The 72,089-nt window shown below is 36.2% G+C and overlaps 4 protein-coding genes across 11 annotated transcripts in view; 2 read left to right on the top strand and 2 right to left on the bottom strand.

Moving 5' to 3' along the window:
- The window catches only part of LOC125674514 (centrosomal protein of 290 kDa-like), a 75,900-nt gene extending 72,294 nt beyond the window's left edge, over window positions 1-3,606 (top strand). The window contains exons 54-55 of the mRNA XM_056159099.1: window positions 1,611-1,736; window positions 2,702-3,606. Coding sequence (XP_056015074.1) covers window positions 1,611-1,736; window positions 2,702-2,833 — 258 coding nt within the window. The 3' untranslated portion in view covers window positions 2,834-3,606. The remainder of the gene's footprint in view (window positions 1-1,610; window positions 1,737-2,701) is intronic.
- A 9,630-nt stretch (window positions 3,607-13,236) lies between these two features.
- On the top strand, window positions 13,237-40,699 carry LOC125673979 (forkhead box protein O-like). Of its 3 annotated transcripts, none has more exons than XM_048910943.2 (2): window positions 13,237-13,870; window positions 32,186-40,699. In XM_048910943.2, exons 1-2 carry the CDS (start codon window positions 13,517-13,519, stop codon window positions 33,824-33,826), a joined length of 1,995 nt encoding a protein of 664 aa, XP_048766900.1. In that variant the 5' UTR covers window positions 13,237-13,516; the 3' UTR covers window positions 33,827-40,699. The 3 variants fall into 3 exon arrangements, with proteins under 3 accessions (XP_048766900.1, XP_056015073.1, XP_048766901.1); XM_056159098.1 differs by lacking the exon at window positions 13,237-13,870 and adding an exon at window positions 22,412-23,852; XM_048910944.2 differs by lacking the exon at window positions 13,237-13,870 and adding an exon at window positions 27,355-27,721.
- Window positions 40,700-63,030: 22,331 nt separating this feature from the next.
- On the bottom strand, window positions 63,031-65,685 carry LOC125675013 (neuropeptide Y receptor type 5-like). The gene has a single exon (XM_048912469.2). It carries the CDS (start codon window positions 65,485-65,487, stop codon window positions 64,141-64,143), a length of 1,347 nt encoding a protein of 448 aa, XP_048768426.2. The 5' UTR covers window positions 65,488-65,685; the 3' UTR covers window positions 63,031-64,140.
- A 1,994-nt stretch (window positions 65,686-67,679) lies between these two features.
- Window positions 67,680-72,089, bottom strand: part of LOC125673480 (inositol polyphosphate 5-phosphatase OCRL-like) — an 80,412-nt gene continuing 76,002 nt past the window's right edge. For 3 of the 6 annotated variants that reach the window (XM_056159095.1, XM_056159097.1, XM_056159096.1), the window contains one exon: window positions 67,680-71,700. In XM_056159095.1, coding sequence (XP_056015070.1) covers window positions 71,549-71,700 — 152 coding nt within the window. In that variant the 3' untranslated portion in view covers window positions 67,680-71,548. The remainder of the gene's footprint in view (window positions 71,701-72,089) is intronic. The other 3 variants (XR_008801276.1, XR_008801278.1, XR_008801277.1) reach the window with 2 other exon arrangements.

The following is a 72,089-nucleotide window of genomic DNA, read 5'->3' as shown; positions in this document are numbered from 1 at the left end:
AAAAATGCATTTGATGTTTCGTACAGTGCTTTACCATGACAAGTTGTAGATCAAGATTGAAATTTGTTCCAGTCCATTGATATTTTGCTGAGCCATGGCATGGCCCTTGGACTTCGAAAATAAATGCAAAACTCAGTTTTCTGCACTATATTTTGTTCTGCTTGCAGATATTCATTTGATGTTTGGTAAATTGCTTCAAATTTTGTTCTGGTCCATTGATTTGTCGCTGAATTATAAGCCTTGAATGCAGAAAATTAATTCAAATGCTCATTTTTTTTATAACTCGTAACAAAATGGACTTGATATTAGTAATATTACAGAGGACCATGCCTGTTTTATCACTATTGTGTGTAGTTTTCTTTGCGCTCAGTGTTACATTTCTGAAGCTGTGAAATCATTAAATTTGTGGGAACCAATTTTCATAGATAGTCAAGGTTTTACAGGTTTTTTTTGGGATGTAATTTCAGGAAGATGGTTTCTGAACATTGAAACATTAAAGGAATTGTGCATTTTGTTTTGGTCTGAAATTCGTGGAATACCTACGAAATCCCTGAAAATGGAGTCTGAAATTTAAAGATTCCACATTATGGGAAATAGATTCTTTCTTTGGGTTACTTGGGGAAAAAACTTGGTTCTGTAGCTCTGATTAACTTGAACATGGTTGTATTTCAATAAACCCTTTAGTATATTGAAATGAAAACCAGGGAGTAAATTCCAGTACAATGCTAATTAGAAGTAAGTAGTAAACTCACTTTTCACTGCTGTGACCCGGGGACAACCCTCGTGATCGCCAGTGGTATTAAGCTCACTTTCCTGACACCGATGTGACCCAGGGTCAGTCCTTATTATTGACTGGTAGTATATGAGAGGGTATGATGGTCGTTCACTCAGACACCAGGGTGAGGGGGTGGGGCACCCTATAGCTAGCGAACTCCCTCTCTAATGAACCCCTCATGCAAACATCCATGCAAAGCTAATTGTAAATAAGCTGCTCATAAGCTTTCATGGGCATTTTCCTTTTAAACCATATGTCAAGGTTGACTAATATCTATTTATAAACAGTCTCAGCAATGATCATCATTGACAGTGCAGGATCAGTTTTAGATATTTACATTTCCATTGTTGTTACCTGAGATATTTTTACCATTTGATATGATAGCCATTTCCTCATGAATGTCAATAATGTCCGTAAGAATCGTGATAAATATAGTACGACTGTATTAATGGCTGGGAACATTCTGACAGAAACTAAAATAAAATGTAAATATTAAAAAGAGTAAATTTCATTTCTGAAAATACACAAGGCAGCATACCTCTAATGAAGCACTAATATGCTTTATGAAGTATGGACATAATATGTTGCAGTTCATGCCAATCTTCAAAAATGAAAGTTATTTCTCAAGTAGATCCCATCCTTTTAACTTGATTGTCGTGTTTAGAGGTGAACTCTACTGCATAAAAAGTGCATACAATTCAATTTTACAAAGATGGTGCACAGTCTTTTATAAATTACTGGGTTTTTTAAACTGCAGTTTTAGTAGGCTACCTACTGGAAATTATTTCTGGATATTTTTCTCACAAAACATGTTTTGCATTTTCTTTTCTTACAGTTATCAGGTGATGTCATCACCAAGGCAACAGCCTATGACAGACTGATGGATGAAAATGTTGATATCAAAATGGAGCTGAGAACGATTCAGACAGAGAAAGATAAATACAGACTGGAAATGGAGAGGGTGGGTGTTGTATTATTGTAATGTTAGATACAGAGGGTGGGTGTTTATTGTAATGTTAGATACAGAGGGTGGGTGTTGTATTATTGTAATGTTAGATACAGAGGGTGGGTGTTGTATTATTGTAATGTTAGATACAGAGGGTGGGTGTTTATTGTAATGTTAGATACAGAGGGTGGGTGTTTATTGTAATGTTAGATACAGAGGGTGGGTGTTTATTGTAATGTTAGATACAAAGTTATGGGGGGTATATAGGAATCACTCTGTCTGTCTGTCTGTGCAGATTCATAACTTCTTTGTTCTTTGACATAGGCATACCATATTTGACACATGAGTGTATCACCATGAGACAATGTGTCATGTACCTTCATGACCTCCATATGACCTTGACCTCAAGGTCAAAGTTAAAGGTTTTTACAATGGATTCGTGTCAGGGCCATGACTTCTTTGTTCTTTGACATAGGCATATCATATTTGACACATGAGTGTATCACCATGGGACAATATGTCGAGTACCTTCTTGACCTCTATATGACGTTGAACTTTGACCTCAAGGTCAAAATTGATTATAGGGTTTTGACATAGTCATACCATAAGACATGGGTGTATCACCATGATACTATGTGTCATGTACATTCATGACCTCTTTATGACCTTGACCTTTGATCTCAAGGTCAAAATTTTAGGTTTATGCCATTGATTTGTGTTCGGACTATATCTTCCATTTTCTTCTACAAAGGCATACCATATTTTGACACTCAGGAAAGAGGTAATTTATACCTATTAACAACACCCTTTGGGAGATTGGGGTAAGCGGGGGGTATTCTTAGTGAGCATTGTTCACAGTATATCTTGTTTAAGATTGTTTTGATAATAATTTGTCAAACAGGAAAATAAAACTGTAGACATTAACATGATGTACAGGGATTCTCATATATTACTCAATGCCATCATAATTTTTTTTTCAGCTGAAGAAAGAATTGTCAAACTTTGGTCCTGATTTCTTTGAGGAAATTGAAGATCTGAAATACAACTACAAGCAAGCTTTAGAGAAAAACATCTTGTATGAGGAGAGACTACAGCAATTGGGGGCCAGATAGTGTTCGGCACCAACAGCATTGGTGATTCCTGACTGTTACTGCCATCTTCAGTGTTTACATTGAGCCAGACGCTTCAGACTGTTAACACATACCCAGCCCATTTTCAGTATCACTGATGGGAGTTTAGGATTGTGAAAGTTATTTGGTCATTTAGAGACTTATCTGTCTAGAAAAGACTGGGCATATCCTTCAGGAAGTATAAATGTTTGATGTGAGGTGTGTGTAGTGCTGATCTCTTACACCTCTCATTTGTTTAACAGATAGGATTACTTTGAATGAAGTTTTTCAAAGGCTTATGGATGAGAGGGCATTCCGAAACTGTATTTCATCCGTCCAATTATGCGAGATTTTCATTGAAATACCTGCATTAACATTTTGACAATTCTATTGAGCATATTGATAAAGATGCGAGTCTGAGGCAATGGATTTTACTGAAAGAAATGGGTAAACATGCCAGTCAGTGGAACATTTTTTTCGGGGTGGGAGCGGGAGGATGGGATATTTTTTTCTTCATTATATAACAACATAGAACTGTTCATGTTGTGTTGTAGTTCCAGCTGTGATATTTTTTATAAAAAGCATGTTGCTACACTTGATATTTGTAAATAAGCATTGGTGAATTGTACAGCATGCACTGCTCGGTATCATTATTTACTTGTATGTCTTATAGATCTGGGGAAAAAATCATTTTCCGTCCTATCAGCAAGATTATTTACATTGTGTAGCGAAGTTTAATATATTTACATATAAATGCATTTTTGTGCAAGAAATTGTATGCTATTTTGTGTTGTTTATATACATGTATTATCAAAAAACTGTGTGTGTACGCCTACCAAATCAATACTGCCAATACTGTTGAGAGACATATTTTGACGAAAAAATTCCAATAATAATTTTCATGTGATTGATGAAGGAGGAGGGGGATTAAAGTCTATAGAGAAAATATTTATAATGGAGAAAAAGAAAATGTACCATTTTATACGTTAAAAATCAAAAGATTTTTGATAAACAAAAGATTTACACTCAATCTCGCATATGATGTGGCACTGGAGCATAATTGTGTAAGAGTTTACAAAGCGTTTAAAAGAATCTTGTACTTCCATATTTACAGGTGTTAATGAGCAGCGACACCTAGGGGTAGAGAATTGAGAGAACACGGGGTTTATTTACCCCCCCACCCCCACCCACCCCCTATTCGTGACAAACTTCTTTAACGCACATGTATTTACACACAATAAGTGTATGTGTGTACTTACAACAGGGAGTGCGGTATGCATAAAACAACAATAACTAATTATTTTATTAAGTCAACAAGTCTTAAAACATCTTGTGTTTTAATTGTTTATTATTTTTTAAGATTATTATCATACAGAGACTTACTGACCGCAGCACTTCAATCTTAGATAAACGAGAACTTCTGGCTGTTTATAATACTAGTATTTTATAATTTAGATTAATAATGAGACGACCTTTTAATTATGAGATGACCTTTTAATTCCATTCAAAAATAAACTCTTCTGTTAGCTTTCCTCTTACTAGGGTCATAAACTTCATCTTGGTTCCCATTGGTTCTATCCCCCGCTGTAACACTAATCCACAGGATACCGGTGCCCTCTACAGAAATCGATCACAAATGAGGCAAACATTTTACACACACTGGGCTGATGGGCTTTAACATTTTATGTGATAAGCAATTTTAAGCTCTATAATATACCAAGTGTAGATTCAAGTTCAGTTAGCTTAAAGATATCTAGTTCGATTGGAAGCAAGTTCTATTAAAAAGGCAACGTTTCGGGAAGATTCATTTGTTAAAAAAAAATTCTATCGTTTCGAAAGAGGGGGGTGGGTGGGGGTGATCTTACTCGTGGATGCTGATAAAATCTTTTGTTAAGGTGGCAGTCAGAATAAAGTGATAAGATTTGAAAGGGGTTAAATTCAAGTCTCTTTTAGTGTATTCACTTTATTTCTGAAACAACCAGGAAAGGGGGGGGTCACAATATTTAAAAAAGTCGGGAAAGGAGAGTGATACCCACAGATGCTTGCTTAATGCTTTTCATAATAAGTTAATAATGGCTTATTAATGCATTATGAAACGGTGGGTTCTGTGGATAACTTCCCGTTCTCTCTGTAATTTCTGCTTCCCTTGTTCATGATAAGCCTGTTTGATTTGATTTTAGAAAATGATAACCTCCTCATAACATTAATGCATACGTTGTTTTTGTGTTGTTGTTTTTTGGTGTTTTTTTTTTTGGGGGGGGGGGGGGGTTATTTGCTCTTTGTTCCCTTCCGTGTTCCTTGCATTTTAGCAACACATATTTTTCAATTTTCCGGAATACAGCTTGTTTTATTTCAACAATCAACCTGGTGTCTAAGCCAAAACTATAGTTACGTTTCACAGATTGAGAGAAAAATTTTCAAATGGACGTATACAAAACAACAAATACATCAAAAAATATTGAAAAACGTGCGAATTCCTCGCCATTTTCCTTTCATTGTCAGAAATCACTTTACACATATGTTTGACCGCGATCAAAATGGGGTAAATCTACTCTAATATCGGCGAGATTCGCCGAGGCTGTATATTTGGACTGACGCCTCTTCGTTAGAGTCCAAATATCCACTAGGCCTACTCCCGTTAGTTAGAAGGTGCTGACCTTCACAAGTTTTCATTCTGTTATCATGTATATATAGCATCTGTTTTTATTTTCATTACATATTATTTATTTCATTTATTTATTTTTACCGCATTCTGAGGTAATAAACATACCCTAAGTCCTCCTACAAGTACGAGCCTCGGTTAACGCCCCGTTAACCGAGGCTCGTACATGTAGGAGGACTTCGGGTATGTTTATTAAGTTATGAAAGGATGCTAAATGGCTCTGACTCCAACACCCCACCCCACCCCACCCCCAGTTAATCTTTTTCTTTCTTTCTGTTTTTGCAGTAGTATTTTCTGTTAGAAAGCATACAGCTTTGAAAAAAGTGATTTTTGGCCATGCAGTGAAATGGAAATATGTGAAATTCACTTGCTTCTATTTCACCAACAATGATCATTTTTACAAGTACTTTGAAAGTTTAACTCCTGAGTCCATGAAATGATTTGATTACTTCGTCGGACAGCAAAAATACTCCTGTATACATCTTAACTCTTTTCCATATTTTATGTAAAGTATGGCGTTCTGTTCGTGCCATAACAATTTTTCCTAAAATATTGATGACGTTCAAAAGTTTAAATATTAAAAATATAATTTTCTCCACTGTTTTGGAATTTATTGAAAAATCGTGATAATAAATTACATTGTATTTTTACTTATGAAAACAAATGAATTTAGTTTTCATTTACATAATTATTGAATTGATTCAATTATTTTTAGTTACATGTAGTATAGTTTTTACATTGTACATACAATATGTTTTATCTTTATCCACACGACAAATAAAACTGGTGATATGGTGTATCGATGAAATACACATGTAGAACTATAGTAGCCTGACGAAATATTCGCAGAAATTCCTTCGACAGAGGTGTTTCTACCCTGTAAAGCGGTCAGGAAGCGGATAGCCTCCATTTTGTTTACATTATTTTATTGTTAACCTTTACACCATTCCTGTAAATGCGAGATCGTTAACACGAACGCGATCAGCAACTCTGGTTGCTTTTCTCTGTATACCTTGAACATGAAGTGAGAAATAAAATTGCAATTTCTTATTTTTCAGGTTTTTTCTCCCGAATTTCGCGATTATGGAACAACTAATAATTGTTCTCAATATGTCTCTACCTTTGTATTTTACGCAGAGCTTGTTTATTTTCTGTTTTATTTGAAATTTCTATTTTAAATATCTCGACCGAAGGGTAGCATGCGACTAATATTAAAGTGCTTCATACTTTACGAAAAAGAATATTTCATATGTTTACATAGTATCTCAAAAGCGGTCATTTCAAAAGCTTGCAGAAAGTGGAAACTGATTATTTTAAAACGACGTATGGAGGTAATCTGCGGACAAATCACATATTTCACAGAGAGTGTTATAGTTCTACAGAATCTATTTTTAGGTAGAGAGGAGATACACAGTAAGATCTGTGCACGCCCTATCCACATATCAGGTGCCTGTGTTGGCTATTGTAGCGATACACGCTATCCACACTTCAGGTGCCAGTGTTAGCTATTGTAGCAATACACCCTATCCACACCTCAGGTGCCTGTGTTCGCTATTGTAGCGATATGCGCTATCCACATATATCAGGTGCCTGTGTTAGCTATTGTAGCGATACACGCTATCCACACTTCAGGTACCAGTGTTAGCTATTGTACCAATACACCCTATCCACACTTCAGGTGCCTGTTCGCTATTGTAGCGATAGGCGCTATTCACATATATCAGGTGCCTGTGTTAGCTATTGTAGCGATACACGCTATCCACACTTCAGGTGCCAGTGTTAGCTATTGTAGCGATACACACTATCCACACAAATGTTGGTACCCACGGAAAGATCTTGTCACAAGGAATACTCATGTGAAATATCAAAACTCTAGAACTTACAGTTCAAAAGTTATTAGAAAGGTTAAAGTTTTCAAAAAGTAGGTCAAACGCCAAGGTTACAGGGTCAAAAATGATGGTACCCACAGAAAGGTCTTGTCACAAGAAAATACTCATGTGAAATATCAAAGCTCTAACACTTACTGTTCAAAAGTTACTAGCAAGGTTAAAGTTTCAGACAGTATGACAGACAGGACAAAAACAATATGCCCCCTCGATCTTTGATCTCGGGGGCAGAAAAACTGCATTATATCTTTTATTGAGGAGTTTGTCAGCATTGTAAAGTTTGATAATAGGACAACGAATGATTTAGTGCATAACGTATAATAAAGTTCATAGCGAAAAAGGAGACTCCGCCCATTTAGTGTAGCCTCGGTTGACTAAGTCGATATCCAAAGTATATATAGTCCGATGTGTAATGACCATCGGCCCTACACAGTTTTACATTTGCATAGTTATGCAATGGCCGTTATGGGAATTGACTTAAATGTATTATATGTATGGAAGCTTTTACCAGGTCTTACTCCCCAGGTTCAGTGGTCCTTGAGAAGATTTTTCTGAACACCTCACTCTTTATCCCTATCCACTTTTTGGCTTCTAGATATTGCCAGGAACCAAATACACTGACAATTAGAGAATTAATTACATCAAACTTTAAAACACCACCAAAAAAAAACTATGTATATTTATTTCTAAAATTCAGGAATTAATCTGTTAAAAGTCCGAATTGTATGCATTACGCCGCCACCTCTATTTTGTGCTAATGAACATATATTATATATGTATGCATTATTTATATATTTATACCCTTGGAAATATTGTTTATATAATTATACAAGATCAAAGTTACATGTATGTACCTCATGTACCACTGTTGGAAGAGAATATATACATGTAGTCGGTGGCCTGCGTGTTTGTCCTGGTCGTCGTTTGCGGAACATATTATGGGAAGGTGGGGATCCAGGCTATTGATCCATTGTATATAAACTTTAAATACTGCCGGGTATATAGTTAGCAGATCTGTAATAAAGGCTTTTATTTAATGAAAAACTTTTCCTCTTTCTAAAACAATTTTACCGTGCATACTGCGTAATAAAACTTTCAGCATTATTTTTCTGTAATATTGAACTCATTAGTCATTATTCTGGGCATCTACTTTTAATATCAATATGAACACATCAGAAAAATATAAATAAATAGATAAACAATTTAAACATTTCTTAGTACATACGAATAAACATCACACTTGGCTGTGAAAAAGGATTCAGTGCAAAAGATAAATTGTCAATAACTATCATTAAAACGTTCGTGTAATTGTATTGGTTAAACACTATTAAAAAAAAACTTTGACATTGATAAATATTATTAATAACTGCATCATGTAAGTTAGCAAATCTGGTAAGTCTTACTGCAAGGTCAGACCCCACTCCCCGCCAAAACAAAACAAACAAAAAAAAAGAGAGCAAAGTTTACAAAATTAAGAAGTTGTGTACACTCTCTAGAATTAGAAACTGGTAAATAGTCTTAAATACCCAATTTTAAGTTAACACCCCCAAATGGTAAGCCGCCTGTCAATCAAACATTTAACATTAATTTAGATCTCAGGTGGAGTGACATCTACAGAAACAGTGGTCTGGAGCTACCCCAGCTAGGTGTTTTGATAACAATAACAGCCAGTCTTTGGATCTTGAGGAAGCCCTATATCCTAGAGTTTTGATAGCATTGACCTGTCTACGGCTGCTATTTTCTCGTAAATAACAATGCAATTTTAATATAATTGTAATCTTTTCCTTTCTATATACATGTATCATAAATTACACAATCACAAATTAAACAATAATTTGCACATTGATTTGTAAAACTTGTAACTTATATGTTGAAATAATTAATGTCATCAATATATGATACCTCTACATTTATATAACAGAAATTATTAATTTATTGAGTCAATGACTGAGAGTAAGAGAGAGAAAGAGTCCTAGAAAAGTTCGTTTTTGTAAATCTATATATGCAATTAACAAATGAATTTCATTTTTTTTTTCATATACGTACGTAGTGTACGTGAGAGTATAAAATGTGACGCTTTACGTCTGCACACGTCATGAAGCGTGCTGGCACAGACGTATTTCATAAAAAGTACGCCGGCGTGAAGCGTTGCTCCTTATACTCTCATGAATTTTCAAAAATGAAATTCATGTTTATATTTACATTATAATTTCATTTCCGTCGGAAATTTCTCAGCTGGATAGGAAAGACAAAATATAAATAACCCCCTCATTTCCACAGAAATTAATTGTTCACATTCACGAGGAAATGGCTATCATCTCATTTTGTAAAGAAATCAAAAGCAAAAACACTGGAAATGTAAATATTAGAAAATGACCTAATTTTTATTTACAATTGCCCTTAAATGTTATGAAGATATAGGTAAAAATTAATTTCCGCCCAAAAAATAATGTACCTGATAAAGAAGTTCATTGTAATACATATATCCTATTAAGGATGTTCAAATGAATATTTTGGTTTATAAATTAGAAATTTTACGTACGTTGAATTCATAATGTACTTGGATTTTAGAATATGGTGTCCTACGTACAGAAGATTTTCCACCCCTAGATTTTTGAAGTGTTCAGTTTTTAAAAATTCACAGGGTTTTCCGCTTTTCTAATATAAGACGCATTCCGTAGTGGTTTTTTTTTTTCTTATAATTTTTTTTTTTTGGGTTTAATATATTCATTCGCTCACCAGGCCCCAGGGTCACGTAACAAACTCAGACTTAGGTTGACCAACATTTCAATCACCTGTTAGATGTTCATTACTTTTGAACTGGAACTCTTAATCTGCAGACACTAGAAATCTAATGAAGCAATACTGAGTAACAATGTTAGTTTGGAATGATTTACGTCTCAATCATTTCATCGCAATATTCATATTTTGACTTAAGCTTACGATGTTTCGTGATCCTGGGCTATAAGCTCAAATGCAGATTCGTCCAGCGTCTGTTTGTCTGTCTGTAAATTTTCACATTCACGACATCTTCTCTGGCACAGCATAATCAATATACAACTAGATTTGCTATAAAGCAATTCTTGGATAAAAGGGAATAAAAGTTATTCAAATGAGGGGGGGGGGGATTATGAAATACTGAAAATATTGGGACATCTTTGAAAAGTATTTTTCTTTAGAACCAGCGAACCTGAAAAGACAAAACTTGTATGAAAGCGTTGTAATGAGTGGAGATCAAAATTTTTCATGACATGCACCCCCCACCCTACGAGGGCGAAAGGGTGGGGCCACAAGAGGGGTGAGAGTCTCACACTGCGTGAAAAAAAATCTTAAAATCTTCCTCCCAAAAACAGCAGTGCTTTAATTAGTCATATTTTAGAATTTATATGCAGATATCTCCAAGTAGTGCATATTTGTTCACTTCGTGAGTCCAGGGGTTGTATATCATCGGATACTGAGGATTTAATTCTCTTCAAATCATGACCCGGGGGGGGGGGGGGGTAGGATGGGGGATCAAAGGATCAAAGTTTTATATGGAAATGTATAATCTTTGAAAATTTTCTTATGAAGACCTACTGATTAGATAAAAAAAAAAAATGCAAGCATTCCAATGCACATAGTGCAGATTCCAACTTAATTATGTTTAGACTCTTCGATCCGTTCATCTACTATCGCTACACATAGGTTCTGAAATCAGCTGGGTGGTTTGGGGTTTTTTTTTTTCATGGACTCTGGGACTACGGTGGAGCTAAAATATGGGATCAAATTTACATTTACTTAAGAAGAGCAAAACCATTTTAGTCATATCGACGCCCCCCAATGCTGTGTGGATTCGTGTCCCGTTACATCACAATCCCATGCATGAAGCTAGGTTGAGTCATAGAATGGGGTCAAAAGTCATGGGGTCAAAGACGATGAAGATATCTCTAGAAATCTTACAGGTTCGATGTGACTTATGTTATCGTTGTGGTCCATGGGCCTCTTTTATGTATAGGGCGGACTGTCTATAACTTACGAAAGCCTATTAGTATCAAGTAAAAAAAATAAATTTACATTCCATTATGTCGTAATTACAAGAAAAGATATCGTAATTACGAGATAATTATCTCGTAATTACGAGATAAGATCTCGTAATTACAAACCGGAATATTTTACGTCTATTTTTGTGTTTTCAAAATTTGTCAGATCAACATGTGTTTATTCTTGTATTATTACGGAGGCTTGATCTCTCCAATTCAAATGATTGTAAACTGGAGGTGTGAAACCTGTATATATGTAGATAGAGTTGTTACATGACTCCTTCTACAATATGTCGGTACAATATGTACCCGACACAAACCCTCATCATTATTAGATGTACAAGTACTGATCTACATGTTGGAATGAGACTTCTTGAACTAAGTTTGGATTTTTATTTATCTATTTCATTTTTACAAATCTAGACTGTATACTCTCGTGAACTTTCAAATCCATACACAGTTACACTAAGCATTATGATAGTTTAACTTTATGATTAGCTTATATTATCGTAAAACTTGTAAAATTTAATTGATTTAATTAATTGATAGTGCAGAAACCTACAATAATAAATCGTTGTTTTCTTTCCTTTGTACTTTAAATGCATGAATGAACTTTTGTTCAGTAAGTTAACTTTCTAAAAATTCTATTGGTCTGCTTGGCATGCTTTGAATGGAAAGTAATTTCTTATATTTAAAACAGCATCCAAAACGCACTGACGGAATGAGAAGAAGATAGCTCATATAAAGAAAGATATCATGTGACCAATATTTACATATTTTTCTCGTAATTACGAGATCTTTTCTCGTAATAACGAAATAGGGGAATGTAAATTTATTTTTTATATGATACTAATATAGGCTTTCGTAATAACTATATAGAATATACACTTAATATTTATACAGCATTTTGTCTGAGAAGTGAGTGAAAATAGAAAAATATCAATTTGTCAAAAAATATCGAGGGATTACATCCATTGCTGGCAAATTAATGAAATGACCTTTAGGTCTGAATCTAAATACATGTATATATAGGGAATTCTAAATATTGGTTTATACTGCCAAACAGTTTAAGAAATCAAACCAGAAACCCTTTTTAAAGAAGTTATTCGAGCTGCTACGCTTTTTTTCTATACACTATGCACGAGTACAACGAATTTAAAAAAGAAAAAAATCACACCACGTATATACAAGTCAGTGTGTCAATGAACTTGATTCACACCACTTCGCAGGAGGTTATTAAAGAGTATTAAATTTATGATATGCATACGGTATGTATCTCTTAATATACAGAAGCATCAATGGTGAGATTTCAGGTGCATGCGGAACAATTTATTCAAGGGTTGGCTCTCGTGTCACAATGGCCGGTATTGTGCTACATATGAATTTAATTCACGATGTATTTAAAGAGAATATTCATTAATTATTACGGTATGCCCCTGTCTGCCTTGTCAGGCTTGTGGAATGAAAAGTGTGGCGACTTATCGTTTATAATGAGAGAGAGAGAGAGAGAGAGAGAGAGAGAGAGAGAATAAAATCGACGCTTGATAAAATAATTTTTATTCTAACATTTTATTGACATTATAACTCGCAACTTCAAATTGTGCAATAAGTGAGATCCGCGCCGGATCATTTTTAAGGTCACTCTATACATGCATTTATACAAGAGCTTTCACACGCCCATTTATCCTGATAAAATAGCATTCACTGTCTTGATGGCCCCATTTAATTTATGAAATTCCTATCGGTCAATGATACCAGTACCACTAAAAATAAATCTTTTTCTGGCAAGTATGTTGACCTTTCACGGAAGTTGTAGGGAAAGTAGTTGCGCAATGATCGATTGCGCAGAATATGCAAATCACCCGTGACAACAACTACGTCATCAGGTGCCCCCGATGCGAAGAATATTACCTGCTAAATATTATTTGTTTTGGTTTGATAGTACAGCTGTTTTTAGGAGTGAAATAGAAAATGACGCTATTATTAGTGTAGACGATCACCACTGGAATGTATGTCAAACTTTGGACTATATGATCGTCGACAGCAAATTCGTTTTTGTAGCGGATCTAAGCCGCGATAACTAGTGCCTTACGCTCATAGTATAGTGCATACATTCAAAATGGACGTCCGTCAAGCCATTGAGATCGACCCAGATTTCGAGCCGCAGCAACGAGTGCGTTGCAATACATGGCCCTGCCGCCCCCGGGAGGATGTTGTGGAGGCCCAGTGTTCTCCAGCTTCGGATGAATCTACGGCAGACAATCATGTGAAACCGGACAATCTGGGATTGAATAAAAAGACTTCATCTCGGCGCAATGCATGGGGAAACCTTTCCTATGCTGACCTAATTACGAAAGCGATTCAAAGTTCTGCAGAACAGAGACTAACATTGTCCCAAATTTATGACTGGATGGTGCAGAATGTGCCCTACTTTAAAGACAAAGGGGACAGTACCAGTTCGGCGGGCTGGAAGGTTTGTATCTGCTTGAATTCCTGTGGTTTACGGTGCCCTCTTTCTGGTCCTCGCCGAATATTTGTTTTGACTGTGTGACGTAAAGCCCCAACCACGTGCTTACAAATGTCCCGTTATGATGTGCTCCTATTAATACTCTCATTCGATTGCCTTCAGGATGTTTTAATTTGGGGAGGGGGTTTCGATAATAAATTTATTTAAATAGTAGGCCTATTATTTCTTGAATCACACTTCAGTGAATTTGATGAGATTTGTTGAAATTAAAAAAAACAAAAACAAAACAGTTTTCCCCTGGTATAAAAGTGCAACTCTTGAAATTTCCATAGACTGAGAAATTAAATGTAGACTTTATAATCTACAATTTGTCAAGGTAGGCCTAATGCCTTATTTGTTTCTCTGGTAGTATGTAAATTTTAGACTTTAGTGGAAATTTCTGTGAGACACTTCATCACATTTTAATCTAAGGATTTCCTGTAGCTGGGTAGTGGTATCACTCTGATAGCAGATGGAGTGGATGGCATATGTTAGATTTTGTCAGAAGACATCAGATCTAGATCCTCAACTTATTGTAAAAAGATGTTCACAAGTACAGTGTTTTTCAAAATTTGCAAGTTTCAAATTAACTGATCATGGATTTGTCCCAGCCACTTTCAGTCTTTAATTGATTGAATGGCTATGCATTTGATACACGAAATATGGGTCAAACATGTATAATGTAGTAATTGAAAGAAGAAATGGAGACCATGATCCGGTGTTTAAGTGAAATTCATTTCCCAGAAGGAAACCATTTTGTAATATGTGAGCTTTAGATTGCCATTGTTTGAAGAGCCAGATGTGTATAGCAATATCAGATCACCTTGTCGTTTTGTTCCATATTAAAACGGGCTCAGTACACGGGTGTAAATACAGGACTACGTTTGGCCTAATTTGATATTCATATGCACCATACAGGCTTACCTTGTTGGTACAACATCAGCAGTACTCTTGGACTCATACTATGATTTAAAAGTCCAAACCTCTTTATTCTGAAAGTCAAACCCAGCTTGCATTTTGACATAATCCAGATCCTCTTTAAACATGATATGTGAAATTCTGATTCATTATTTTGCATCATGATATAGAATTTAAATCAAAATCTTTCCCTTTTCTAACTGGATTTATGTTCATTATTGTCTTGCTACTTCGAAATCTTTTTGTAATATGGTTGATTCGAGCAGTATTCAAGTAATTTTTTTAGCACGCAAAGGAAAAGGGCAAGGTGATCTGATGAATGTGTTGAGCTCTACAGTCTCTCTTATGCTTATAGTCTGTGCATGATGACAGGTTTAGGAAGGATTGTGATGAGGCTGTGTCAAGCTGTATAGGCTTATAGTCTCTGATGACAGGTCAGGTTTAGGAGGGATTGTGATGAGGCTGGCTGTGTCAAGCTTATAGTCTGTTGTGACACGTCCGGTTGGGGGGGAATCATGATGAGGCTATGAAATGGTCGGACATAGTCCCTCTTTTGGATTGAGATGGGGGGGGGGGGGTGTTAGTATATATGCTGATGTTGTTGTGATATTTCCATGATGGGCAGTGTCTGGATTGGTCAGTCTACAATAAACATGTCAAACTGTCAGTCCAAGGAAATCCTCACTGTATTATTCTATCATGAAAATATATTCTCTGTATAGAAATTTTTAGTCTCTGTTGTTGGTACTGTATAGATATAGATCTGCGTACCAGATTTTCTTGAGATGTTGTAACAAGATTATGCTTTTTATTATGTGCTTGTGGATATTATTGCTATCATATGATTTTTGGATATTTTATAGGATTTAATCAATTGTTGTAAATAATGCAGTTGGCTACATAGTGATGTTGTGGAGTGCTGGTCCAGGTACAGGGGTATTATTATGGATCCCGTGCTTGTCAAATTGTGATCACGTAACACCTCTTGATGGGTGGGGGGGGGGGGGGGGGTATTTAAAATATATTTATATTCAATGCGACTGACATGACTGAGACTTTTATTAACAATTGTTTGGGGAGAAAAGCATCATTCATATTGGGGGAGTTGATCTGGATCCCCTAACAAATTGAATTTTGGTTGAGCTTTTATCTGTTGGAACATTTTTGAAATATTAAATGCACTCCAGGGTCCCAACTTCGACTGAATACCTTAGGGGCCATGATGGCCCCTGAATAAGAAATACTGTTAGCCCACATGAAATTTCAGTAGCCCACACATATCATGAAATTGAATACCATGGTTTCTTTACAAGGAAAAGAAATATCAGGTCACATTGCAATTTATTTAAAAAAATAAAATATCAATATTTAAATTCTGTTTCCTTCTCCGTAATTCTTTCGAATACCTCTCATTTCCACTCTCAATTCGTCAACCTAACAAAAATATCAGAGTTCATGGACTTTATTATCTTTGCGGAGTCTGACTTTAACACACGTTTCTTCCGACTTTTTATGTAATTTCAAAATTTCTCAGCTTTACGTTGCTGTCAAGTTTATAACTTGGGCAAGCTGTCACAACGATTGGACTTTTCGTGTCATGTTTTGTATACACACATCACGTTATCCCCTTTTCGCTGTCATTGAACCATATTCTCCCCTTCTTTCCACTTCGGTAAAAGCAGACATTTTCTTTTCGTTTGAAGTAACCCTTGCGTTGTTCAACTTCTTCTGATTTAAGTACATTTTGGAAGATTTGATACCACAGGAATGTCTCGCCAAGTGGCAAAACCTCAACCAGAGATTGAACTTCAATTATAATAGGACTTGGATCGGTTGGAAAGAAAAATGTTGATCGGACAATTACGGTCGCCAAGTGGGCGACGAGAACAGAAATTTTGGGTGCCCACAAGCAAAGTTTAGTCGCCAGTGCGAGTGGGCAAGCGGTAATTTGGAAACCTGCACTCACTAGGGCTGAAACGATTCACCAAAATATTGATACTGTTCAATATAAATGCTTGATTTAATGTTTTATTCAATTGCCTCGATTTTAATTGGTTCCATACGTTTATCACAAACTTGTCAGTAAAATACATCAGGCTCGGGCTGTACTTATTATTCTTACTTGCATGAGGGACAAAATAGTGTCGTATAACGTTCAGACTGTTGTTAGTCTTGAGGCTGATGAAAATAATAATGAATAGTTCAACTTTATCAGTTTAAACTACAGAGCAACAAGCATCTTACCGTTTGCCAATTTGTAAACTGTATCATATTGAAAGTTTTGAATTGTGGCAAAAGTATTGCAATATGTATCATATACTATTGAGAAGGGGGTGTATCGTATCAGCCCTAGCACACACACACACACACACACACACACACACACACACACACAAATAAATATATATATATATATATATACACTGTCTTCGACGTTTACCAGTGGCCCAAGGCCAGTAAAATCGGGATCGGGCTTCTTAAAATATTAAACCCTGGAGTCTGGCGGGCCTGTAAATGTTTTCTTGTATGTTCTGTATATACACCTGTATTACAAATAAAGTGTGAGATTGACTAAGACTAAATGTCATGACTTAGTAGTCAAATTTCGCATGTATGTATCCATGCATGTATCCATAGTGTAGAATCAGCAAATGACAAGAGGTCAAATTAGAAAAAAACATTTTGGGCCTGCAAAATATTGTTCGGGCTTGCTCATTTATTATACTGGGAGGTCCGAAGGGCCTGTGCTTTACAAAGTTTTTCGTGAAGATTGCTGTGTGTGTGTATATATATATGTAAACACTGTCCAGGCAGTAGTGAATTGTCATGATTTAGTAGCTGGTGTGAATCTTGATATCAGATTTATATAAAGGTGCTTGACAGATGAGTAATTGTCAGCAGTGAGGGATGTAAACAACAGGCCAGATTTAGAGAATGTGTGTATATATATAAAACTCTCATTCACAGGGTGTCTTATCCAGTAGTGTACGTCAGCTCCAGAGAAACGTGGCAGCTAGGGAAAATGATTTAAGATTTAGTGTCCTGACCCTCCCCCCTCCCCCCAAGAATTTCTAATACTTGATTATTTGCACCAGATGCCATGAAATGAGTGGAGTGATGATGGTTATAATCAGTGTAAAATTATTTTATGTCTCAAATCTTGTCTCTGCAAAAGCTGTAACCTTGGTCTTCACTCTTTAGTAGATGGTGATATAACTTTCATATTTCACATGTGTATTCTTTGTGACAACAATTTTCATTTTGATTTTTTTTAGGCCTATTTTGGGTCCAAATTTCGGCCCTTATCCCTCTTAAAAATTGCCAATTTTTTCCCAAATTAGCTTACATTTTCCCCAATAATAGAATTATGAAAGGAAAACGTATTTGAAAAAAATAAACATTCGATGTGAATTATATACAAAAGAGTTATGGGAATGATGATTTGGGTAGAATTAATTGAAAATTTTAGAAGGTTGAAGAAATTTAGATGTGTAAAATAAAGATAATATAATGTTTGATATAATTTTATAACTTATTTACGATAAAATTGATTTTTCCCAATTTGACTGAAATGTCGACAATTTTTCCAAATTCGAAAACCACACTGCTGAGGACCTTTAATTGTTAAAAATATAGAAAAATCCCTGTATAACCATCACTTTTGAATGATTTGTAATAGCTACTTTCATATTTCACATGTGTATCCCTTGTGGCAAGACCTTTCTTTGGGCATCAAAGTTTTGACCTCATGCCCATCAACTTTGGAGTTTGTCACCTACCTTTTGAAAAGCGTGTACCTTGGCCGTAGCTTTTGATTGCTTGTTGCAAGAGCTTTCTTATTTCACTTGTAAATGTACATTCCTTTGGACAAGACCTTTTCTTTTGGTACCAGAATTACTTTGCAGTCATGTGGGGGCATCAATGTTTCACAAACACATCTTGTTTATAATTGTTTGGTGGTGGAAAACAGTAAACCTATTGTACAATGTATATATAGCTGTTATGTAATGAAAATATCAAATCCTGAAACACTTCCATTAATTAGCTTATTCTACAGATTTAAGAAATAAAATGTATATATGCAGACCTATCATTTGTGTGATGTTGTATGATTTGATTGTATAAGTGCATAGTATACAAAAGGTTTGAACACAAGTTCTATCAACTTACGGGGTTCTCACCTTGAGCTCATGATGTCATAGTCATATATAATAAGTCTCGGTAGAGTAACTTGTGTAAAGCATTTGATTCTCAAGGGAGTGTAACCATGGTTAATGACAACAACAGAACCATGCGTGGAGGTTATAAATTATCCTGAGTATGTACTCTGTACACAACCCCTAATCCATGCTACAAACCATACTCAATACTCCACTAATCCATGCTGCAAACCATGTATCCATACTCAATACTCCACTAATCCATGCTGCAAACCATACCCATACTCAATACTCCACTCTAATTTATGTATAACTTATGAGTATGGTTTCGGAGCATGGATTATGGGTTTAACTATGAGTATGGTTTTTAGGGCTGTGCGATGCACCGAAAATTTCGGTGCACCGCGATTCATACCATTCGATTCAATGCACTGATTAAAAATTCCGGATTTCGGTTCGGTTTAGATTTTACTTGCACCAAAACAACAAATATGGCGTCCGAGTGATGTTGAAAACGTGGTTTTTTATGCAACAGAGATTTAAATCACTACTCTGTTGAGAGTTAGCATTTTCACCACTCAGATACCAACAGAATATGGTCTGTAAGATCATTGCATTTTATCTTTACATGACATATAGCATTTCAGGGCCTCCGTGGCCAAGTGGTTAGAGCATCGCGCTCAACATCACATTGCCTCTCACCTCTGTTGGCGCGGGTTTGAATCCCGCTCGCACCGGTAAGTGAGAAAGTTTCCCAGATTACTTTCGGAAGGTCGGTGGTCTCTTCCCAGGTACATTGTATCTGGGTTCTCTCTTCCACCAATAAAATCTGGGCGCCACCATATAGCTGAAAAATTGTTGAGTGTGGTGGAAAACATCAATCAATCAATCATATATCATTTCTGTCCGTGGTGGAGTGAAATGAACATCGTAGGTAATGACACAGATTTTACAATTAATATGAGAGAAGTAAATCAATAAAGGAGAGGTTTTCAAATACTCTCAATTAATAGAATTGTTGAATTTTTGTATATCAATATGAAAACTATAAATCTATATATATATATATATATATATATTAGATTTGTTTAATAATCCAAAACTTATGCAGCACATTAATATAATAAATTTTGATAGACTGTCAGTGTTTTCTTTTTTCTATCAAAGTTATAAAATGCCATTATGAATAGATATGATGTTTACAAATGACGACATATAGTTATATAACTTGAATAAAATCAAATCAAATATGCTACTCGTTAAAATTGTTAATTTTTGTGGTGTCATTAGATAAATTGGACCTAACATGAACCGAATTGAAAATAACCGAACCATGCTGTTCTGAATTGAAACCGAACCGAATCGAGCTTAATAAACCCTGAATCGTCCCAGCTAGCCCTAATGGTTTTTGGAGCATGGATTATGGGTTTGATGATGAGTATGGTTTTGGAGCATGCATGGATTACCTGTTTAAATATGAATATGGTTTCGGAGCATGGGTTTAACTATGAGTCTATGAGTATGGTTTTGGAGCATGGATTATGGGTATGAGTATGGCTGTGCGGAGCATGGATTATGGGTATGAGTATGGTGTGCGGAGCATGGATTATGGGTATGAATATGGCTGTGCGGAGCATGGATTATGAGTATGGCTGTGCGGAGCATGGATTATGAGTATGGCTGTGCGGAGCATGGATTACGGGTATGAGTATGGCTGTGCGGAGCATGGATTATGAGTATGGCTGTGCGGAGCATGGATTATGAGTATGGCTGTGCGGAGCATGGATTATGGGTTTGAGTATGGCTGTGTGGAGCATGGATTATGGGTTTGATTTATATGAGTAGAGTATGGTTTTGGAGCATGGATTATGAGTTTGAGTATGAATATGGTTTTCAAGCATGGTTTAAGTTTGAGCTTGTACTAAAAATCATTTTATAACCCCCAGGCCAGATTTTGCGTTGTGTATGTTACAGCAGTATATTACCATTTTGAATATATATGTGTCAAATCATCAGAATGATGTCTTTTTCATAATTTCTATATCTGAATTTGAAAATGACTTTCAGTTATGAAACATTGTAATTTATTATTGGAAAGGATAATGAATTGATTTTCAATTATAAAACAGGCATTATGCTCCAACCTAAATCCATTTGTTTGCCTAGCATGTATGTTGTGCAGTTCAGACTGATTGTGGTTGAATGCTTACATAATTATATTAGCATGTATTCATTAAGATCGATGTCTAGAGGAAGTTTCGATAAAATTTTGAGTCCAATTTTAGAAATGAAGTTAAGAAAATGATAACACTCCGCTTCTGAATTGTGACAGAGCTTGTACCAAGACATGCACGGAGGTTTTATTTTATTTATTATTTTTTGTTGCCCCATTGTATTATTTGAACTGATGACTTACAGATGGACTTTAGAAATATAATCTGTTCTAGGTGTCACTGTAGTATATTGTCTTACACAGACCTGTCATTTCTATATATTTCATATCATCTAGAGATTTTATGGTACAAGTGTATACTATAGATTTTAATGATAATTATGCTCATAACTTACAAATGCTACAATATGTCCTCCTGTGAAATTGTGAAACCATGAGAGGGATCTGCATGGACCCTGCAGTAGAGGGACAAAACAGGATCTGCAAAATAGTGGTGAATTTTGTGGCATTTGGCTTTTAAAAAAATTTGTATGTTAAAAAAAAATCTTGGAATCAATTTGACTAAACTAAAGCAAGATTTTTTTATTTGCAATTGATAGCAAAGAAAGATTTGGTTAATCGGATTAAACCTGGCATATATAAATGCTTCAATATGGCCCTGACCCAACAACTGACCCAAATTCCATTATTTGTCCTGGTCACTATAATGGTCCTCTTTATCTAGCCTGTCATGGAATACCATTGAGTGTTTAATAGGAACATATACCCAGTAATGACATTGAGACAGACTGCATGGATATACATGTAAAGTTACTTTTGACTATACCCGTATAAAACGGAGCTTCAATTATTTTAGTGAGTTTCTGTTAGCTTTGAACACGTTGAATGTATGACTTGCCATTGTAATACATTCACAAGGTCTGTACAATAGAATTACTGCTACATCATATAGGAAAATAGTTTGGTGATGTAATTAGTTTTCAAAATTTGATGAAATACATTTGTTAAATCATCATGTGAATTCCACTGACAAGCATACATGCTTGTTGACCAGCAAGTTGCTCTGATTTTGAGCAGCCATGTACTTCCCCAGTGTGTTCACCTGTAACTATATTTTTAGTGGATTTCAAGGACTTAACACAATAAGTATGGTGCAAGATACGTATAGGATTATAAAGAGGTTATTGATTGCTCAGTCACGGTTGTATAGGATTATAAAGAGGTTATTGATTGCTCAGTCACGGTTGTATAGGATTATAAAGAGGTTATTGATTGCTCAGTCACGGTTGAAGCACTGTAGAACATGCCATTATGCAAGGTAATTTAAATTTTGTCATGGCCTTCATTCACCAGTGATCAAACCTCATGATTTGCAAAAGAAGTATTTAAAAAAACTGGGCTGATTTCATATTTTACATGCTAAATATAGCTTTTGCAGAGGTATTTAATATCTACCATATGTATTAAATTGATGTACATGCATGTGTGTGATATATTAAAATGGTATAATGTGAATTGTAACATCATGCGAGCACTAGCTGAGGTGTACGTCAAATTTAAACTGTAGTATTTAATATATTATACCATGTATTAAATTGATGCTTGTGTGTGGTATATTAAGATGGTATAATGTGAATTGTAACATCATACACGAGCATGATACAATGAATATACTGAGATGTACGTCAAGTTTAAACTGTAGTTGTTTTGCTGTATTGAGAACAAAAAAGACACACTCCTAAAAAGATCTGCATTTGCGCATGAGATGTTTACCGGCTATAATAGCGGGAAGTTAAAATGCATTGAGGTCATTAGAATTATATCAGACCATGCACTGGAATTCGGGGTCCTATTCATGTCAGTTAAGTGCAGTTACGTAAACAATAACAGCATACATGATGATGGCATGAAAACTACCTGTATGAGTTCAGAGTGTGTGGGCACATTTTTATATAGTCTTGAAATTTTACATGTATGTTTTGAACTCAATTCATGCTCGGATTTATGTTGAATGAGTAACATTCACAGTACTTGGCCATCAGTAAGTTCCCAAAGAAAATTACCTCTATATATTTCATGTAAATCTATCTTTTTTCGAAATCGTCTCTTGGAGCCAATTTTTCCTCGATGTGGATGAAATAAAAAACATTTTCTTGAGAAATATCAAACTTTTTAAGAAACTGTTATATTTTTAAACATGTTACCATGAAATATTCCAGAGAGATAGCAATTTATTCACAATGTTAATGTTTTTAAGTTTCAAAAAGAGTACTCTCAAATCAAACTTGTGTTAAAAATTGTCATATCTCTACAATAGATTATATATAATTATTCTAAAATTATTAGTCGATGATACTGTGAATACTTCTGAGATCAGTGCTTTTTATTTCATCAAAATTGATCAAGAAATGTGTTCAGAAAAATTGTTCGAAAATATATGGTTTTCTATGAAATATATAGTGGAAATTTTCTTTTGGAACTTACTTATGGTCAAGTACTGTACAAGTTCTCTCAGATTATTATGATATGAGGAAAATGTGAAGTATTTTGCAATAGGGGATATGATTTTGATGTCGAAATATTTTTGTAGCCCCAAATTTGTGCAGACCCTAAAATTGAGTTCATTATGATGGTGTACTATATAGCTATGTCTGTATCTAGGAGAGCTGATGCAGTATACATTGTTATATAGCATGAGGTGATCAATTTTATATATTATAGCAAATCAAATTGCAGTTTCTTTATTTAAAGCCAAATATTTCTGAACCAGTAAAATTTAAGAGCCTCTCCCTCCTGCAAAAAAGATATTGGTTGCATGCATGTTTCGTATGTAAAGGGTTGGTCTAAGATTCTGCAAACAGGGTCAATTGTATGTAATAATCTTTCAAATAAACTTGAGGTCTTGATAAAGTCTGTAGCTTTCTGGTATCTCCCCCCCCCCCCCCCCCCCCCCCCCCCCCGAAAGACTCTTTTTGTAGCTTCTGACTCGTGAGTGACATATACACTATCCTAGCTGTTATTTTGTACACCTGAAATACGTATAAGGTCTACTGCACCAAGATTTCAATTTGCTCTGTAGTAAGGACATTAAATTACAACTATCAACTTTCCTGATAAGAGATCAAGCATTTTAGTGACGTGCAGGATTTTAAGGACTTGCATCGTATGATGTGATAAATCTAAGGTTTAAGTGCATGGTGTAGTTTCTTTCAAATGCATATTGTGTTTGTCTAAAATGTTGGGCTATTTCATTTGATATTGTAATTTATCTATCTCATTTTGACTATGTATTTAATGCAGTGCACTTCAGGAGGCAAACTATAGACTATATATAATGACTAATGTCTGTAGGTATAAACAGGACAGACCGCCGCAGAATTTAGCATTGGATTAAAAGTGAGGTTTTAATCCATTTTGCAAATTTTACATGTATTAAAGCAACTAAAATGTGTATATACTTTGAAATTTATTTACTTTTATTTTTATTTTGAAAGGCCATCCTGTGTTTACCTTTGATTTATGGCATTGGAATTGTTATAAAATTAGTTTGCTAATCAATTTTTAATCCATTTAATATTGAAATATGACCAAAAAAATTAAATTTCAATAATATTTACTTCACCAAGTTACTAAGTAGTGCATAAACTTCAAGTCAAAATAGTGTATGAACTTTAATTAAGTTAAAGTAGTGTATGAACTAGTTAAAACTAGTGCACCATAAGGATGAATGAGACACTGAGGTTTTTAAACAAATCAATTTTAAATGACTGCAGTAGTTTCAATATTTGCCCAAAGAATGTATTTATTAATAAATTTATCAATTTCTTGAAACAGTAAACTTAAAGCAATATTTGAATTTGTGTCCCAGAGATCAAAAACTGACACTCTAACTTGACTGAACTCGATCTGTATATAGACAGTTATATATGGATGGAGATAGATAATCCAAAAAAAAAAACCTAAAAGTTTTGTAACTGATTTCATTTCAAAAGGTAGTAGTACTTCATGTGATGGAGGTGCCCCATACCACCTAGATATTATTGTACAGAGAAAAGTGAAGAAAGGGGGATAATATTTCTTTTCAAGATATATATATATATATATATATATATATATGTAAAAGTAACTTTATATATATATGTAAAAGTAACTTTATATATATATATATATATATATATATATATATATATATATATATATATATATATTGATTATTTGTATGACATAAAAAAAACCAGAATTCAAATTTAGTAAATTTAATTCCTTTTCATTGCATATATTATCTATGGAAAGTTGCCGCACAAACTTCAAAGATCTCTGCATGGGAGATTTTTTTATATTTGCAAAGTGACATATAATTTTTCTTTAGGGCACCCGGCAGTTATGATGTTCAAATCAATGCATTTCAGAAGACATCACATGTTTGCACCTGATACCCATTATATTTATGATACATGCAGTTGCAAAGTGGATTGAAATTGACTTTAAAAACTACAATTTAAAATCAAATGTTTTCACAGTAAACCACACTAAATAATATTCCTGTCCTTTTCATTTGTAACATTGACATTCACAAAGGCTGTATTTCCACTTTTGCCAGTTAATGTTCTTATATATTTTTAAATCGCATGATTTTTATGCCCCCGAGATCGAAGATGGGGGGGGGGGGGGGGGGTATTGTTTTTGTCCTGTCTGTAATTCTGTCATTTTGTAATTCTGTCTGAAACTTTAACCTTGCTAATAACTTTTGAACAGTAAGTGATAGAGCTTTGATATTTCACTTGAGTATTCCTTGTTACAAGACCTTTCCATTGGTATTGAACCTTTTGACCTTGACATTTGACCTACTTTTAATTTTTTTTTACATTGGTCATAACTTCTAAATGGTAAATACTAGAGCTTTAATATTGTACATGAGCATTTCTTTTGACAAGATCTTTCTACTGGTACCAAGATATTTGCCCTTGTGACCTTGGCCATCTTTGGAATTGGCCATTATCGGGGGTATTTGTGTTTCACAAACACATCTTTTTATAAAATGAATTTATGAATTAATGTTCATGCAGTACGTGATCTAAAACAAATCAGTTTCCACTCATTATCTCAGTAAGTCATACATGGATATTTTGAATTAAAATAAATGTTTATATGGTATACATACATACATACTTACATACTACATACATACATACATACATACATAAATACCAAGGATAACCCATGAAAGCTCAATAGCTTATTTCCAATGGGGTCCTTTGATGCCTGGATGTTTGCGCTAGGGGGTCATTTATGTGGGAGAAAACCTGAATACCCGGAGGAAACCCATGTGTCCGAGCGGGCGACCGCCATACCCTCTCACATATAACCACTGCCGATCATGAGGATCAAACTCTGGTCGCAGCAGTGAGAAGCAAGAGTGTCCTACGTGTAGGGTGTAGATATATTATACACGAGTCAAATATACTATATGTATTAGGTTTTTGGCAGAGTTGTGTCCCTTGGATTTAGAAACTTTTAAACAATTTAGTTTCCTGAAAATATGCCAGTCAATGCGTTCGTATTTGGTTCTGGTCAAGTGATTTTTAGAGTTGAGATACTTGGACTTGGAAAAGTTTCAATCAATTCACAGTTTCTGCTCATTATCTCGATAATACATGGACATTTTAAAATATAGATATATAATTGTGAAGATACACAGGTCAAGTATTTAATAAGGGTCTGGTTATAGATAACAATTGACGGGGTTATGGCCCTTGGGTGGGGGCATTCGTGTAGCTCCAATTGTAGTTTCAATATTTGTATCCATGTATTTTCTATGATTCCTGACTTACACATATCTTGTGTTCCTCCACTTGACAAATGGGCTTTCAAACGAAACTTTACCATTTTATGATTTAGATTTTCGCTCTGTTCTTGAACTCTTCATGTATTAAACAAATTCTCTCTTCACTTGATTGCAAATGAAAAGCTAAATTTTCCAAAATTGGTAAGCTTTTTAATTTTTAAGCTTATTTTATCAGAGGTGCAAACACTGATATCGCGATACAAAAATTTGTGACAATACCAAGTCTTAGATGATCAATTATTTCCAATTCATTGGGACTTGAATTTTTGCAGTTACAGGCGATAGTTGATAACTGAACAATGAAAATGTGTGCATGTTTGATTAAAGCTGCCATCAGTTATTTAGGAAAATATACATGAAGTGATAATTTATTCATGAATAATACTGCTGGTAATTACAGTGAAGACACAGTAACATAGTTCAAAGGGCTGCAAAACTCTTGGTTGCCTCCATAATTCCTAGAGTTAAAGTGGAATTTATGAAGTAACAATTTGTATTTATCTGTGTGAATAGTTTAATGCTAAAAGCACTTTGAAACACTGCAAGTGATATTGTGTTATAATGATTGATATGTGTATAAATACTCAATTAACAGATCAAAGTGAGGGAAATCAGGTTGTCTCCAGCGTTAATTTTCTGTCTTTTACATGTTGTGCTAATCACCCAGACATGGCTGCCCTGGGGCCTGTGTTTTACAGACAGGGAATGTGTTGACCCTAGAGGTAACCAACATTACCCAGAGCCTCAAATCTCTTGAAAAATGTCAAAAGTTTACGTACATTTGATTAATAAACTTCATCATTTGTGTCATGTGTACTACAGAGGGATTCTGTCAAACATTTTGAATTAATTTCGTTATGATGATTCTCGCTTAGATTTCTTGAAGCGGAATGGATTTTATATGCAGAATTAGATAGTGTTCTACAAATTAGCTTTTGTTACAAAATTGTGGTATAGTCATCATGTATAATACAGATATGTGTGATTGGATTTGATTGTAATTAACTGACATCTGTAGAGAAATCTGTTTTAAAAATGAGAAGACAATGCGAAATGCATTACATGCAGTTGACATTTGATGTTCACTGGGTCAATACCAGATATGAAATGCAGCTGAAACTGAGGTTGTGATTGTCACAGTCAGACAATATATCTAGCAGACATTATAGAGTGATCATTCATCTGACAATTGCCTGCAATATATGGCCTTTGTAGTCTACAAGGAAAGTACCAGAAATATCGGTCACTGGGACAGAGAGGAGGAAGTTGTGCTTGTCCTAGGGGAAGTAGTTGTTGAGAAGTTTTGAGTGCCCTTTGTGGCTATGTATATAGATACTGAAAGTCACATTCTCCCTTACAGTTAAAAGTGCAATGGATCATTATAGTGATTAAGGAAGCTATATACATCTGTATATCTAAAGACTTGATTTTGATAAGAATCTCCATAATTTTAAGAATATTGATTTTCACAGGAAGAAAAATTTAAAAATAAAAGTCGTATCTATAAGGTTTGTACATTCTCTACATATTGTGATTCTGAGAGTTGTACATGTAGCTTAAGAGTCACAAGTTGTTCAGTTTAAAAGTTTAAACATGCATTTAGTCAGGGGAAAAAATCCTCAAGGTGCACTCTTCTGACTGTGCTCATTCATTGCCTTCCGATTGGTGACGAACATGAACAATAAATATCCTGATGTCTGATGAAGACAAGTAACAAGTCCTGTTTGTATGAATGGGATGTTTAAGCTGTGGTGGTCTCAGTTTCCTGTGTCAAGAGCTATCTGCTACTGTGTGGTGGCTGTCATTAGACACGTGATTGACAGTGCAACACACATCAGCTGAGTTATTATACTGAGGGGGATTCAGCTGTATGAATGAGAGCTTCAAAGGTGGCATATAATTACTTGAATTCTTGAAAATCTGCTTAAACAAGTGTTAAAAAAACCTTTCTCTTGAATTTAAAAAGTGTTACTCCTCATCCAGACATTGCTATGAAATAGTTACATTTACATATTGAATGTTGAACTCAATTGTAGTCTGGAGTTTAGGCAGGGGCGGAGATGTTGAACCCAATTGTAGTCTGGAGTGTAGGCAGGTCTGAGATGTTGAACCTGATTGTAGTCTGGAGTGTAGGCAGGTCTGAGATGTTGAACCCGATTGTAGTCTGGAGTGTAGGCAGGTCTGAGATGTTGAACCCGATTGTAGTCTGGGGTGTAGGCAGGTCTGAGGTGATAATATGTTGTAGTTGTATATATATTTGTTTAACGTCTCGAGAATTTTTTACTCACATGGAGGCATCATCATGGCCAGTGAAGGGCTGCATAATTTAGGCCTATATGCTCGGCGCTTATGGCCATTGAGCAGGGAGGGATCTTTATCGTGCCACCCCTGCTCTGACATGGGGCCTCGGTTTATTCGGTCTGATCCGAAGGGCTGTCTCATTTAGTCGCCTCTTATGACAAGCAAACGATACCGAGAACCCTGATCCCCACGGGGTTGATAATATATGTAAGCTGCATGCATTTACTATAATTATAATGAATTACACTAAAATTGAAACGTTCTCTAATAAGATCATCGTCGGATATTAACGGTTGATCTCGTCTTCTACTCATCATGATGAGTAGAAGACGAGATCAACTGTGGGTATCTGATCATATGTAATAAGATCTTTGTTCAAGAATTTGCATTCTTCTTGAATTGTGTACATAGATCGATATATAGAATTAATTGAAAAGAGAAGTCAAAGGCTTTGAGTATTCTACTAGAGTTTCATCATATTTCATCAAACACTGGTAGTTCTGTAGTGTCAATTGGTTCCAGAAAAAACAGTGCTAATATCCATAAAAGGGCTCAATCACTATGAAATTAATTACTTTAAAAAAACAAACAATTTTTTTGTCAGACATTAATCCACAAAATTTTATGCCCTTGAACATTGATGAAATCTCAGTATTAGCAACTTGTAAGATTTGAGTACACATAGTAAGCAATATATGAGGAGACCAATGGAAAATGTCTCGACACTCAGCACACACAGGATGGATTGTAATTTGATGCATTTCTCAGATATTTTTTTTTAAAAAAAAATTTCTTGAATAAGAGAGGAATTAGATGGACTCCAATACAGTTGTGGTATTGTAGAGACTGGAAGTATCTTCTTAACTTTGAAGTGGCCAATAAATGAAATACAAGGGAAATTGCTGCTGTAGTAGCACATCGGGAATCTACATTACAGCATCAATGTGTGCAGGGTTTGAAAAGTGCTCTTCTATAAATTCAAGTGTTACAAGATTTATTAAGTTGTTTGAAAAGTTCAGCCCCTCTATTATATAGTTGCAGGTAGGGGCGGTATGCCACAAGGCATGGAATCTATAGTGATGACCTTTCTGTGGATTATCTGTGATGTAAGAAGTCGTAAATCGCATCCCGTTATGGCTCTATGGAGATCAAAATCCTAATCCTATTTGAGATGCCTGTAGAACTGGTGGCAAGATTTATATTAATAATGAAAGTTCCTATTCATAATGAAATTTATGCATTTCCCAACCTCTCTGTTTGCTTGGACCACCTGAAAGTAATTTCATAAATTGTTTGCAAATTGACGTCGATATAGTATCCATTATTTCGGTAAACAATAGCAGTATATGATATTCCTCTTTAACACACTTTAACAGAGGTTTAGCAGGTACTTGTACTTTGTAAGTCAGAATTTACATTGTAATCTTGGTAATTAATGTTTGTTGTGTTTACAGCTAGTGTACCTATACTGTACTTCTAGAATCATTAATTAATGATGCTTAATTGATCGAGATCAGAGTAACTATAACAATCAAATTGATTGTGATCAGCTTAGATTAATAGTTCTCACTGCTGGCAGTATTTTCTGATTAGCTCACTACACCTGTCAGTTCTGATCGGAATTTCTAAAAAAAAAAATTGAGAACTCCTCTCTTTCACTTCTTCTTTTGTATTAACCCAATGTGATACAGTACAAAAAATGTTAAGATATCATTCTTTTATATGTTAGATTTTGTTTAGGTGATTTGACTTGTATATTCAGAGTGTTCTTGACACACTTTAGATGAATGCTGCATACTGTCTTTATGATAAGTACTAAAAAACACTAAATGACTTAGTATGCACCAAACCACACATCAGTATGGTGGCATATTTCTGCCATCGATCCACATGATTTTCGGTCAACAAGTCTCGTCAAGTCAAGAAAACTTTAGTGTTTTGTTTACAAAACATGAATATATATAAAGAATTGAATCCTAACGCTTAGGAAAAATTTCACTATGTTGTAACTACTTGGGCTATATTCAAGTTTTATTTCATCCGTCTATAGACACATTTTGTCGGGAAGATTTTCTCAGAAGTTGTGGATTTGCTCTTGACCAAATATTGTGGAAATGTACATATATACTATATATATTAGTATATAAACTATGCAACTGGTATTCTTAGATTGACCTGTTGAAATCTGAGAAAATTTTGTGACCATTTGTAGTTATATTTTTCATGATATTTCTGTACAGTTGGCTACTATTCTTTCCCACAACTACAATAGGGATTTGTCTGATTATGTCTGGGTATTTTTTTTCATCCATCAATTTATTATTGGGAGAATGAATTGATTTCATTGAATTGAACTAGTTCAGTGACGAAACAGCCATGCTGTGTTCCGCATATTTGCATTTCCTCCTTTTTACACCATCAATATGGTCAAAGGGAAATAGGGTGGCAGTTGAAACTTCTTTCTTTCTGGTTTTCAGTGATACAATCTTTCTGATACTGCCCATCTAAGGCTGAGCCTGTTAGGACAGGTGCCTCCTGTTCCCTGTGTTATCACCTGACCCCTAAACACACATAGGATATTGCATAGAGAAAATTGTAGATGGCAAAACCCAATTATGGAGAGTCTCCTGCTACACAGTCAAATAGCATATAGTATAAATGTTTGTTAAACCTGATTTAGATTTGTTGATTTTGATAGTTCTGTCAGGATGCATTAAAAGGTTTTGATTACAAAAATTTATAAGAACATGCATCTTAATTTTCGGTGGAATAAAACTTTTGAATGAAGGCTGATTTATTGAAATGTTTTATACACCACCAATTGAACTATGAACAAAATTGACTTCCTTGATTGTTTTTTATGTTTGTCCTTTCTTGTATTTCAGAACTCCATCCGACACAATCTGTCTCTACACAGTCGATTCATGCGAATACAGAATGAGGGGACCGGGAAAAGTTCCTGGTGGGTCATCAATCCAGACGCCAAACCCGGTAAGACCCCTCGGCGAAGAGTCAGCAGCATGGAGACCAAAAACTATGAAAAACGACGGGGTCGGGTTAAAAAGAAAGTGGAGGCCATGAGGGCTGCGTTAGAAAATAACAGTCCCTCATCAACAACGGAGGACTATCTAGACTCGCCACTTAGTTTCCAACTGAGTCCAGACTTCCGACCTCGAGCGAGTTCTAATGCCAGTAGTTGTGGTCGTTTGTCACCAATTCCAGCCAGTATTGAGCCAGACCTTCACGATAATCAGGTTCCCAGGATGTCCCCGATCCACTGGGGTCAGGAACTGGATACGTCTGGAAGCTATTCCGAGGTTCCATATGATCCTATCATAAGTAGCCTGGTGGACGGGATGAAGTTGGATGGAAATAATATGGGAATTCCTGAGGACATGGGGCTCAGAATGGATCCCAATGAGATAGAGATGCTCGCAGAAGGAGGAATGGTGCAGTCTTTGCTCAACACCAGTCAAGGTAATATAAATGAGAATGTACAACAACAGATGATGTCTACTAATGGAAACATGAATATGCCACAGTATAATGATCAAAGTGCCAACTTCAATGACAGCAATCAATATGGTGGTACTCTCCCTGCCCCGCCCACCTATCAAGATTCCATGAGACGAAGTCCCCAGCAGCAGGGTAGCCTAGAGCAACTGTTGATGTCCAATGGAGGATTCGGGGATATACAAATGCAGCAGCAACAGAATATGAGAATGTACAACAGCCCACAGTCAGCCCAACATAGCCCGATGTACTCCCAGCAAGAGGCCTTACTAATGCAGCAGAATAGTGGAGGTAGCCCATCCGGTAGCTCATTGAGTATTAACACGCAGATGCCCTCGCCTGCTCGCTCTCCACAACAACAGGTGAGCCCTAATTTCAACAACCGCATGATGAATTATGGTCAGCAACAGCACTCGCCGCAGTCCAACATAAAGCCAGTGTCTCCACATCAACCAATGATGAATCGACAGCCGACCTCCCCCTCCCAGCCATCATTACTCCAGCGTTGTCTGGAACAGAGTCCGGACTCGCTCATCAGGCAGTCGCCTTCAGATTCCCTTCTGAGACAGGCCCTGACCCAAAAAACTAGCCCACAATACCCCAAACAGACCACAAACACAAATCAGATCCCATTCTCCACTTCACAAAATTCAGGATTCACTAACCTGTGTCCAGTACCAAGACAAAACATTAGTCTCAGTAATGGCTTAAACAACAATTTGGTCTCCTCACAGCAGAATGCTCGAAATGTCATGTCTTCACTTCAACAAGCCCTAGCTGGTTCTCCAAATCTGATCTCTACTCAGTCAGTCATTTCCACACAGCCAGTAATCCCAGAGAACAATTCCAGCAATTCACTGAATGAAATCAGCCCCGATTTCTTTGAATCCGATAGTGACATGCAAAAAGTGCTTCAACAAGAGATCAACCTAGAGGGCAGTCTGGACTTTGACTTTGACCCGGCTGGCACGGGTCCAGCGGGGTCCGTAGAGGCACAAAACATGGTTCGATAATGATGGCTTTTTGCCCATAGTAAGATGTGTAATGAATGATTGTAATGAAGAGAAGACTGGAGATACAGTAAGATATCATTAGTTGTTGTGTTTTACAGAAGTCTTTTATTGTCCCCCAGCCAGACCCCAGCTTCTCTTACAGTGGCAGCACGTAGAATATCAGCAACATGAACAACAGAGCCCGCGAGGAAGCCCTGCACCCTGTGTCTCTCAGTGGGAGATAATAAGTGTAGAATTGAGGTCAAATTTTACAGAACATCTCTCCAAAATGACAGCACAGAGGAAGTCAGAAACTGTTAAACTGGAATAGACAGTGGCGAACAAGTGAAGATTTATCATTATAGAAAGCAAGAGTGATCTCAGACCTTGAATAAGTACACTGTACGTGTGCTGCCGGGTTTTTTGTGAGGATGTGTATAGTTTGAACACATTTACAAAGCTTTTTATTTGTACTAGATTTGTGCTTGTAACTACTTCATGTGAAAGAAAGAAGAAAATCAATGGTCCTGGCAGTGCCACACGCGATATTCACAGCAGAGTGAAGATGTGCAATATCTGAAGAATTGGGTCACTGTCGCAGACATATAAAACTGGAGGGAAGTCTGCGACTTTAAGGGGCCAAGTCTTTATGGGTATTGAAAATAACATTCAACTAAATTTGGAAATTGACAGGAAAAATTATTCATACTTCTTTTCCTCTTATGAATGATAGACATTCTTATTTTGCTGAATTATGTCATAGACCCAAGAAGGCTATTCAGATCAAAATTTGTCTTTGTATGTCTGGCGTAAATTTTAATGGTCAAAGGGGGGATGATATACGGAATCTCCAAAATTACAAGATGGCTGTCAGGCCTTGTGATAGACGGAGGCACTTTTTGATTTGCATTAGTGATGAACTTACACAAAAATGTCTCCTAATAGTCTTGACTTAACAAAGAAATCAGATTAAAATTTCTGTATGGATGTTGTATTATATCATTTTAAAAAAGATTGTTTCTTTGGGAGTTGAAATATAAGAAAAGTACTTTAATTCAGGTGAGCTTTGTGGCCAATGAGTTTCGTGGAATCAATGCATATATGTATATGTCACAAAGCTGATTGAGTATGCTCAACTAGTTTCTTTGTTTCTTTAGGAGTATTGTGGTGTATAAATCTACTGAAGAAGTTTAGAACCTAGTCCAGTATGTTCAATCAGCTGGGTGGTATTTTTATACTACTACTTTTGTAGAATTTCCTATACTTATTTCAGGAATACATCTGTGTGTGCAAAATTTAATGAATTCTTCCAAATAAGCAAGTGTTAAAGTACTGCATGGTAAATGTCATGACAACAAAAACATAATTTTTCCATAGTTACAAAAATTTCATAAGATGATTATTCTGTAATTTTCAATGATCAATGTTTCATAACAGATATGTTTACCCTCCCTGCCATCTATTCACTGTTTTGATTGACGAGGAATTCTTTTCAATGTCAAATTATGTTGCCCATATGGACTGTTAATGGTAGGGTGATTGAATTCTGCTGGACAGAAACAAAAGATCTGCAGGGTGCAGTCCATTACTCTTAGTGATGGATTTGGCTCAGCCAAGGCAAAGGGATTGTAGGAATTCTAATATGCAGGGAGATTTTCTCTTTGTGGAAAATGAATTGCCAGTATCCAACATCAGAGTATGAATGTAATGGAATTGTTACAGATGAATTTATTGTATTTTTTTAAGACCTGCATTGAGTATTCCCCCACAGTCTATAAGCTTGTGGGAAATGATGGATTTTATCAACAATTATGAAATGTGATTTATATGAAGTTCTATGTCATTAGAAGTGGGTTCTTTTTCTCTGTATAATTTATGCTTTAATTTTCACAACTCTGGTTCTCAGTTAGTGGTCAGAGTGCTGTTTGGACAGATGTACCCCTCCCCATCAGAGTGCTGTTTGGACAGATGTACCCCCTCCCCATTGTGTTTAGTTCTCTGGGAACCCTACTTATTTTGATATAGATTGAATTTCCACTCTTGGTTCCTATATGAAGAGAAAGATATGTGAGGAGAAGTGTGATATCAATCTAAGGAGATGAAGATGGATTTCAGATGTGAATCCCATGGGTGATCGGTCATTCGCTTGCAGAATTTTTTTCAAACAGCTTCAATATCCCCCCCCCCCCCAAGTAAAATCTCCAAGAAATTTCAAATTTATTTCTGTACTTTTGTATTTTTAGTAATCTCCATAAAAAAAAATATGCATCCTGAAGATTCAGAGACTCAGGGAGAATGCAAAAGACTGACATTTGGCTGTAGAGCATTTTCATTGATTTTTTCATTATCTGCTTGCCTGTGTGAAGATTATGTCTACTGTGAAATTAATGGTGATGCAACAGTTTCCACATCTGAAAATAAGTTTATTCCCAGCCTTCTCTCCTTCTGCAGCACGAAAAATGGTGTATGATTTATTCATTCAGAGGATTGGGATTTATCAAGGATTATTTAGTGATTTTATTTAGAGAACAGAGTATCTGGAAATAATTGTTGCCATGGAAACCAATTTCTAGGAAGAGAAAAGATGTCACTTTCAGACACCTAATAGAATCTGTCTTTGACTAGTCCCCTGACTCCACAAATTTCAATACCCCACCCTCTTCCTACGCAATTCCTTTTTAGATGTCTAAGGCAATACATTACTGTCATTTGCTCAAATTCTGCTGATCTACATAACTATGATAAACTTTCCTGTTTCTCCTGAACTAATGTGTTTGGTAACAATGTCATTAGAATGAGATTCATTTTAAGTGCATACTAAATTCTGTCTGAAATATTGAAATTTTTACCTTTTTTTAAAATAGCTATTGAAATATTTTTCTTCTTTTTTTTTCTTTCTTATTCTAAAAATATTTTTAAATTTTTTTTTTTTTTTTAATTAATGTTTTTTTTTGGGGGGGGGGGGGGGGTCTTTGCACGAAATATACATTTTGTCTTTACATAGAATATATACATGGTATTTCACATAAAAATTATGTTCAGATGCAGTTAGCAAAGGTTTAACACACAGAAGACATTGTCCCTTTTGTTTGCTATTTGTTTGACTTTCAGCAAGAATTTGTTTCTGATAGATGGAGGTGATTCAGAGTTCTAGGAATTAAAACCTTATATGTAAACAGGTAACTCTGTCTAACAGCACTTTTGTTTTTGCTCAATCACGAAATCGTCAAATTTGCTCCATAACATACTGTATATAATTTTTAATTTTTTTTTGTGTACTTGTACATATATCAAGGGCTCTTCATGTTCATGCAGTGTTTAGAGACACCTCATACTGCAATGCAAAGGGAGGCAATTTATACACTGTTGTCAGAATTGTTGCCTAAGATGGTGAAAAAATGTAGAGAGTTGTTGTTCTTGTTTCATCTTCATATTGTTTATTTTGATGTAAATATTGTTAAAGATCATTTGTATAAAACTTCACAGTTACAGAATTATATATATATCTATCTATTATAAATGTATCAGACACATCTTTTATGAAAGATGTAGAGTTTATCATGTGCTGGCAGTATTTTATTTCATTGTTGCAGAAAGGTTGTTTATTTTTAAATCAAATCAAAACATGTAGAAATAAATAAAATGACTGTTATTTTTTTCTTTCATATATATGGCATTTTCCCCAATGATTTCATTATGTATTTGTTTTTTTTTTGTTTTTTTGTTTTTTTGGTTCACTCGCATCATATTATGCCCCATCTCTTATATAAAGCTTATTCATTTGAGATGAATTAGCCTCTTGGCTACAAACTTAATCTCCTTTGTCTTTTTTTAAATTTTTTTAAAGATATGAATTTGTCTGATAAAAAAAGGAAACCAAAGCAGTTATTACAAACCAAATGAAATCATTTTGCTCCCCACCAAATTTCAAGTTTCCCACTTTTTAAAAAAAAAAATCAGGGCTCTGTTTAAAATTCCAGGTAAAGTAAGGAATAGGGAAATCCTATACAAATGTGCCTGTCAGTTATACAGATTATATCCTCAGGTTTTGTCAAAACTTATCAAGATGGGTTATGTGCCCTTGGTAGTCTACTGGCGGCTATAACTTGATTATCTGCCCCTGATGACTGGGTTAACTGCCCCTGACAGCCTGGCTGGTGTTAGTGAGGTCTGTTTATATTGTTTATCTGTGATTTTTGAGGCGAGGACAACATCCTGATGAGATCCGGTGGTCTAATTTTTTTTGTCACTTTACAGCAGCAGAATGTGAGAAATCTTTCTTTCTCTTTATGGAATATATCAGAGGTATTTATAGGCACACAAAACTAACTGAAAATGACGGAAATACTCATCAAGTGATCAGAAGGTACTTAATGACAGGTCATAATTTTTCTATGTAGTTTTTATAGAATAATTTCTTTGGTTTTTAAGGAGCCTTAACTTTGTAAGATTGTATCTACGTTAGTTGTTACTTTTTAATGAACTTTGCAGATTCATGTCGTGGCAGGACACAAGCTGACTTGTTACATATAATGACTTCCTGTTATATTTGGACAATTTAATGAGGAAAAAGAATGTTTGAACCCTAAATGCCATTTAATAAACGCTTTATAATGCTTTATCCCTAATTTCCTATTTTAATCAAAAACAAGTATTTTAAAGTTACTATTAAACATTAGTATTTTGTTACATCTAGGTACAATGTCTTTTCAATTGAGTGAAGTAGGTCTAATGATACAGTGCAGGTGTATGCATGTGTTTATTTAATTTTTCTTGCTCTCTACTGGAATTTTGTTTTAAACTGACATCCATTTGTTGTATAGTTGTCGCCATGGTTACTCAGTGGATACTTCCGTGTTAGAAAAAGTGCCTGTATAGCACAAATGTTAACATTCAACTCAGAGGCAGTGTTAGCATGTCCCGAGATGAACATTTTATCAAGCTTGTCTCCGTACAATACCCAATATTCTCTACTGTTATCAAAATTAGTGTTATAAAATGTGTCGCGATCACATTATCTTTGCCAAGTTTAGTCAAGGCTTTAAGGTGTAAACACTGGGTTGGTATAAAGCTGAGAACCGGCGACATCCTGGAGAGACTTGTGGGATGTAAATCTTTGTTTGATGTGTTCTATTGGTTGTTTCTGTTGCACTGTGAGCTGTCTTTGGAACTGTTAACTTGTAAGTGACTATACAGCTGATGAAATGAGTCTTATCTTTTCTTGAGCTTTTTGTCCTGCTACAATTCGTCACGAAATATGATTTAGGTCGTTACCTTTTCTGGTTATACAGAATTAGGTCGTTACCTTTTCTAGTTATACAGAATTAGGTCGTTACCTTTTCTAGTTATACAGAATTAGGTCATTACCCTTTCTGGTTATACAGAATTAGGTTTTTACCTTTTCTAGTTATACAGAATTAGGTCGTTACCTTTTCTAGTTATACAGAATTAGGTCATTACCTTTTCTGGTTATACAGAATTAGGTCATTACCTTTTCTGGTTATACAGAATTAGGTCATTACCTTTTCTGGTTATACAGAATTAGGTCACTACCTTTTCTAGTTATACAGAATTAGGTCATTATCTTTTCTGGTTATACAGTATTAGGTCGTTACCTTTTCTAGTTATACAGAATTAGGTCATTACCTTTTCTGGTTATTCTAAAACATCCTGACGACGAATCTTTTTCTTTTCTTAATTTCATGATCATTTTGTAAATTTTCCACTTGGTGTTATTCTGTATAAATTAAGTTTTGTTTTTGTGTTGTTGTTTTTGTTTTTTGTTTTGGTTTATCTTGTTGCTAAACAAGGCAAATTCTAAAGATTCCAGTACGATTACATATATCCGATAGATCCCCCCCCCCCCCCGTACAATTTTCTTGTAGGTGTGTTATGTCTCTCTGAGGCGTGTTTATACATATTTAACTCGAATTCTGCTGTTGGTACTTTAATTTATCCCTAGTCTCAATCCACAGATTTCAACATCTAAAGATAAAGGAGATTGGATAGAATGTTTAAACTACTTTCCCTGCACTATAGATTCAGACAAGTGTTTGTTGCTGGTAACAGTCGTGTTTGAATATTTTTTGTTCGTTGACACGTCACAGTTTGTGCTCACATGTGATAAACGTGAATTTGTTATGTGATACTAAATGTATGAATGGAGGATTGCTAGATTTTTTCTTGTTTTTAGCAATTTTAATCAACAAGCGTTAGTTATATTGCGTCATTATATATATATATGTATAGTTCTATATATATTGATAATGCATTCGTTGTTTTTATATTACTTGAGTTTATATTTTACACTGTAGATCAGTCGTGTACACTACTCACCTCGGAAGCCTTAGAAATGAGATACAATTTCAAAAATTAAGATTTTCATGAGTTTTTCTTTTCCCGTGATGTATGTTGAAAAAGCTCAGAAAGCAGCAAAGTTAACTTTTTAAATTCAGAACCATCATGAAGTGAAATCAAATAACACGTGGTGCTTCCGGTGACAATTTAGGGTCACTTCCGGGCAAGAGGTCGCCTATTAAGCAATACAGCCAACGTTCATTTATACATTAACGATATTTTCTCCCCAAAGTTCGTTCATATTAGTTTCATTTATTTTCGAAATACTGTGTACATGTGGTGTATAGCATATGTTGAAAATTCAGCGTCCTATTTTTGACCATTTTATATCCTCAGTGCTTTTACTAGGGAGCTTCGTTAGATTTGAATCGTCCCAGAAGTTTTGTTGGTGAATTAGTAATCACTGTTATATATGGTTTTGTTATCATCATGTGACATTTTTGTAAAGAGTCAGATATGACATAGGTATATATATAATGAATATATGTATTCTTCGTGTTTAACAGAAACATTTGTGAAATAAATATATGAAAATAATTCTCTCTTTGTATATTATAACTCGTATACATTGTGATAGAACATGTTTAGGGAAGGGGGGGGGGGGGGTGTCACACTTTCTTAATGAAGTAGCCCATGAAGGTATGGAAAGCCATATCGACAAAACAATCGTATTGTAAATGATGTAATCTTTATCCGCAAACTGGGAAGAATGGTGGCGCCTGCGCACACTCACGGACATTTGTTTTTGCCAACTATTTAATGCTTGAACGCAACGGTGAACCTATTGCAAGATTTTTATTTTGCTTATTCTTCAAGCATAAGCATTGGACCGGTCGCGGTAGCTCAGTGGTAGAGCGTTCGCTGCATAACCGGGAGGTTGTGAATTCGAAACCACTCGCGCCATGGCCGAGTCAAACCTAAGATGGTAAAATAGGTCGCCAAACGCTTAGCATTTAGAAGTGAGAATCACGAGTCGTTCGGATATGACCGGTCCTGTGTACCCTTACTGCTACGGCCCCAAGCGCCATGCATAGGTCAAAATTTGTGGCACATCACCTATAGCTGCTGACGCCCTAACATGAGTGAAAATTTCTCGACCGGACATAAAATCAGTCAGTGTTCTAGCATAGTCTCATTTAAATGAGGATTAAAGATTTATAACTGATTAATTGAATTGCTGTAGTCAAGGCAGTATAAGAAAGAGTCTATGAATTAAATTATTACACAGTACATTAAAGTATACAAATGTACATATATATCACAAAGAAATTCACTTTACATGGATACCTACTTCTGTCCTTACTCGGACCGGGGATGAAATTGAGACCTGCGGAGTTGAATTTCTTCCGTTCGACCATCTAGACAAGTCATAAAAGTTGCTTTCGATAACGATGGAATTCTGTTCACGCTACACGGTCGTGGGAAATGGGAATGAGACGTGATTGAGGTGAATTTAAGAGGGTCATACAAGATGCACATTGCATTTGAAATATTTTAAAGGGACTGATTCACGATTTTCCCCAACATTTTTTTTTCAATTTTAATGATCAAAATCTACTGTTAATGTGTTTAAAAGAGTTCACATAAAAATTAAGGTTATACATTATCACAGAAGCTCATTTTAGAGAGTTCTCTATTTGTTTTGTAAACAAAGACTGCGGTATGTTATTGTTTACGAAATTCTCAAAAGAAATGGATATCGATCTAAGTTTATTATATCTTTCACATTTCAAGCATTTTGGGGGTAAATGTGTCATCTAAAAGTTAAAATTTGTGATTTTACAAGATTAAGATGCTTTATATGACAAAATAAATATTTCAATTGTTTGTTTGTAAACATGAAAAGACTCGAGTCTTTGTTTACATAACACAGATTTAAGGCTAAAATATTGCTTTTATTCTTGCATTCAGAAGGTCAAAAGTTTGGCTGTCAACATTAAATGAGTTATATTTTTAATGTTTACCATCAAAAATGAATAATATTTTTTTTATCAAAAATCGTGAACCAGTCCCTTTAAGTAAAGATCTTATATATACTGTGTGTGTGCTTTATTAAATCAGTTGCCTATGATGAAAGACGAATTAAGATAACGGTGATAGGTCTCATAACTCCTACAAGCAATACAAAATAGAAAGTTGGGCAAACAGGGACCCCTGAACACACCAGAGGAGGGATCAGGTGCCTAGGAGGAGTAAGCACCCCTGTAGACCGGTCACACCCACCGTGAGCCCTATATCTTGATCAGGTAAATCGTAGACAAGAACGACCCAGCAATCTGTATCAAACACGTTAGGTAGCATTTGACCCAATGAGATGTATTAGTAAACTAGATCATTGTAACGACCACATAATTTGTGAAATGCTGATTGTAAAGGAGACTGTTGAAATCCCTGCAACATCGACTTCTTAGTTGTCTGCCTCGATTTTTTTTAAACTGATAGCTTGCAGAACAAGCTCTTGCCTATCGAATCAGTTGAGATATATACACACCATATGCAGGTGATAATGGAATATTGCTACATATATATGGGAAGTTGACGGTGGAGAAACTGAAATCATAACGTTTGCCATAAAGCTGAGTTGTTAGTTTGCCGTTGATATCTATTTTCATTAAAATATTTAAGTATGAAGCAGAAGTCGACGAGTCCATGCAGTGGTGTCTTAATTTATTTCAAGTTGACAAGGATATATAGAATTGACAATGAATGAATATTATTATCGTTAAGGTAACTCCATACTCACAGTTTTATCTGATAAAAGTATACAAAATGTATATAATTCCATTTACTAGAAATAAATCTAATAAATTATCATATAAAATATATAAGTCATCACACTTTTTAAGATCAGCAGAATTATATTCTAAAGTCAGAAAGTTGCAATTTTCCTTACACAGGATTTACTATATAAAGAGTATAGTAAATTCGACCCCAAGCGATACAATTGCCTGTGGCCTATAGTAAACGCCGAACTCCTGATAGATAAAATTAATTTTTATTTTTTTTTGGTGGAGAATTCTTGAAGGTGTGAACTGTGACGCTCGACCTCAGCATACCGTTAAAACAGACGTACTATATTTATCAAGATTCTTACGTGCATTTTTCACAACAGCAGCGAGTTCATGAGTGTCATTACAGTTTGTATGTTTTTCTAAGGCAAAACCCTTCGCGGTGGCCGAGAGGTTAGAGCGTTCGCCCCGCATGCGGTAGGCCGGGGTTCGAATCCCGGCCGCGACAAACGCTCGGCATCAGGTGTGAATGTCATGGGTCCTCGGAGATGACCTTAAAAACGGTCATCTCCGAGTCACAGTAGGTGTGGCACGCTAAAGAACCCTCACTGCCCCAATGGTCGTAAGCGCCGAGTATAGGCCTAAATTTAAAGCTCTTCACCGGTCTTGGTGACGTCTCCCTATAAGTGAAAAATTCTCGAGCAGACGTTAATCATGATACAATCAATCAATCTAAGGCAAACACATTGGAAATTTATGTATGTATTTTATATATAAGGAAATATTGGGACATCATTGCAAAATAGTCTAACGATCTTTCACGTAACACTATCCTACATGACGGGGGCGGGGTCCGCTATTGGAGGATCTTCACCGTTAATTCTGTCCTACATGACGGGGGCGGGGTCCGCTATTGGAGGTTCTTCACCGTTAATTAGGTCATGTCGTTTTTGTTGTTTATCAAAATACATCTGGTATTTCGACAAAAATTGGAGTAACGGTACTATGATACTGGTCTACATCTGTATGACATTATTTAGGTACTATGATACTAGTCTACATCTGTATGACATTATTTAGGTACTATGATACTGATATACATCTGTATGACATTATTTAGGTACTATGGTACTGGTCTACATCTGTATGACATTATTTAGGTACTATGGTACTGGTCTACATCTGTATGACATTATTTAGGTACTATGATACTGATATACATCTGTATGACATTATTTAGGTACTATGGTACTGGTCTACATCTGTATGACATTATTTAGGTACTATGGTACTGGTCTACATCTGTATGACATTATTTAGGTACTATGATACTAGTCTACATCTGTATGACATTATTTCGGTACTATGATACTGATATACATCTGTATGACATTATTTAGGTACTATGGTACTGGTCTACATCTGTATGACATTATTTAGGTACTATGGTACTGGTCTACATCTGTATGACATTATTTAGGTACTATGATACTAGTCTACATCTGTATGACATTATTTCGGTACTATGATACTGGTCTACATCTGTATGACATTATTTCGGTACTATGATACTGGTCTACATCTGTATGACATTATTTAGGTACTATGATACTAGTCTACATCTGTATGACATTATTTAGGTACTATGATACTGGTCTACATCTGTATGACATTATTTAGGTACTATGGTACTGGTCTACATCTGTATGACATTATTTAGGTACTATGATACTAGTCTACATCTGTATGACATTATTTCGGTACTATGATACTAGTTTACATCTGTATGACATTATTTAGGTACTATGATACTGGTCTACATCTGTATGACATTATTTAGGTACTATGGTACTAGTCTACATCTGTATGACAGTATTTAGGTACTATGATACTGGTCTACATCTGTATGACATTATTTAGGTACTATGATACTGGTCTACATCTGTATGACATTATTTAGGTACTATGATACTAGTCTACATCTGTATGACATTATTTAGGTACTATGGTACTAGTCTACATCTGTATGACATTATTTAGGTACTATGATACTGGTCTACATCTGTATGACATTATTTCGGTACTATGATACTGGTCTACATCTGTATGACATTATTTAGGTACTATGATACTAGTCTACATCTGTATGACATTATTTAGGTACTATGATACTGGTCTACATCTGTATGACATTATTTAGGTACTATGGTACTGGTCTACATCTGTATGACATTATTTAGGTACTATGATACTAGTCTACATCTGTATGACATTATTTCGGTACTATGATACTAGTTTACATCTGTATGACATTATTTAGGTACTATGATACTGGTCTACATCTGTATGACATTATTTAGGTACTATGGTACTAGTCTACATCTGTATGACAGTATTTAGGTACTATGATACTGGTCTACATCTGTATGACATTATTTAGGTACTATGATACTGGTCTACATCTGTATGACATTATTTAGGTACTATGATACTAGTCTACATCTGTATGACATTATTTAGGTACTATGGTACTAGTCTACATCTGTATGACATTATTTAGGTACTATGATACTAGTCTACATCTGTATGACATTATTTAGGTACTATGATACTAGTCTACATCTGTATGACATTATTTAGGTACTATGATACTAGTCTACATCTGTATGACATTATTTAGGTACTATGATACTGATCTACATCTGTATGACATTATTTAGGTACTATGATACTGGTCTACATCTGTATGACATTATTTAGGTACTATGATACTAGTCTACATCTGTATGACATTATTTAGGTACTATGGTACTGGTCTACATCTGTATGACATTATTTAGGTACTATGATACTGATATACATCTGTATGACATTATTTAGGTACTATGGTACTGGTCTACATCTGTATGACATTATTTAGGTACTGTGATACTAGTCTACATCTGTATCATGACATTATTTAGGTACTATGGTACTGGTCTACATCTGTATGACATTATTTAGGTACTATGATACTGGTCTACATCTGTATGACATTATTTAGGTACTATGATACTGGTCTACATCTGTATGACATTATTTAGGTACTATGATACTAGTCTACATCTGTATGACATTATTTAGGTACTATCATACTAGTCTACATCTGTATGACATTATGTAGGTACTATGATACTGATCTACATCAGTATGACATTATTTAGGTACTATGACACTGGTCTACATCTGTATGACATTATTTAGGTACTATGACACTAGTCTACATCTGTATGACATTATTTAGGTACTATGGTACTAGTCTACATCTGTATGACATTATTTAGGTACTATGACACTAGTCTACATCTGTATGACATTATTTAGGTACTATGATACTAGTCTACATCTGTATGACATTATTTAGGTACTATGATACTGATATACATCTGTATGACATTATTTAGGTACTATGATACTGGTCTACATCTGTATGACAGTATTTAGGTACTATGATACTGGTCTACATCTGTATGACAGTATTTAGGTACTATGATACTGATATACATCTGTATGACATTATTTAGGTCTCATGTCATTTTAAATCACACACAAGTTTATATTTCTCGGATATTTATTTTTTACTACTTGTGACCCGCGGTCCAATGGAGGGAAACAGTTCACCGATGAACCAATCAAATGAGTCGATGATGACCTCGTTGTGTTCACCTTTTGTGTGTTTTTCTAAACTGGGAAAACGGACCCGGAAATGAACACGATTTCTTATATCATTTCTGTGATACGAATCCATCTACATCTGGTCCCAAATCTGCAGACCAGAGGACACTTCAACTTCGCATGACTAGCCTTCTAAATGGCACACTGTTTATGTACATTGAACCTTTAATTGTTTGATGGTAATAGGATGAATGATTATGTGGGTACTCCGTGCAAATTTTTCAGTTGAATAGCTTTGTTACCACTTGGACAAATGTGCGCAGAGAAGAAAGGCAGTTGTCCAGGGGTCCGAGTTTGCCCAACGCTCTGTTTTGTATTGTTTATAGGAGTTGAGCTTGATTACTTTTCGTTATCTTCGCCTTTTGTGTTTTAAAGAAGAAATGGAATGCATTTTACAAATTAAAAGATTCATTGTCTTAGATCTACAATATATCTGTAACCATTGTATAATGTTGAGTTATTAATTAATTGATATTACAACAGTATACATTAACATTGGTATCCATTAAGTTATTATTACATGAAAGGCGAAGATAACGAACAGTGATCAATCTCATAACTCCTATAAGCAATACAGAGTAAATAGTTGGGCAAATACTGACCCCTGGACACACCAGAGGTGGGATCAGGTGTCTAGGAAGAGTAAGCATCCCCTGTCGACCGATCACACCCACCGTAAGCCCTTTGTCTTCATCAAGTAAAAGGACTTATCTGTATTCAACCTCAGTGTGCCAAGATCGGCTTAACAATCGGGTTGAAACACGCCAAACAGCATTTGACCGAATGATACGTTATATGGGCAAACTAGATCATTATAACGACCATATAATTTGCGTTATATTTTAAAATGTAACCCCAAGATGAAGATGAACCACAATGAACGACGGATGTGTAAAAACCAATCTTATGAAGGAATTTCGCGGAGAAAACAACTTCGCTACCCAAGGGTGGCACTCCTTGATAACAGTATACAACATGAAACACGTCAGGCAGCATTCGGCCCAGTGACAGGTCGTATTGACGGACTAGATCGTAGAATTTGCGAAGTGCTGACTTCAAACAAAACTGTTGAAACTCCTGCAACATCATCTTGTTTGTCAGTAGCCTGTCTCGATTTAAAAACTGATCATTCACAGAACAAGCTCTTGCATATCAAATCACTTGAGGGACATGAACACCATGTCAGCATTTCGCAAATTATATGGTCGTTATAACGATCTACTTCGTCAGTACAACCTCGCATTGGGTCAAATGCTGTCTGACGTGTTTCATACCGATTGTTAAGCCATTCTTGGCACACTGATTTTGACTGCGGATAACTCCGTTTACCTGATCAGGATATAGGGCTCACGGTGGGTGTGACCGGTCAACTGGGGATGCTTACTCCTCTTAGGCAACGGATCCCACCTCTGATGTGTCCAGGGGTCCGTGGTTGCCCAACTATCTATTTTGTATTGCTTATAGGAGTTATGAGATTGATCACTGTTCGTTATCTTCACCTTGCATGCAGGTGATAATCAAAAATTGCTACTTGTATAAATATGGGAAGGTTGCGATAGTTGAGTTGTTAGTTTGTCGTTAATATTCATTTTCAATAACATGTCTAAGTACGAGGCAGATGTAGACGAATCATTGGTGTCTTTTATTTCGAGTTCACGAGGATATATCGAATCGACAAATGAATAAGAATATATATTGTTAATAGATAAAACGTCGTCGTCGATATATATATATATATATAAATGTCGAGTTGAAGGCCACAGCAATAGATATTTTCTTCTCATGTAGAAGCGTTTCAATGCACTCTGCTTTATAAGAATTAAAAAAAAAAACCAGGTCAGCTTACAAAGGAGCACGATTCGTGCCCATGGAAATTCGAACAAACTGTTTGAAAACCTGTTCCCAAAGACTACAAAGATGTTGTCAATGAGAAACTCCAGCATTTTTCTAATTTCAACTAAGAGTACTTGTGCGTGGAATCAGAGTGGTGTTTAACAAAGTAATTTTTGGATGACTGATTCTAGTATTTCCTTTTTCCATTTTGTTGCTGTTGACGAAACAACTGTCTATGATTTCAACATGCCCAGTCTTTAATTTATCTTAAGAAATGTCGTTGTGAAGTGTTGAAAAGTCATATGTGTTGATGTTTTTGATCGATTTCAGAAAAGTGCTGCGATTTCAAAAGTTCTTTAGATATTTGTACAATCCACACGTGATCAACACCACTTCCGGCAGATTTTATGGCACTGCACATACATGTACGTTTGAAACTTCTCATTCACAGCTATTAATATTTTCGTGAGGAGCAAAGATAGGGGCTTAGTAGAACATATACTAGATCCAGTAATGCAGCTTTCTTTGTAAGGGGTTTTGTGAAGTTTAGGAATTCAGTATAGGTACGGTAACTCATACCCATTGATTGGAATATCAAATGTGTCTAAAACTGTAGTATGATTTTGCATTTTGTGAAAGGGTAGTTGGGGGTATTAGTACGATTACCAAATTTGAAATTAATACCAAGTTAATTTGAAATACAGTTGTAATAATGAGCCTTATATAAATAAAGATAATGTTGTTAAAAACTTTGTCAGCTGGAACCGAAACATCTTCCTTGCGTAACCTATCTAATTCTTTGATCACTTTTGGTTCTCCTAATACAGAACCATTTGGACCACCAAATTGGAGTAGGAACTCTTTGAATAATGTTTATCAAACAGCAATTTATTGACTTCCACCAGATATACAAGACTTCATCCATGACAGAACCGATCCCGTGATACCAAAAAGAATACTCCATATGCCTGATTAGAATAATATGATCTATGACGTCGCGTGCGACCGACAGATCAAACATCAGAAGTGCACCTCGTGGATTCCTGTCCAATGCAGAGGTAATATCAAGGTGAACCCGTAGTGGAGCCGTTTCTGTGGAGTAGCAATTCCGGTAGGCAGATTACACCTGATCAAAAAGCTCGTGAGTGTTCAGATGTGTTTTTTAAGACGAGCTGCCACTGGATTTCCAATATTTTAGATAGAAAAGTAAAATTGATACAGGTCTATAATTTCTTAATTCACCCTTGTCAAGTCCTTGACACTTAATAAATGGTCGCACTATAGCTTTTTTTGAAACCAAAGCCAATTGCACGTTCGATTGCTAGAAAGATTTGTTGATAATTTCAGTAATAATTGGCAAAACACACTCCAAACATTGTTTCAGAACTTTTCTGGGTATTGGGTCTAATTCGCAGGACATTGTTGACGCACCCCCGATAATATCGCGTACATAATTAAGCGACAATGGCTCAATCATTGCCAAAAGAATACCATCAAACTTAATGTCAGCTCTATAATCACCTTCCATATAAGGGGACATGCTCAAAGAACATAGACTATCTCTAATTTTCTGATTTTTGCCAATAAAGTATTCACTGAATTTGGATGCAAGATCGATTTTAGTAACATGCATAGGCAAAACCGACACATTTCTAATTCCCATGAGATTGTTTGTAAGGTTAAATACTTGTTTGGAGTCGCTGCCTACTTCCTGAATTTGGTTCGTGTAGTACTATGTTTTATAATGTAGCAAGAGTTTAGTAACCTGTATACACTTCTTGCTCTTTGTGGGTGGACAGTTTGGTTCGTCTGATCATCTAGTCCTCCGATGATCTGTCTTGGCTGAATGAAGATCGTCCGTAAACCAGCGGTTGTTTGGTCGTGGAGGGATTTCCTTTCATTGTTAGGAACATGAATAGGTCAGATGAATATGAGTAACCGTACCTATACTGGATTCCTAAACTTCATAAAAACCCTTACAAAGGTACATTGCTGGATCAAGTAAATGTTCTACCAAGCCCCTATCTAAGGCTATCTTTGCTCCTCACGAAAATATTAACAGCTGTGAAGGAGAACCTTCAAACGTACTGTGCCACTACATATGTCAGAAGTGGTGAAAAATCAAATGTGGATTCTAAAGAACGTTTAGTAAACTTGAAATCGCAAAACTTTTCTCAAATCAACAACATCAAAGTGTATGACTTTTCAACACTTTACATAATCATTCCTCAAAATGAATTAAAGACTAGACTTTTTGACATCATAGACAGCTGCTTTCAACAAAAATGGAAAACGCAAATATTGCTATCTAGTGACCAGTCATCCAAAAACTACCTTCTTTAAAAACGCTACTCTGATTCCACGCACAAGTGAAGTACTCTGAAGTTGAAATAAAACACTATGCTGGAGTTCCTCATTGACAATATCTTCGTGGTCTTTGGTGATCAGGTCTTCAAACAGTCTGTTGAAATCCCCATCGGCACGAATTGTGCTTCATATGAAGCAGAATTTATTCAAAAACTTGTACGCGAAAAGAAGAAATATCTTGATGTGGCCTTCAATTCGACATTTAGATATATCGACGACGTATTATCTTTAACAATAATAATTTTCATTCATATGTCGATTCGATATATTCCAGTGAACTCGAAATAATAAAAAAAAAACACCACAGAGTCGTCCACTTCTACACTTCATACTTACGTGTAGATATTTTATTGAAAGCAGATATTAACGGCAAACTAACAACTCAACTTTATGACAAACGAGATGATTTCAGCTTCTCAATCGCCAACTTCCCATATTTATGTAGCAGTATTCCATTATCACCTGCATATGGTGTTTATATCTCTCAACTGATTCGATACGCAAGAGCTTGTTCTGCTTATGGTCAGTTTTTAAATCGAAACAGGCTACTGACAAACATGTTGATGGTGCAAGGGTTCCAACAGTCTCGTTTAAAGTCCGCATTTCGCAAATTCTATGGTCGTTATAACGATCTTTAGTTTGCCGATACAACCTATCATTGGCTCAAATGTTGTCTGACTTGTTTTATAGTTCATACCGATTGTTAAGCCGTTCTAAGCACACTGATTTTTACTACGGATAATTCCGTTTACCAGATCAAGATGTGGGGCTCATGGCGGGTGTGACCGGTCGACAGGGACGCTTACTCCTCCTAGCCGCCTGAGTCCACCTCTGGTGTATCCTGGGGGTCCGTGTTTGCCCAACTCTCTGTTTTGTATTGCTTATAAGTTACGATTGATTGATTAAATATTGTTTAACGTCCCTCTCAAGAATCTTTCACTCATATGGAGACGTCACCACTGCCGGTGAAGGGCTGCAAAATTTAGGCCTATGCTGGGCGCTTTTGGCCTTTGAGCAGAGAGGGATCTTTATCGTGCCACACCTGTTGTGATACGGGACCTCGGTTTTTGCGGTCTCATCTGAAGGACCGCTCCATAGAGTCACCTCTAACGACAATCAAGGGGTACTGAGGACCTATTCTGACCCGGATCCCACTGAGGACCTATTCTGACCCGGATCCCCTCGGGATGAGATAGATCACTACTTTATCTTCACATTTCAATCAGCCTCGACGAATCTCGCTAGAAGTGTAAACTGTGTGTATATACTTGTACATCATGACTCATGCGTACACTGAAAAAGCATGCTGATATTCATCACGTGACATCCACAGTGATTTGTATCAACTGTTCACTAAGTTTTTAAATATCAGGACACTTCCTTCTTTGTTACGGAATATGGTTGATATATTCATTTCAAAGTGTTGCAATGATATCCCACTGCTATACATGATCTTGATCCCAAAAATGTTTCTTCGTTCGCGCACTCACTATATTCGTAACAAGTGTGACCTTCAACATGACTACGGAAGCACGTGTACATCATTACATCCCATATAAGCAATGCCTTATAAACGTATTGGTACATCCGGGTCTTATACATGTATATAATTTAAGTATATCTAAAGGCACCCTATCAGCGGCGTAGCTTGGGGAAGATAAATATGGAAGCAGAAATGGCAGGGAGTTTGGGGGCCCTCAGTGGGTCCAGGACAAAGCCCTGATGGGGGCTGGTGCATTTTAGACAATTCATAAAGGTAGTCTCCAATACACATTTTCTTTAATTTTAAACACAGGCACATGGGGTAAGGACATCGTAACTTCTTTCAATTTAAAAAACAACAACAACCATTAATTTTACTGCTTTTTTTATTTTGAGACGTTTTGTACTCGTTTTATAACCACTAAATTAAATGTGTATTTGAATTCTGTGAAGGCTTAATTAAAACTACTAAAATTCGATGTATCTAAAATGAAAGAAGATACAATCGAATTTTAGTAGTTTTAAATAAAGCTTTGACTTTAAATTATTTCATTTTTTTTACCGCGACAATGCGGAAGCACATGCTTTTGTGCTTCATAGGAAGCTACACCAATGCCTATACGCTAATGTTTTATATTGCATGACTCACATCACAGATTGAATTGATCCACGTTGAAGTAGATCTATGTAATATTCGCTTTTATCTAATTGCCGATCGAAAATTAAAACATTTAGCCTAAAAAAGATTTTGTCAGAGGTACAACATTTCCTTCCAAAAATTCAGATCCAGACCAGGCTTTCACGAGACATACAAGCAATGAATGTTGTCCACATGAACACCCCCCCCCCCTCCCTTGTATTCAGTCAGGGTGTTGCTAAAACGGGAAACAGAACGGGAAATATTGTTGGAAATAAAGTTATGAGGAGGTCAGCAAAGCCTTTTAAAATCGAACTTGCTTTTATTTGAACTGGATAATATAAGATAATTAAATTTGAATTTTATTTTATTTCTGCATCTGGTATAAAATAAACATTTACATATTATATCAAATTTTAAGGTAACTCCATACTCGCAGTTTTATCTGATACAAGTTTTAAAAATGTATTAATTTCCATTCATTAGAGTTAAAACTAACTAATTATCAAATAAAATATATAGGTCATCACACTTTTTAAGATGTGAAATATACATATCTGTATATCGGGCACCGGTCAGTCCGCGTGGAACTATTCACCGATCAGTCCGCGTGGAACTATTCACCGGTCTGTCCGCGTGGAATTATTCACCGGTCAGTCCACGTGGAGCTATTCTACGATCGCGTTTACCTGCTAGTGTTCCTTGTGAATCATAACCTTACACTTTTTGATATTTTTTTTTCTTCTTCAGATGCTTGAACATGATTTTTCCGGACACAGTGATATGTGCCTCTACGCTGCAGTACATGTAACATTTAAAACTATTCTCGGTTTCAGTTTTGTTAACTTTGACCCAATTGTGAGTGGTTTTCCAAATGACTTTAACACAGTTTATGTTTTAATGAGATGTACAGTGCTTATGTCAGGGAAAAGAACACATAGAAATGAGGGAATACAAGATATCTGTCTCCGGTTCGAACATTTACTGAGTACGTCCTTCTCAAGTTGTTACAACAGTAAACTTCATATAAGTCAGTATATATAAATATTGTTTTTAGATCTCTTGATTTTTAATGTTCATTGACTTAGTATTCAATAATTACTAAAAAAAAAAAAATATATCAATTGTGTATGAAGCCAAAATGACCACATCGGAATCTTAAAGATTCCATAACGTAGCACCACCTTATCAACTAGCACCTCCTTATCAGCTAACACCTCAACAAATAGCACCTCCTTATCAAATAGCACCTCCTTATCAAATAGCATCCCTTATCAAATAGCACCACCTTATCAACTAGCACCTGCTTATCAAATAGCGCCACCTTATCAAATAGCATTCATCAAATAGTACCACCTTATCAGCTATCATCGCTTTATGAACTAGCACCTCCTTATCAACTTGCACCTCAACAAATAACACCACCTTATCAAATAGCACCACCTCAACAAATATCACCTCCTTATCAAATAACATTCATCACTAGCACCTCCTTATCAAATAGCACCACCTCAACAAATAGCACCACCTCATCAAATAGCACTCATCACTAGCACCTCCTTATCAAATAACATTCATCAAATAGCACCACCTTATCAAATAGCACCACCTCATCAAATAGCACCGCCTTATCAACTAGCACCTTGACCAACAACACCACCTTATCAAATAGCATTCATCAAATAGCACCACCTTATCAACTAGCACCTCCATATCAAATAGCACTACTATTCACCGGTCAGTCGGAATTATTCACCGGTCAGTCCACGTGGAACTATTCTACGATCGCGTTTACCTGCTAGTATTCCTTGTGAATCATATTATCATGAAAATAACCTTAAATTACTTTTTGATGTTTTTTTCTTCTTCAAATGCTTGAACATGATTTTTCCGGAGACAGTGATATGTGCCTCTACGCTGCAGTACATGTAACATTTAAAACTATTCTCGGTTTCAGTTTTGTTAACTTTGAACCAATTGTGAGGGGTTTTCCAAATGACTTTAACACAGTTTATGTCTTAATGAGATGTACAGTGCCTTATGTCAGGGAAAATAAATGATAAAATAAATAAATAAATGAATAATAGATAAATGTTAAAATAATAACTAACACCTCATCAACTAACACTGCCTTATCAAATAGCACCGCATTACAGGGGCATATAATAGAAATGTTCTAGAGGATTTGGTTTTGTTTCGTTTTGTTTCAGTTGATAAAAGACTCTATAAAGACCAAACTTGAATTGCAGTTTTAGCAGATGGCCATCAATCTATAGAGTCGGAATTCGTATCAAACAGGCAAACCCCACCTGAAGTCACATCACTAAAAAACAAGAGGCCCATGGGCCACATCGCTCACCTGAGTCACCTTGGCCCATATCTGAAGACTTTCCATATATATTTGCATGTAAAACCTTAGTCCCTATTATGGCCCAAACTACCCTTTGCAAACTTGAATCTACACTATGTCAGAAAGCTTTCATGTAAATGTCAACTTCTTTGGCCCTATGGTTCTTGAGAAGAAGATTTTTAAAGCTTTTTCCTATATTTGTATGTAAAACTTTGACCCCCCCCCCACTTGTGGCCCCATCCTACCCCCCGGGGGCCATGATTTGAACAAACTTGAATATGCACTATGTCAGAAAGTTTTCATGTAAATATCAGCTTTTCTGACTCAGTGGTTATTGAGAATTTTTTTTTAACTATATATTATATTTGTATGTAAAACTTTGATCCCCCCTTGTGGCCGCATCCTACCCCCGGGGGCCATGATTTGAACAAACTTGAATCTGCACTATATCAGAAAGTTTTCATGTAAAAATCAGCTTTTCTGGCTCAGTAGTTCTTGAGAAGAAGATTTTTCCTATATATTTGTATGTAAAACTTTGATCCCCTATTGTGGCCCCATCCAACCCCCGGAGCCCATGATTTGAACAAACTTGAATCTGCATTATGTCAGGAAGCTTTCATGTAAATCTCAGCTTTTCTGGCTTAGTGGTTCTTGAGAAGAAGATTTTTAAAGATTTTCCCCTATATATTTGTGTGCAAAACTTTGATCCCCCCTTGGGGCCCCATCCTATCCCTGGGGGCCATGATTTGAACAAACTTGAATCTGCACTATGTCAGAAAGTTTTCATGTAAAAATCAGCTTTTCTGACTCAGTGGTTCTTGAGAAGAAGATTTTTAAAGATTTTTCCTATATATTTGTATGTAAAACTTTGATCCCCTATTGTGGCCCCATCCAACCCCAGGGACCCGTAATTTGAGCAAACTTGAATCTGTATTATGTCAGGAAGCTTTCATGTAAGTCTCAGCTTTTCTGGCTTAGTGGTTCTTGAGAAGAAGATTTTTAAAGATTTTTCCCTATATATTTGTGTGCAAAACTTTGATCCCCCCTTGGGGCCCCATCCTATCCCTGGGGGCCATGATTTGAACAAACTTGAATCTGCACTATGTCAGAAAGTTTTCATGTAAAAATCAGCTTTTCTGACTCAGTGGTTCTTGAGAAGAAGATTTTTAAAGATTTTCCCTATATATTTGTATGTAAAACTTTGATCCCCCCTTGTGGCCCCATCCTACCACTGGGGGCCATGATTTGAACAAACTTGAATCTGCAATATGTCAGGAAGCTTTCAGGTAAATTTCAGCTCTTCTGGCCCAGTGGTTCTTGAGAAGATTTTTAAATGACCTCACCCTATTTTTGCATTTTTGTGATTATCTCCCCTTTGAAAGGGACATGGCCCTTCATTTGAACAAACTTGAGAGCCATTCACCCAAGGATGCTTTTGGCCATGTTTGGTTGAAATTGGTCCAGTGGTTCTGGAGAAGAAGTCGAAAATGTGAAAAGTTTAACAGACAGACGGACAGACAGACAGACAGACGGACGGACGGACAGACAGACAGACGGACAGACAGACAGACGACGGACAAAAAGCGATCAGAAAAGCTCACTTGAACCTTCGGTTTAGGTGAGCTAAAAAATAATATAAAGCTTCTAGGCCAGCAGAGGAACCTTTCGGGCTGTTTCGGTGGTTAGCTGTTCCGGCAGCTAGAAGTAGATACATGTACTATAAGACAGATTATTTAACCCAGAGCAGCTCAGCTGAACCTAGACTCAGATGAACTTTTAAAAATGTGTTTTACATGATCATACTAGAGATATGTCAAGTCCGTTGTGTATGAAGTGAAAGTGATGAAAAGTGCTCCCTCTTGTCAAGTGCTGTCTCTAGAGTGTATGATCCTTCAGCTTTTAACGACTGATATCCGCATTGTCCTAAATAATTCTTTGTTTATCTAATTTAGGTACAAAAAATATATTCACGATACACCTTGTTTCTTCATTCAGGGTCCGTTAATGAATGTACTTTATATATAGCATATTGTAGGTGCTGTATAGTCACTCATGATACAGATGTAAAACTACGGGGGATATAATAAGAAGTTATTATGCTACCCACCACTGAGGTTCTGATAGATGACAGACAACAGAGAAACAATGCACCACACTAAATACAACTCATCTATGGGGGAAATGTGGATCAGCTGAGTTTGGATATCATGGCATTATTAGTACTGTGTCTATCTCGTGTTGGTTTTGTCTATAGAATTACCCGTAGTTCCGACCTTGACATTGAAAAACACTGTGCTTCGTTCTCTGACCATTCTTCTAATTCAAAGAAGATGATTTATCCATTGATAAAAACAATATGATACCGACTAATAGATGCCAAAGTACCGACCAATAAATACCTAATTACCGACCAATAAATAATTATAATAATACCATATTTATATAGCAGCCTTTTCCTGCACTATGTACGCTCAAAGGTGCTTTACAATGCATATACACATGTATACCTTACAACAGAATGTTATACACATAATACATAGAAAATAAATAAAACATTAAAAGCTGTACCTATCCTGATTGTACATATAAAACATGAAAACACGCGATACCATAAATATGCTAGATAAGAATAAACATCAGTTTCAGGGCGTATTAAAATAATAATAATAATGAAATACACACACGCTCACACAGCATATGATGTCTCAGGTATAATACATTAAAACATATTTTTTTAAATAAAACATCACAAAATGGTACTCGAAAGCTAAGACACACAGTCTTTAGTTTTCACAGTTTTTCACAGAATCTAACCTACACGAATGACTGAAATGATAGAAACTAGTCCTGGAAAACTTGATGGAAAAAATGTGTTTTCAGTGACTTCTTGAACGCACACAGTGTTCTACAGTCCCTTACATGTTCTGGAAGGGCATTCCACAGTTTTGGAGCTATATTGTTCTGAAACACCGATCCCCGTATGTTACGGTTCACTAGAGTGACTGATTGTTTTATATACCTAAGATTTCGGGTAGGCTTATATACCTCTAGTAATTGTTTGATATAAGTTGGGCACTCATCATATAAGGCTTTGTAAGTATAAGTAAGTATCTTATATTGTGTCCTATACTGCACAGGTCACCAGTGTAGTTCTGTTAGTATTGGAGTGATATGGTTGTAACGAGAGGTCCTGGATATGAGACGTGCGACAGTGTTCTGAATATGTTGGAGCTTGCTCAGGACTTTCTTTGGAACACCAACCAGGAGAGCGTTACAGTAATCTAACCTTGATGTAACTCGGGAGTTCACAAGAGATTTAGTTGCTTCTGTTGTTAAATATTTTTTGATGTGGCCTATTTGCCGCAACTGTGCATAACAAGATCTGCTGACAGAGTTCACTTGTTTCTCCATATCCATCTTGGAGTCAAACATGACACCAAGATTTCGAACGCAGGTTGAAGGATTAATTTGTGAGTCACCTACTGTCACTGAAATGTTTCTAATGAGGTTTGCTTTACGATCAGATGCAAACACAATGACCTCGGTCTTATCCGTGTTGAGTTTCCACATATTGCCATGCATCCAAAACACGATGTCATATAGACAAACCTCAATACGATGTAATGTCTCTGCCTGTTTAGCTATACCCCTAGGTTTAAAAGACAGATAAAGTTGAGCGTCATCAGCGTAAAAATGGTGATCAAGTCCATGATATCTACAGATGGGACCAACTGGTTTTGTGTACATTGTATAGAATTTGGGACCCAGCACTGATCCTTGCGGCACACTGAAATTCATTTTCACTGGCCTTGACTTGGAACCATTTTTGCAGACCGTTTGGTGACCGTCACTGAGGTAAGATGGTATCCATCCTAGTGATTTGCCTGTTATTCCGATCAGATGTTCAAATCGACCGGTGCAGCAGGGTAGTGTGTTCGATAGTGTCAAATGCAGCGGAAAGATCCAGCATCACAAGTATAGCAACATCATTTTGGTCTAAAGATTGTAGTATATCAGTCTGTACCATCAGTAGTGCAGATTCCGTGAAATAGAACTGCCTATATGCTGACTGGTGTTCTTCATGAATACCAAATTACCGACCAGTACCGACAAATAAATACCAAATTACCGACCAATAAATACCAAAGTACCGACCAATAAATACCAAATTACCGACCAATAAATACCAAATTACCGACCAATAAATACCAAATTACTGACCAATAAATGCCAAAGTACCGACCAATAAATACCAAAGTACCGACCAATAATACCAAAGTACCGACCAATAAATACCAAATTACTGACCAATAAATACCAAATTACTGACTAATAAATGCCAAAGTACCGACTAATAAACCAAAGTACCGACCAATAAATGCCTAAGTAAGGGCTCTCATCATTACTATTTCCAGTATCCATATCTATTGAACAGTTACAGAATAAATGCATGGTTTATATTTTTTGTTTGTTTGATATTCGTAGGATTGGTTAACTATATATCGTTAACCGATTGGTGACTGTATTATCTGCCATAATACTATCCATCTCATGGTTTATATTTTTTGTTGTCGGTATTGTTTACTAAAACATTTTTTTTTTTACTTTTCTCTCTACAATGGGGGGTGGGGGATGTTGTAAAATATACATATACTTTTCGCCATAAAATATTTCCTTTTACACGTGTACACACAGTCTAGATCTGTTGTATGAAAGGCGAAGATAACGAACAGTGATCAATCCCACAACCCCTATAAGCAACACAAAATAGATAGCTGGGCAAACACGGACCCCTGGACACACCAAAGATGGGACCAGGTAGCTAGGAGGATTAAGCATCTCCTGTCGACCAGTCACACCCGCTGTGAGCCCCATATCTTGATAAGGTAAACGGAGTTATCCGTAGTCAAAATCAGTGTGCCAAGAACGGTTTAACAATCGGTATGAAACATGTCAGACAGCATCTGACCCAATGATAGGTTATATTGGCAAACTAGATTGTTATAACGACCATAGAATTTATGAAATGTTAATTCTAAACGTGACTGTTGAAACCCTTTTTATCATCAACTTGTTTGTCAGTAGCTTGCCTCGATTTAAAAACCGACCATACACCGAACAAGCTCTTGCATATCGAATAAGCTGAGATATATAAACACCATATGCAGGTGATAATGGAATATTGCTACATAAATATGGAAAGTTAACGATGGAGAAGCTGAAATCATTCCGTTTGTCATAAAGTTGAGTTGATATCTACATTTAATAAGATATTTAAGTACAAATCAGAAGTGGACGACTCTGTGGTTTTTTTTTAATTTTTTTTTTTTATCTAAACCTATATCTATAGTAAAGCTGAGGTTAGTCAGAACTGTATTCATTGTGAAGGTGAGGTTAGTGAGGAGTGTGTCTATTGTGAAGCTGAGGTTAGTGAGGACTATCTATTGTGAAGCTGAGGTTAGTGAGGAGTGTATCTATTGTGAAGCTGAGGTTAGTGAGGACTGTGTCTATTGTGAAGCTGAGGTTAGTGAGGAGTGTGTCTATTGTGAAGCTGAGGTTAGTGAGGACTGTATCTATTGTGAAGCTGAGGTTAGTGAGGACTGTGTCTATTGTGAAGCTGAGGTTAGTGAGGACTATCTATTGTGAAGCTGAGGTTAGTGAGGAGTGTATCTATTGTGAAGCTGAGGTTAGTGAGGAGTGTGTCTATTGTGAAGCTGAGGTTAGTGAGGACTGTATCTATTGTGAAGCTGAGGTTAGTGAGGAGTGTATCTATTGTGAAGCTGAGGTTAGTGAGGACTGTGTCTATTGTGAAGCTGAGGTTAGTGAGGACTGTGTCTATTGTGAAGCTGAGGTTAGTGAGGAGTGTGTCTATTGTGAAGCTGAGGTTAGTGAGGACTGTATCTATTGTGAAGCTGAGGTTAGTGAGGACTATCTATTGTGAAGCTGAGGTTAGTGAGGACTGTATCTATTGTGAAGCTGAGGTTAGTGAGGAGTGTGTCTATTGTGAAGCTGAGGTTAGTGAGGAGTGTGTCTATTGTGAAGCTGAGGTTAGTGAGGACTGTATCTATTGTGAAGCTGAGGTTAGTGAGGACTATCTATTGTGAAGCTGAGGTTAGTGAGGAGTGTATCTATTGTGAAGCTGAGGTTAGTGAGGAGTGTATCTATTGTGAAGCTGAGGTTAGTGAGGACTGTGTCTATTGTGAAGCTGAGGTTAGTGAGGAGTGTGTCTATTGTGAAGCTGAGGTTAGTGAGGACTGTGTCTATTGTGAAGCTGAGGTTAGTGAGGACTGTATCTATTGTGAAGCTGAGGTTAGTGAGGACTGTGTCTATTGTGAAGCTGAGGTTAGTGAGGACTATCTATTGTGAAGCTGAGGTTAGTGAGGACTGTGTCTATTGTGAAGCTGAGGTTAGTGAGGACTGTGTCTATTGTGAAGCTGAGGTTAGTGAGGAGTGTATCTATTGTGAAGCTGAGGTTAGTGAGGAGTGTATCTATTGTGAAGCTGAGGTTAGTGAGGACTATCTATTGTGAAGCTGAGGTTAGTGAGGAGTGTGTCTATTGTGAAGCTGAGGTTAGTGAGGAGTGTGTCTATTGTGAAGCTGAGGTTAGTGAGGACTATCTATTGTGAAGCTGAGGTTAGTGAGGACTGTATCTATTGTGAAGCTGAGGTTAGTGAGGAGTGTGTCTATTGTGAAGCTGAGGTTAGTGAGGACTATCTATTGTGAAGCTGAGGTTAGTGAGGACTGTATCTATTGTGAAGCTGAGGTTAGTGAGGAGTGTGTCTATTGTGAAGCTGAGGTTAGTGAGGACTATCTATTGTGAAGCTGAGGTTAGTGGGGACTGTATCTATTGTGTAGCTGAGGTTAGTGAGGAGTGTATCTATTGTGAAGCTGAGGTTAGTGAGGAGTGTGTCTATTGTGAAGCTGAGGTTAGTGAGGACTATCTATTGTGAAGCTGAGGTTAGTGGGGACTGTATCTATTGTGTAGCTGAGGTTAGTGAGGAGTGTATCTATTGTGTAGCTGAGGTTAGTGAGGAGTGTGTCTATTGTGTAGCTGAGGTTGTTAGTGAGGACTGTGTCTATTGTGAATGAAGAGACAGGTAATCACGGCAGACATCTTGTTTCTTTCAGAACATTATATAAATGAGTCAATTGTCACATACATTTATTTATGCTTTGACTTACTAAGAGTAAGTGATTTAACCACTGGTGCCAGGCCACAGGTTCATTTAGACCAGCTTACTTTTGATCCAAGCCTCACTTTTATACAAAGAGCATGAAATATTAAGATAACAAACATTAATTGGTCAAGTCACCATCTTCAATATAAGGAGGGAGGGGGGGGGGGGGGGGGTGTGTGTCACTTTTTGCTCATCATTACGATTGTTTAACAGTGCAGCTTTACTTCATAAAGTACCGGAAGTGATGATGGCATGGCTAGATTACACTCTGTGAAAATTATTTACAATAATGAACGTACGTTGTTTCACCAATTAAAATCAGATCTTCTCTAACCGATACACATGAGAAAGATCTAACAGCATTGCATTGGAGGTCATGTCAGGCGCGTAGAAAGTAAGAAAATGAAGAATACGCAAAGTACAGCAAGGGGTATGGGGACCGCCTTGAGGTCCCAGTAAGTCCAGGGCTTTGCAGGGTATGGGGACCGCCTTGAGGTCCCAGTAAGTCCAGGGCTTTGCATGTGGAATTTACCAATGAAATCAACCATTTTTTGTGCATAGAACAGGTTTTTTTTTGGGTCAATTTCCAAAACCAAAAGAATTCACAAAATTATTTCCAAAATGTTTGATAATGCCTACTCACTGTGAGTATACTAGGACTGTCTTTACATTCATTTTGAATACGATTTCCCCCCGTTTTTTTGGTTTTTTTTGACTACATAGTATGTATAAGGTAAATGTTACTACTAACAAAAAATACCCCAGTCCGCCTACTATACATGAAGTATATCAAAGTGATATTCGACAAGATGTTGATGATTTGAAATCCGAAAAATACTTTAAATTGATTGAATTGACATTATGATGCTGATTAAATTATAAACCGGGACTGTATAATGCAGTTATTTTTTAGGCACAAATATTTCAACGGCAAATCCCCCCCTCTCTCTCTCTCTCGTAAATGACGCATAGGCCTACACAGTTGCGAACTTTCGCCTGGGTCATGTTATTTCACCTTTTACACGTAACTAATGAAATGACGGCTTTCGCTAACATGAAAGTTCTGATTATCATACGCATGCCAATAATTACCGAGAAAGTACGGGAGAATTATCGATGAACAATGTTAGGACGCCACAGAAAATATATTTTAACGATAATGGATGTATAATATCTTAGATCTTCCTTTGCTCTTCCTTTAGCACTGATATTTGGAATTCGTCTAAACTTTTCGTGGATCGACACCGCGCTATTCTTTTGTGAACCTACAATCCGAAAACTTTTTAGTAAACCGATTCCTGATTGGTCCTTGATTCTTCGTCAAGCTATTATTACTGGTCGAATACGTAATGTATTATCCATGAGATTGGGAACAATTACATTGCTGTCAGATTCCGTCTGCAGTTAACGGTTAGAGAAGATTTGATTTTAATTAGATTGATTGTTTCACATTCGCACGGAAGGGAAACTTTCATATTAATTCGACTTCTGAGAAAATTGTATTGAAGACACTTTTCCCCTTTATTCTTCATTTAAAGGTCTGCTCTGATGGCAATTCAAGGTTGCTCTGATGGCAATTCAAGGTGGGAGAAATGATTGGAAGTAATAAAAATCGATGCATATTCTGAGCATTACATACTTTCTAATAACACATCCCATTATATACAATTCTGTATAAGTACGGCGGTCTAGTAATGGTTTCCACTCGTCTTGTCCGACATACTGTTATTTTCGGTTTTCACCAGGCCACACAGCATTTTACGTAGTAATTTTTTCACCTCCCTTCGAAATGATCGATCAAAATAGCCATATATTACTGGATTCACAATGTGATTGAAAATGTACATCCTGCGCAAAATCAGGAAAATCTGCAAGGCGGAATATGATTGGTTTATCCAAAAATAAGTAGATCGGGACTCCAAAGCCGACACTATCACAGTGGGTATGTACGATAGGGCAAAGAAGAATGTTATAGATATAAAAATGTACGAGTATCGATGTGTTGAAAAATGGTTCTTGACAGCTTGATAGCTGGCTTTGCGTTTGCGTTTTGTCGTCAGCTTATTTGAGTGGTTGTCTACACAAGAATTCCGCTGACAGACTGGGTCTCTGGGATTCATACGATCGTCTCTATCGATAATCATAGAGGATCTCGGGTGTTTATCCTTCGTTATTTCGCTTAGAATAAATTGCGAATTTCGCGATTCAATGCCAGTGTCACTTGTCTGCATTTGAGACGAACTGTTCAAAAAGTCCTCGCTGGATAAATCAACCGTATTGGCATCAGCCATTTCGCGAAGCTGCTTTCGTCGGCTCTCGCGTTCTTTGAATGTGGCGCTTCTTTTTCTCATTGATTTCAAAATCAATGTGTATAAAACTGCCATGGTAACCAGTACGACTATTGTTGCCAGTAATAAGATTCCGTTATAAATTGAGAATAAAACGCCATGGAGAGGCGTAGGCTTCACAATACCGCACTCGAACCCCGTCACATTTCTCCCAGCATCATATACTTCGCTTACATTGTAAAACGCCGAGATAGGACTCGAAAAAGCCGCGCCTGCTATGAGACTGATCCCCAACATGATTTTTCGGTGTCGTGCGCTGATCTGGCGTCGTGTTGGTCTACACACTAACTTGTAGCGCTGAATAGAGATGTACAGCAACACGATCCCAGAGGTCACGCCCCCTGTCTGGATAAAGAATGAAAACACTCTACACACAGAACCACTTTTGGGGAGAACGAAGGAGAAGTTGAGGAACAAGGAGTAGGCAGAGCAGAGCACTACAGCAACAAGATCCAGCTCCGCCAGAAACAAAATGAAATAACGATTGTCCGTCTGCATGTGCGTGCGAGATTTGTACACAAGAATAACAAGTAAATTACCAATCACTCCAATTATCATATAAAAACACAGTACGACTGTGTTGGGCAGACGATCAGCAGCGATTTCGCTATTCCAGTCGGCAAGGTCCCCAACCACGGACTGGTTGCTGGTCAAATTCACCATCCTTTCGCTGACGTTCGTTTCCATCAACTTCCAACAGAAAGTATTGTCATTAAGAATAAATCCGAAGAAAGTTACAAACAAATTGCTGTATTTACACCATATTCGACCGATAACAAACTCTGTTTCATCGGAATGTACCGAGTAGTGGTGTTATTTCCCGGTATGTACTGGGGCGCCACTATGTATTGTTAATAATTCAAGTGCTCCTTTTCCGGAAATGACACAATGCATCTCGGATGTTCAGATTTTCGGAACCTTTTTTGTGTATTTTTACAATGAAGTATTTTTTCCTTACATTTAAACACCGACAGCAGCGGGTTTTGTTCCAAATTAGTGCTAGCCTTGTAGGGCTGGGAATAGCTGATGATACGGCCTTACAATACACAGGCACTCGACGTTTTAAATATTTATAATAATAAAAAAAATTGTCTTCCTGTAAACATAATATGAATACTATGTTTACAGGAAGACAATTTTTCAATTATAGATATTTAAAACGTCTAGTGCCTGTGTTACAATATTACATATTTAAATAATAATGAAGTACCCCTCTACCGGGGGTGGGGTGGGGGTATGCTAGTCCTTAACTAGATGAGAAATCAACATACAGTGTACAGACTCTACCTAAACAGTATAAGTTTAAAATTACCCTGGGCGCTGAAAAAATACCCGAGAATTGTAGAAACCGGAATATTATATTTAGATTATGTAGTAAATATGGAACGCGTGAAATTTGTTGTTTTATTTTTTCTACATACAGATCTATCAAACACGACAAAATATTTCTGTTTCACCAGCAGCTCGACTGACGGAGGGCTCCGTGGTTTGGGCGTTCAGTTCACGACCGTGAGGTCTCGAGTTCATGATGAACAAACTGCTATAGCACACAGAACCTAGAACAGACGACTGTTGTAAGACTGCAAAACAATGAACCATATCAACTTGACAAATACTGCAATCTCTACCCAGAGTTATCGTTCCGTACACCTACACACATATGTATTAGTCCTACACTAAACCTCTTGTAAACGTCTCGAGGGTTTTCCCCAAGATTCATGCGAAATGCTCACATAAAAATATTTTTTCAACTTCAGTTGCAAAGATATACGTATTAAATAAAGTAATATCACGCAGATGTCAAGTCTTTCTGTAACACGAGAAGCATTGGATTTTGTTGAAATGCAGATATTGCTAGACTACACGATCAGCATCGTCGCAAACCACGGGTTATTGTTTCGGTCTATATGAAACAATAACCCGTGGTTTGCGACGATGCACTATCAGGCGCGTTGCCAAAAAGAAAATAAAGTGTATGCAAAGTAATATGGTAAGGGGTCTGCGGGCCACCTTGGGACCCCCAGTTGGTCCAGGGTAAGGTGTCTGTGGGCCACCTTGGGAACCCCAGTAGGTCCAGGGTAAAGCCAAGCAATGAAATAACCTATTTTTTATTCATAGATGTCAACTTCCAAATCCAAAAGAATCCACAAAATGATTGATAACGGCAACTCACCGTGTGAACTTTGACTTTACATTCGTTTTACGATTTTCTCTCTCGTTGTTTTCCACGTCATGGTATGTATGGTGGAATTTACCGATAACAGACTACCCTGTTCCGTCTGCTACATGCATGGTGTACATTAAGGTGATAGTCGACATGATGTTGATTTGAAATTCAAAAGGGACGTTAAATTTGATTGAAGGGACATTGTGATGCTGATTTAATTATAAACCGGGACTATATAATGCAGTTATTTTTGAGAAACAAATTTTATAACGCGAACAGCAAAGATGTCTCTTTCTCGCAAATGATGTTACAGGTAGCTATATACAAAATCAAGTAGCTACGAACCTGATTAGGATTAAAACCTACAAAGAGTTGCCCGCCCTTCTTCCTGAATTAGTTCTTAGTTTTATTAACCCCGAGAAATTAGTGAATTTACACGTAGAATAACGATGCTAATTTTGAGAAATGTTTGAGTATAAGGAACGATAACTCTGGGTAGAAATTGCTGATACCGGACAAGAGTAGAAAACTAACCCAGTGAAATTTCCATCCAGGCGTTTTAGCCCGCACAAAAATATTTCTCAAAAAATGTTGTCGAAGTCTATTTATCTTTTTGTAATCATGCTTTATATGGTGCATGAGTTTCACAGCGTATAAAGTTCCATATGATCTGTCAATTCAAACTCGAGAACAAAATATCAGACAATGAAAAATCAATACTTCAGAAACTTTATTGCAAATCATTGCACTTAAGCAACAAAGTAGGTTTTCATCACGATTAGCCTGCTGTGGTTACATGTATACTATGAGTGGCAGAATGTACATCAGATCTCTGTTACTTAGTACTGAAACAGCTGATTATAATGTGCTGCACAGGAGTAACAATGATAAAATCAGCTGACTGTGTTTCTCCACTCTCAATAAATATATACATAATCATCAATATTCAGGTACTTATTATAGAAAGACAGAGGACAATATGGTTATAAGCATAATAATTATAATTCATATCTTTTGTTTTTCAGTTATATTTGTTACATATAACAGAATTAACATAAAATATATATATAAATATGAAAGTGATGTGCAACTCGAATGGAGTTTTAATCTTTCAATTTACTTGAGAATAAAAGAAAACGATTGAATCTGGTGTTATGTTCTCTATTCTGAATAGCTGACAAAAGTTCTTATTTTACAGAATGTATGAAAAAAATTAGACCATGATGCATATCGGAGAAATTGTCATTAATCAAGCGTATTCACTACAGCCGAGGAATTTAAACGGTCCTCATAGCTTAATCATAAATAGAAGTTATCGTACGATAATAAATCTCAAACAATAAAAACGGCTTGGTGAGAAGTATGTCAAAATCATGCCAGAAAAAAAATAAGTAGAGATGCTGCTGCTATTTCACGAATGCCAATGTGGGGGTGGAGGGAGTGGGATGGGGGTGGGGTGAGGGTGTGGTGGAGAGAGTGAGGTGGGGGTGGGGGTGCTAAAAAAATTCTTCTTACAAATATCCAAGGTTTTCTGTGACCAAAAATAAAATAAATAAAAAGACCTGATGACCACATTATTTACATTTTATAGTACAAGCTGATTCAATCCTGGGTGTGTTTCATACTGCTCCAGTCAAACCTTGTTATCTCAAACTTGGGGTTCTGAAAAAAAAACTTCGAGATTTCCGAGGGTTCAAGATGTTGTGGTTAAAACACAAAAGAAAAATACATTTGAAACTTGCAATTCACTTCAACATATCCATAGTATTCGAGATATTGATGTTCTAGATGCTGAGTTTCAACTGTACTTAGGCCAATCTATAGTGAAAATCATGTTGCCATAGTAACACATAGTGTGAGTAACATTGTAACTACAATAGCACCTACTGAATGAAATCATATTGCCATAGTAACACATAGTGTGAGTAACATTGGAACTACAATAGCACCTACTGAATGAAATCATATTGCCATAGTAACACATAGTGTGAGTAACATTGGAACTACAATAGCACGCTACTGAATGAAATCATGTTGCCATAGTAACACATAGTGTAACTAACATTGGAGCTACAATAGCACGCTACTGAATGAAATCATGTTGCCATAGTAACACATAGTATACATGTAGCTATTATGGGTTGGAGCTACAATAGCATGATACATGTAATTAATAAAAATAAATTAAAAGTCATTTTGAAAATGAAAGTTTTTTTTACAGAATGCAAATGAAATCTATACAGACACCTAAAAAAAAACCAACCAACCCCCCAAAAAACCCAACCCAACATTAAGGTCAATTGCATATTTAGGGATCTAATGAATAAGGTTTTATGTTAATTCTATCAATTCAAAATCATATGTATGTCCATCAAAGATGAACAACACACAAAACAGATTGAAGAATATGCAAGCCACAGCACATCTAAAAACTAAATCCAGCGTCACGTGAAAAGAGTTTGCAACATCACCAGCAAAAGAGAAATTATAGTGCATCTGCAAATCTGTCAAACAAAGGAACTCTCCTGTAGGGAGTGCAAAGAAGTACGAAACGGAATCAATAATTAATCAATAATTCATTGGAACATCTAAGAGAATTTGGAATAGTTACCTTTTGGGACTGGGTTTTAAAATGTGTTTTTCTTTGGGTGAATTAGCAAAAGTGCAGATTGCCTTTTAATCAAAGTGTATTTATTCACACTAAAAGAGAGGAGATTTGTGCATATTTGTTGTAGAATTTGAATGATAGTTCTATATATGCCTGTGAATAACTAAGGAGGTAAACTAGACGTTCCAATGTAAAATGTCATACATGCAATAGTACACTCGTACATCATTAAGAAATAGATCATTAATAATTAAACAAGAAATATTCTTCTACACTCTGGTTACAGACACTCTGAAGGTATGGGTATACTTTATATGTATCATACATGTCAAGGGTACCTAATGTTTAAATTAGGGGGTGGGGCTGTCAAGGGTACCTAATGTTAGGGGGTGGGGCTGTCAAGGTACCTAATGTTTAAGTTAGGGGGTGGGGTGGGGGTGGGGCTGTGATTCTGGCATTAGACATTTTGTAAATGAAATAAGTTGCTCTCATACAGGAGTCATCTCTGCATATTAACCAATAAACTGGTCCACAATATTCTGGTTTAATCTAGGTCAAAAGTTAGAATGGAATTTTTTTTAAAATTATCCTGAATTCTTTCTAAACAAACAAACAAAATAATAAGCCTAGCTACATCTAGGATAAATAATAAGTGTAGCTATTTACGACGTCACTAAAAAATTCCATTGTTATAACCACAAATTTCAATGTCCATCTCTACAGAATCCACACCACACTCAGCTGGGTCGACATAAATGCACTTGTTAAATACATGAACTTCGGAAGGCAATATCACAGCAAGACATTCAATAACATAAGATATTGTAAGAATTATTCACAAATCAAAAAAAATTTCCTACTACAAACTGGTCCCAAATAACACTTGTGTATTCTGTAAATATGTTACAGGTGTTCTGTAAATCAACGCACAAAACCATGCAATGTAAGCATATCTAAATAATAAATTCCTTGAGAGATTGAATTAACTAAATATTTCTATGTCTTCTACAAATCCTGCTAAATAAGATTAAAATAAGGTTGGCAAAATATCTAACAAATTGAAACATACTAAGAAATATTTCTTGAAATTGTACAAGAGTACAAACATCGAGTACTGTATGATACATGTATCTGAAATCAAGTACCGTATGATATTTGAAATCAAGTACACTTTAAGATATCTGAAATCAAGTAGACTCTATGATATCTGGCAGTGTGATTTTCTATCTTGCACAAATTAATAGCAGACAGTTAGTATTTTTCGTAATTAGGAGTAATTATAACAGTTAGGTTAGTATGCTTCGGTCATTTAATCTTTTCCCCATGATGCTACCAAAAACGGGCCACACATATTTACTATTAAAAAGTAGCAGAAAATCTGGAGATCAATTTCGAATTTTCTAATTATCATCTGAAAACCACCTTTCACTGTCATGTGTTGATTTTGTAATTTGCACATTTCGTTTAATTACGTAGCTCTACATATGTACAACTATTGCAGGGATCTAGAAAGCAGTTATATATACTGGTGTATCAGGGGCATGTTTTATCATTCAGATGAAATAATTCATTGTTTTAAGATTTAGCACAGAAAGTATGCAGTGCTCCCTCAATACAATCTTATGGAATTTTTTTCTCTATTTGTCTAAAAAAAATTTAACACTTGGGTAATGTTCCTGACACACACACCGATATCCATCAAGCAACTTACATGATCTTCAATTACAGAGTTTACATTCGACACATGCAGCAAGCCCTACATCCCCTACACAGAGAGAAATTATAAATCTAACTCAAATCAATCCAGATTCTCAGCTTGGTTCACTGAAATAGAAATCTACTCATTCCTCACAGTTCCTTCAATCCTAAAGGATCTATTAATAAAAACACCCAGAACATGTAACTTTTCTCATTCTAATGTTCTCTGGCTTCCATCATGTGGGACTGGGAGAACCCCCCCCCCCCCCCCCCCATTAATCGTCCGTCTCATTGGCTAGAAAGTGGTACACGAAAGCTCCTCTCTTCATTTCTTCCTCCTTTGCCTTGGCTTTACCCGCTGGAGTGGATAGGGATCTAGCTAGACGAACAGGCGGGGCACGCAGGAAGATTTCTCCAAAGATCGAGGCTGTAAAAAAAAAAATCCCCATCACAAAATCATTGGCAATTTTAAAAGAGAACTTTCATCAGTTGAGATTATTATTGCAATAATCATCTAAACCCTCTATACAACCTATATCATTATTGTGCAGAATTTTACCAGGGACTAATATCCAAGATAAAACTCCGTCATTGTTTACATGATGTAATATGCTGGCTCTACACTGAACACTACTGAACCCTACTAATACATACACATAGCTAATGTTTGTTGGCTTCAGATATTGAAATTAAACCAATAGCTACACTTTAACATGGGCAGATTGAGTTCTTAATTTAGCTATGTCGCATGTAGTTAGTTTTTAATTTTGTGGTTTGGTTCTTTCGACAAATCAACGAAAAACTGTCATTCAAGAA

Source organism: Ostrea edulis, chromosome 3, assembly GCF_947568905.1.
Source record: "Ostrea edulis chromosome 3, xbOstEdul1.1, whole genome shotgun sequence".
In the NCBI taxonomy this organism is placed as follows: Eukaryota; Metazoa; Mollusca; class Bivalvia; order Ostreida; family Ostreidae; genus Ostrea; species Ostrea edulis.
This window is presented reverse-complemented; position numbering and strand designations above follow the sequence as displayed.

Coding starts and splice junctions, on each gene's coding strand:
- LOC125673979 (XM_048910943.2), top strand. CDS start 13,517: ATGGACGTCCGTCAAGCCATTGAGATCGACCCAGATTTCGAGCCGCAG. Junction 13,871..32,185: donor CCAGTTCGGCGGGCTGGAAG/GTTTGTATCTGC, acceptor CTTGTATTTCAG/AACTCCATCCGACACAATCT.
- LOC125675013 (XM_048912469.2), bottom strand. CDS start 65,487: ATGGAAACGAACGTCAGCGAAAGGATGGTGAATTTGACCAGCAACCAG.